This window comes from Alosa pseudoharengus, unplaced genomic scaffold, assembly GCF_046254945.1.
Source record: "Alosa pseudoharengus isolate Yale_2024_CS ecotype anadromous, Long Island Sound unplaced genomic scaffold, YU_APseudo_1.1 YU_APseudo_1.1_scf_8, whole genome shotgun sequence".
NCBI classification, from domain to species: Eukaryota; Metazoa; Chordata; class Actinopteri; order Clupeiformes; family Clupeidae; genus Alosa; species Alosa pseudoharengus.
In genome coordinates, this window is record NW_027468870.1 from 5,154,500 (window position 1) to 5,209,499 (window position 55,000).

At 43.5% G+C, this 55,000-nt stretch overlaps 3 long non-coding RNA genes across 3 annotated transcripts; 1 reads left to right on the forward strand and 2 right to left on the reverse strand.

Annotated features, from left to right (window-relative positions):
• Positions 1-1,472: 1,472 nt before the first annotated feature.
• On the reverse strand, positions 1,473-2,466 carry LOC143112289 (uncharacterized). The gene is made up of 2 exons (XR_012984701.1): positions 2,380-2,466; positions 1,473-1,605 (listed from the first exon to the last, which is right to left on the reverse strand). It is a non-coding gene; the product is annotated as an uncharacterized LOC143112289 (long non-coding RNA).
• Positions 2,467-30,579: 28,113 nt separating this feature from the next.
• LOC143112363 (uncharacterized) lies at positions 30,580-32,848 on the reverse strand. The gene is made up of 3 exons (XR_012984725.1): positions 32,488-32,848; positions 32,140-32,263; positions 30,580-31,333 (listed from the first exon to the last, which is right to left on the reverse strand). It is a non-coding gene; the product is annotated as an uncharacterized LOC143112363 (long non-coding RNA).
• Positions 32,849-32,981: 133 nt separating this feature from the next.
• LOC143112170 (uncharacterized) lies at positions 32,982-35,689 on the forward strand. The gene is made up of 3 exons (XR_012984686.1): positions 32,982-33,265; positions 33,490-33,613; positions 34,420-35,689. It is a non-coding gene; the product is annotated as an uncharacterized LOC143112170 (long non-coding RNA).
• Positions 35,690-55,000: the final 19,311 nt, after the last annotated feature.

The window sequence follows — 55,000 nt, forward strand, 5'->3', positions numbered from 1 at the left end:
AAGAGGCCTGTAAACGGTAATTTCTGGCATTACTACTAGAATATGAATGCATTATTTATGTTGAAAGACGTGAAAGAAATGACACAGGCTTGCACAAATTCATCATTTAAAATAAAACGTTTCACTTTTGCTATCATTGCGAGAATAGGCTACAATATGGAAAATGTTCCCTTTCAGTCTGATCGGCTCCAAACATGTATGGGATTTCCTTAGCATGTGCTACACCTTTTCAAGAAGTTTTGTGAAAATTGTACCAGTAGCTTTTGCGATATTGTTAACAGCCCTACCTCACCGCAGTAGGGTGCAGTAAATGGAAGCTTTTGATAGCGCACTCCATTAACGAAAAACGGAAAATCACCAGGACAAACCACTCAGGGGTGTAGGATACTCTGGAACCATAGGTCACTAATTTGTGCGTTATTTACGTTTGATTACATTTCAGATACAGTACTTGTTGGTTTCCTGTAGGCCTAGTTTTGCGCTTTATTCTTTCTTTATTTTTCTATGTCCGAATATTGGGGGGGACATTTTGGTCATATTTGAATATTGGGGGGGACACGTCCCCCTCAATGTCTATGGTGACTACGGCCCTGGTGAGGGGAGAGGAGTGTGTGTGAAGATTGAGGGGAGGGGAGTGTGTGTGTGCTGAGTGAGGGGAGAGGAGTGTGTGTGAGGAGTGAGGGGAGAGGAGTGTGTGTGAGTGAGGGGAGAGGAGTGTGTGCTGAGTGAGGGGAGAGGAGTGTGTGTGAGTGAGGGGAGAGGAGTGTGTGTGAAGATTGAGGGGAGAGGAGTGTGGGAGAGGAGTGTGTATGAAGATTGAGGGGAGAGGAGGGTGTGTGAAGAGTGAGGGGAGAGGAGTGTGTGTGCTGAGTGAGGGGAGAGGAGTGTGTGTGAGTGAGTGAGGGGAGAGGAGTGTGTGTGAGTGAGTGAGGGGAGAGGAGTGTGTGTGCTGAGTGAGGGGAGAGGAGTGTGTGTGCTGAGTGAGGGGAGAGGAGTGTGTGCTGAGTGAGGGGAGAGGAGTGTGTGTGAGTGAGGGGAGAGGAGTGTGTGTGCTGAGTGAAGGGAGAGGAGTGTGTGTGAGTGAGGGGAGAGGAGTGTGTGCACTGTAAAAAGTTTAACGTAAAATTTACAGCAACTTGCTGGCAGCAAATAACCAGCAAGTTGCTGTATTTAACTCTACAGTACACCTACTGTATATGAAATCACAGTACCTATGCCTGATACTGTAAATGCAAACTACAGTAGTACTACCAGTGCTGTAATGTATACAGCATTGAATTGTCTACCGTATTTTTAATCACAGTACTTATGGATCATACTGTAACTAAGTACAGTAGTAATACCAGTGCTGTAATATTATATACAGTAATTTTGGGAAATTCATATCCTGCTTTATCTACAGCCAGGATAAATTTGGCTAGGCCTAGGTATGGTTTAGGCTACACAAACTTGCATAAATAACCATTGACAACTTGTTATCAGTTTGAAAAGCAAGTACATTTATTCACTTTTTTCCGTTTAGAAATTCTCGTGTGCTGCATCCTAACGTTAGACCAACGGTTGCAGTCAGCCTGATCCACCACCAGTAGCAGAGTGAAGCAGCACCTAGCAGAAATAGAAGAAAAGATAAACAGTGTTAGATAACAATTTTCAACTGAAACTGAAGGCTACTTACAAGTGAAACTTTAGAATAATCTTTTATATATATACTGTATGTTTTTTGAGTTTACTGTCAAAATGCCAGGCTGAAGATGATGTTGGCATAACTCAGTTTCGCAAGGTAGCAGCTATATTTAACGTTAGCCAGCTGGGTGAGCTCATTGATGATGTTTGCTTGCAGCAACAGCCATTCGCGCTGTTCGTCCGAACAACGGTTAATGATAGTCAGATGTGACTTAAAGTTAACTTATATCAATATTGCTAAAGTTCGCCTATTAAACTCACAAAACCGTACATGATTACGAGGAGTTAACGTTACATAAGTCAGCTAAACCTCCACGTTAACGTTAACCAGCAACACATCATCTTCAGCCTAACATTGTGACAGTAACATACTAGGCCTAGCACTACTAGTGAATGTTTTATATAAATGATATGAATATAATAAACTGTAACTTACTGAGAACTAAGGTAGGCCTAATATAAATGAGACTACCATAACGTTAACGTAACATAAAACATTAACGTTAATGCCACCGTCACAGCAACAGCAACTAAGTTATGATAGCTAGCCTAACGTTAGCTGCTAGTTGATCCAACAAGCATGGATGAGTTGTAAGTTAGACAGTACAACGTACATAGACTGTACACATGCCCGAATTTAATGTAGTACAATTTCACAATGAAACATTAACGTTACATAAATAATTGCTTGCTTACCATTAAGGTGGAGCTGCGAACTTGTCAGAGTGCTGAACACCGTTGGTCTGACTGACTGAACTGTTGCTCAAAAATGATCTCCCGCCGGACAGTTCAAACGTCGTCGCGCGGTGCACGTTTCAATCACCACGTCAAGATTTCCCAGTAAACCATAAATCCATGACTTTTCAATATCTTTTCAAAATGATGATTTGGATGGAAAATCAACATAATATCAATGTCACCTTGCTATCTGGGAGCTTAACTTTGTATTTATGTGCAAAAAGAAAACAGAAAACCCCAACTGATTTTCCGCCATGTTTTTTCAAAATTTTCAAAAAGCTGACAAGTGAGGGAGGAGTCAGATTTATTACTGTGTTATGATTTGCAGCAAGTTTTTATTACTGTAGTTTGACTATTTTTGACCATAATTCATAGCGAAACCACAGCAACATACTGTATTCACAAATACAGTACACATTTTCCCCAAAAACAGCAGTGATGCTGTGAAAATCACAGAATCTTGTTACAGTGTGTGAGTGAGGGGAGAGGAGTGTGTATGAAGAGTCACATCTCTGAGTCTGATCAAAAATAACATTACTGTTTGGTTTGTCACACTAAATATTGATACAGTGTCCTTCCATATGCAATAATGAATGTTATTACCATGTTATTACACGTTAATAACACAACAGCTACAAATCCTGCAAGTTTCTTGGTACCCACATCTCTGAGGACCTCTTCTGGTCAGAACATCATGGTAGTCACCAAGAAGGCCACAGCGACTTCATGATTATATGACATTTGATTAAACTGAATTATATTGTATATAACTTTTATTATATTAAACACTGTTGCCATACATTTTGTTACAGCGACAGTCGATGAGGAGGATGTGCGTGACTTGTAGCTGTTCTTGGCAGACCATGAGAGGCCTCTTGCCTTTCTACTTGATCTTCAGTAAACACGTCCTTGTGCATTTAAAGCGATTTACAGGAGCTGTGATTGTGCTGTTAGACTGACCGGGGCGGCGCACTGCAGACCTCTCCATCTCTCTGAGCTCTGAAGCGGTTAGGCAAGGCTGACCACACGAGGGAGGTGAGCTTTAAGCCCGCGGTGCGCTTCGCGCTCCAGTTAAGATGAGCTTTAAGCCTGTGGTGCGTATCGCTCTCCAGTTCAGACCGGGCCAAGGTGCAGCAGCCAGGATGAAAAACGATCGATAATCATCTCCACTCAGTGCATGCCAACTGGATGCCCAGCCCCAGACGTGCAAGTGTGTGTGTGTGTGTGTGCGTGCATGTCTGTGTGTGTGTGTGTGTGCGTTTGTGTGTGTGTGTGCATGTGTGTGTGTGTGCGTGCGTGCGTGTGTGTGTGTGTGTGTGCGTTTGTGTGTGTGTGTGTGTGTATGTGTGTGTGTGTGTGTGTGTCTGTGTGTGTATGTGTTTGTGTGAATGTGATTGTGTGTGTGTGTGAAGTATACTTGACTGTGAGTTTATATGAGTGTGAGTGTGTATGTATGACTATGTGTGTGTGTGTGTGTTGATGTGTGTATGTGTGTGTAGGTGCGTGACTGCACCATGACAGCCATGAGAGGTCTTCATGAGCAAGGCCGATGCATAATGGATGACACCATGTCACCCTGGCAGGGCTCCTCGGGGCAATAGAAGCCCTGGGGAGGGTTTACAGGGGGGGGGGGGGCGGGGGGGGGCATTTCATCTCCCCCCGGCGTGGTGCTCCACTCTCCTCTCCTTGGCCCTGTGCTGCGGACCGGCCGACTCAATTGGACGGGCCGGCGGCCGGCGCCGTCTGTGTTGATTTAGCCGACAAGAGGAGAGAGGATTCAGCTGACGGACGACAGCACCAGCGCTGGAGTCATGGAGAGAGAGAGAGAGAGAGAGAGGGGGAGAGAGAGAGAGAGAGAGAGGGATAGAGAGAGAGAGAGAGAGAGAGAGGGATAGAGAGAGAGAAAGAGAGGGGGATAGAGAGAGAGAGAGAGAGAGAGAGAGAGGGGGAGAGAGAGAGAGAGAGAGGGGGATAGAGAGAGAGAGAGAAAGAGAGGGGGATAGAGAGAGAGAAAGAGAGGGGGATAGAGAGAGAGAGAGAGTGAGAGGGGGATAGAGAGAGAGAAAGAGAGGGGGATAGAGAGAGAGAGAGAGAGAGGGGGGGGATAGAGAGAGAGAAAGAGAGGGGGATATAGAGAGAGAGAGAGAGAGAGAGAGAGGGGGAGAGAGAGAGAGGGGGAGAGAGAGAGAGAGAGAGAGAGGGGGAGAGAGGACAGAGAGAGGGATAGGGAGAGAGAGAGAGAGAGAGAGAGAGAGGACAGAGAGAGGGGGAGAGAGAGAGAGGGATAGGGAGAGAGAGAGAGAGAGAGAGAGAGAGGACAGAGAGAGGGGAGAGAGAGAGAGGGATAGGGAGAGAGAGAGAGAGAGGGGGGGGGTAGGGAGAGAGAGAGGGATAGAGAGAGAGAGAGAGGGGGATAGAGAGAGAGAGAGAGAGAGAGAGAGATAGAGAGAGGACAGAGAGAGGGGGAGAGAGAGAGAGGGATAGGGAGAGAGAGAGAGAGAGAGAGAGAGAGAGAGGACAGAGAGAGGGGGAGAGAGAGAGAGGGATAGGGAGAGAGAGAGAGAGAGGGGGGGGGATAGAGAGAGAGAGGGATAGAGAGAGAGAGAGAGGGGATAGAGAGAGAGAGAGAGAGAGATAGAGAGAGGGGATAGGGAGAGAGGGAGAGAGGGAGAGAGAGAGAGGACAGAGAGAGAGGAGAGAGAGAGAGAGAGAGAGAGAGAGAGAGAGAGAGAGAGAGGGGGAGAGAGAGAGAGAGGGATAGGGAGAGAGAGGACAGAGAGAGAGGGATAGAGAGAGAGAGGGGGATAGGGAGAGAGAGGACAGAGAGAGAAAGAGGAAGGCATGGAGAGAGAGAGAGGGATAGGGAGAGAGAGGACAGAGAGAGAAAGAGGAAGGGATGGAGAGAGAAAGAGGAAGGGATGAGGGATTGCAGAAAGAGAGAGAGAGAAAGGGAGAGAGATAGATTGGTCTGGATGACAAAACACACCATATCCAGCAGCACTGTAGAGTTAGTTAGTAGTGAGGAAATTTATTTAACTTTAATCACACTGAGTATATTTAAAGAAGAATATTCCCAAATTCTAAATTCATAAATGATAAAACAATCCCTTCATTTGCAAGGCTGCACTGAGCTAAGGGTGAAGAGAAAGTAAGGCTGCAAAGTCTGTCCTTCTGAAACAGACAGCCGTGCAGACGCACAGAGACATTATCAACACCGCTGTGCAGAGGGGCCTCCCACTGTCCTACAAGGTCTAGCACCTCAAGCACATTATCATTTACACTCTCTGCTGGGATGAGGGGTGAAACTCACCTAATGGCTTAAGGAATGTGTTGGGGAAAGGAAGGTACCGGTATGTGTGTCGTCTGTAACAACACAACAAGATTTTTTTACTTTTTAAAGGTGTTGTGTGATGATGTTACTGTACAGTTCAAAACATCCAAATGTCAAAAGAATGTAAAGGAACGGTTTTGATGGAATGTCAAAAATGCCTACATTCTATGTTGTCCAGACATCCACAGAACTTAATATGCAAAACAGCTAGCATGGTCCTAGCTCCCTTAAGAAGCTCTTCCCTGTAAACTGCTCCCTTAAATCATAACCATACCATTTCTCTTCTCGCTCAGAACTACCCTGATTGATGTAGTTTTGGTCCCAAACTAAAATGTACACCAAAGATAGACTCTGGGTTGTTGTTAGACTACATCGTTATCCTTTAAGATTAGATTACTGTTGTGTTTTAAACAGTTGTGCTTCTCTTATCTAGAAAGCGTCTCTTCCTCCTGTGAAACTGTTCCCCATTTTCAACCTTAAATGACCACAATCATGACCATAACATTTGACCCCAGTGCTCTGGCTATCATTTCGCCAAGCCTTGCCTTAGCGTCCGCCTCTCTACTGAGCAGCTCATCACGTGGGGCAGCCGTGGCCTACTGGTTAGCACTTCGGACTTGTAGCCGGAGGGTTGCCGGTTCGAACCCCGACCAGTAGGAACGGCTGAAGTGCCCTTGAGCCAGGCACCTAACCCCTCACTGCTCCCTGAGCGCCTCCGTAGCAGTCAGCTCGCTGTGCCGGGATTAGTGTGTGTTTCACCTCACTATGTGTTCACTGTGTGATGATTGTGTTTCACTAATTCACGGATTGGGATAAATGCAGAGACCAAATTTCCCTCATGGGATCAAAAAAGTACATATACTTATACTTACTTATACACCTGCACCTCTGATGGAACTGTAGAGGCAAACCCTTGGTGAAGGTTGGTGCTATAGAGGCAAACCCTTGGTGAAGGTTGGTGCCATAAAAACTCAACTTCAGACAAGGCTTAGCTGTCTTCTTCTCAATTTATATTTTATGGCTCCCCCCGTCCGTTGGACTGAAGGAAATGTGTACTTGAGTGGAACTTGGATCTTAAGTTGAATTAATGTCCTCCAGAGGGTCCATCCATTTCAGTGATTTAGGGCCTGTGCTATTCTCCTCTAGTAAAAACTCTTCCTCCTCCTGCTCCAGTAAAATTGTAGCTTCCTCATTGGCTCGCTGTCACTGCTTTCCTTCAACCCAAAATGCTTTGCCAAGAGCTTCAGGGAGCAGTTTCGAAAAGTTTCCGAATGCTGAAAAGTTTCCAATTTGTCACTATTAAATCCAGAACACTCACCGACGTGCCACTCAGAAAAGGCCTCACTAGTTCTTCGATAGCCCTTTTCCTAACCTCTCGATGGTGTCACCTACAGGGTGTCTGGAGTTTGATTTGATTGCTGCCTCCACTCTAAAACGTCACTTTAAACATCTCTCCTAGGTGGAGCCATTGTGTAGTAGCATTGTGCTATCCTACTCCACATCCAGAGGCATTGTGCAGTAGCATTGTGCTATCCTACTCCACATCCAGAGGCATTGTGCAGTAGCATTGTGCTATCCTACTCCACATCCACTGCAGTCCCTCCTGGATGCCCACTACAGAACCTGCATTCAAATCTGGCCCAAGGTCTTTCCCCATCACTGCAAACTGTGTTTATTTAATCCGCTCGTTTCTTGTTACACTGCCCCTTCCTTGCTCAATAATGAGACCAGACACATACACTTATAACCACAAGAGACCAGAAACATACACTTATAACTACAAGAAACCAAAAACAATAAGAGACCAGAAACATATAACCACAAAAAAACAGAAACAACAAGAAACCAGAAACATACACTTATAACCACAAGAAACCAGAAACATACACTTATAACAACAAGAGACCAGAAACATACACTTATAACAACAAGAGACCAGAAACATACACTTCTAACAACAAGAGACCAGAAACATACACTTCTAACAATAAGAGACCAGAAACTTCTAACAACAAGAGACCAGAAACATACACTTCTAACAACAAGAGACCAGAAACATACACTTCTAACAATAAGAGACCAGAAACATACACTTCTAACAACAAGAGACCAGAAACCTACACTTATAACACTTGAAAAGCTTTTTCTATGTCTTCCATCACACCCTTCAGTGTTTGGCTCAGAGGGCTGGCGATGTGTTGGACTCTGATGGGTCAGAGTTGGACTCTGATGGGGCAGTGTTGGACTCTGATGGGGCAGTGTGGCCTCTGATGGCGTAATTAGGCAAAAGAAGCTGGAGGGATCAGAGGCCAGATTCATGAAAATTATCAATATTTTCTTAAGAACTGTCATATTTCTTAGGAACTTTTTTGTTTTCTCACTTAAGAAGGTTACATGCAGCTATTCCGACATGCCGCTACTTAGACATTGGCATCTAATTGTCGAAGTGGCGGCATTGACATTATTTTTCAAGCGTCCCACTACTGCAACAATTTTTTGGAGTGGACTTTTGCGAAGTAGGCCTAGGGTGGGCCTTTATTTTTTTATTCCAATATGGTCAGTATAGCCTAGGCCTACAGTAATCCCAACTTTAAACAAGACGATTTCATCACAGCTCAAAACAATAAAAGGCTACATTGATAAATAGCAGGGGCAACAGGATTGGATTCTATAATAGCCTACGCACAATACCGAAAGGTTAGTCACGTCTCAAGGAGTCCAAGAGTGCGCCTCACACACACCAGCTCTGTTGAACAGTATTTTCGTGTTTAAGAGCTAAAAAAGTTGATTAGAGAGTCACATTTGAAATGTCGGGTAGCCTAAATTATAGCCTATAGCGCGTGCATCTCAGAGAAAGAGATTTTGGAGAGAGAGAGAGGATTTAACCTAGGTGATGATTATTTGTGTCTGGTGATAATTAGACTTGAGTATGGATACCTATGAATTGTTTTGAATAAAATAAGATAAAACAACAAATGAAATGTGACCCTGCAAGACGAAACCAGTCTTTTTGGTAAAATTTACAAAATTAAGTTATTGTATACTCACACGAACGGCCATAAACTAAGCTTTCCAACAATATGTATATCGAGGGTATTGCAAATAGTATTGGGTAGGCCTATTGGATAGTCGCTGACCCTCATTAGATGTGGCTATCTGGAGGTAAGGATAGCCTTCAAGAAACAAGGTTATCGCAGTTGCTGTGAGACATACGGCCCTTCTCCAGTCTCTCTCAAAATCAAAACACACCCAATTCATGCTTGGACTTTTCGATTATGTTTCTAAATGTTGGGACTGATGGACACTGAACTCTGGGGGTTATTTGAACGTTCGTGAAGTGGTTTAGGCTACTGTAAAAGGAGCGTTGGATATCCCGCCTGTCTTTGCACAATTATAGGGCCATGATAATGCATGCGCTAGCCTAGAGTCGAGAGAAAGAAGACTAAATAAATATGCAGACATGTTATGTGCAATTCAACAACTGCACGCATGACATATAAAAGATATATTCCTAGCCTACATTATTGTGTAGTAAATTGAGTTTATCCAACCTGCTGGCAAGCCAAAATGTGTTGCACATGGCTTTATCATTGTCCTCTAAAATGCAATATAATAATAATAATAATATAATAATAATAATAATAATAATAATAATAATAATCTTTATTTGTATAGCACCTTTCATACACAGAATGCAGCTCAAAGTGCTTTACATTTGAAGCATGTAACACAATAATAGTCAGTCAGTCATTATCAATCACTTTTCTTCATTGCTGGGGCCGTTTATGATCCACTCAGCAACATATCAAAAATATAGAAAATGACATGTCATAAGACTGGCAGCCTTAACCCTCTTACCCCCCACAAGCACGCCATATGGCAACTGTGGCAAGGAAAAACTCCCATATTCCAGGAAGAAACCTTGAGCAGAACCTGACTTAATAGGGGGAGCCCATCTGCTTCTGGCTGGCTGCGCCCTCCAATAGCAGCAGATGTAGAATAATCTGAAAAAGTAGTCTACAGGATAAGATGAGTTAACTAAAAGCTTTCCTGTACAGGTATGTTTTCAGATCTTTTTTAAAAATATTTACTGAACTCGCCTGCTTGATGTACAGAGGCAGGGTGTTCCATAGTTTGGGGGCATAATAGATAAAAGCAGCTTCTCCACTTTGCTTGTGGAGCACTTTGGGTACGATTAAAAGATTAGAATTGGATGATCTAAGTTTCCTTTGTGGTTGATAAGATATTAAAAGCTCAGAGATATATGAAGGTGCTATGCCATTCAGAGCTTTGTTAGTAATTAACATAACCTTAAAATCAATTCTATAGGAAATAGGGAGCCAGTGCAGTTCAGCCAACACAGGGGTGATGTGTTCTCTGTTCTTAGTCTTAGTTAAAAGTCTAGCCGTAGAGTTCTGTATGAGTGCCAATTTCTTTAGATGTTTTTTGGGAAGACCAGTGAAAAGTGCATTGCAGTAATCTGCTAGTGATAAAGGCGTGAATTCGTTTTTCTGCATCTTGTTGAGTTAAAAAGGCACTTTGGCAATGTTTTTCAAGTGGAAATAGGCTGTCTGAGTAACTTTACTGATATGGGGCTTAAAACTTAACTCTGCATCCAAGATGACACCGAGGCTTGTTACTTTTGGTTTGACCTGGTGTGCCAAGTTCCCCAGATTACTAAGAACAATATCTCGCTTTAGTTTTGGTCCAACCAAAAGTACCTCTGTTTTGTCATCATTTAGTTTAACCAGTTAACTCGCAGTGGAACGCCGGCGCGCCATTTGGGGGGAGGAGGGGGGTGGTGGGGAGTATTAAATCAATGGGTAGGCTCATTACTTCATGTAATATTGACATCCCATACATCAATAAAAAGCTACGGGACTCAGGATTCCAAAGGTATCCACCATTCCATGTCAAACTGTGTGGTGTGAGCTACAGTAAGTAATTTATGCTGATATGCCCCCCTCAAAAAAACACACACACCCCCCCTGCATCATTGCCTTCTAATCCTTGTGTACACCCATAACAATATATTCATATGGCTAACCTGGTCTTGAAATGTCCGTAAGAATCCATAGAACAAGATTATATGTGTTGTTATAGTCCAATGTTGAACTGTGAGTGTGTAAGCTTCCATATTCAAAACGTTTATAGAATAGAAATAAAACACTTTCAAAGATTTTCCGGTGAATATCGGTGATTTTGAATACCATTCGGCTTCGAACTCCCTACTTATGCGTATTCCCCACGCTCCCCTGAGTCTCACGAACACAAAGAGCCATGTCACGTGTCTGTAGGATCTACCAATCACGAGAAACGAAGCAAAGACGAGGCAGAGACAAGCTTGGTCAGCTACACCTTTCTATTGGACATGCAAGCTTGGAATGGCAGCCACGTGGGCCTCTTACAAGTAAGAACGAAATTATGGACATATTCTTGTAGCCAATGACCAGAGCTTTTAAACGACGTATGGGATGTCGTCATTGACTTTGACCATGCGCGTGTATCTCAATGCACAAAAGAAGCGCTTGTTGGTGCGAAAAAAACTTTATTCCAGCCTCTGTGGCTCTTTCTGAGAACTTCACAGGGTTATCCTGACTGTTTCAAAAAAATCTACATGGTCTCAGCTTTCCAATGATACCAGCCATGTGCTTGTAGACCAAACGATGTGGGCATGGTGGCCTCTCTAATACGTGTAGTGCCTTTTGGTCAGAATTACTGAAATATGACTGCAAAGCAAGTGGTTAAAAAAATTTTTGCTCATCCACTGATTAATGGAGGTTAGGCATGCAGTGAGGGAGCAAAGGCCATCTGGGTTAGTTGGCTCCACAGAAATATACAATTGGGTATCATCTGCATAGCTGTGGAAGTTTACATTATGCTGACTTATGACGTTTCCCAATGGAAGCATATATAGGGAAAATAGCAGGGGACCAAGGCAGCTCCCCTGGGCCACACCAAAAGGCAAGTCATGTTTTTCAGACACATGATCTCCTAGACTGATATAAAAATCTCTACCAGTAATGTAGGTTTGAAACCAGTTTAGAGCATTATCAGAGAGACCCACCCACTTCGCAAGGCGGTGAATTAGGATGCTATGATCAATGGTGTCAAATGCCGCACTCAAATCCAGAAGAATAAGGATTGAGACTTTGTTTGAGTCAGTAGCCAGTCTGAGATCATTGACTATTTTTACTAGAGCCGTTTCTGTGCTGTGATTTGATCTAAAACCTGATTGGAATTTTTCAAGGATACTGTTTTCGTTGAGGAAGGTATTTAACTGATTACAAACAACTTTTTCAAGTACTTTGCTCAGGAACGGTAGATTTGATATAGGCCTGTAGTTGCTCAGATTGGTACGGTCAAGATTTGACTTTTTAAGTAAAGGTTTCACAACAGCGGTTTTAAAAGCAGTTGGAAATATACCTGTTTCTAATGAGGTATTTATTACCTTGAGAATAAAGGGAGCTAAGCTATCATATACTTTTTTGAGGAATCTAGTAGGGATTGGATTTAAAACACATGTTGAGGAGCCGGTTTGAGTTATAATTTTACCAAGCTCAGATTGAGTAATAGTGCTAAAGGACCTTAATTTTGGGGGGCTGTTTTTGGGTGTACTATCAAACATATTACTTGTGTTACCAATAGCCTCCCTTATAGAAATGACTTTGTTTTTGAAGAAGTCTGCAAATTCTTCGCATCTTAGAGAGGATGCCTGACTGAGTGTATCAAAAGGTGTTTGATGCAATAGCCTATCAATGGTAGAGAACAACACCCTAGAGTTTCCACTGTTTTCAGCAATTACCTTAGAGAAGTGGTTCCTTCTCTCATTCCGAATAGCTGTATTATAATTTGCTATTTTTTCTTTTAGAATGGAACGGTGAACTTGTAACTTAGTTTTTCTCCATGTTCTCTCAGCTTTTCTACATGATCTTTTTAGATCATGGATATTTTCGTTCATCCAAGGTGTCAGTTTGCTACAGGGCCTTTTTTTAGTCTTTAAGGGTGCCACTCTGTCAAGCAGAGCACCTAATTCACAATTGAGAGCCTCTACCATTGGGTCCTGTAACATGCTGCTTTAGCTCTAAACTGTCCAACACATTAAGGAACTTACTGGCTTTAGCATCAGTTGCCTTATTGACATGAATATTAAAGTCGCCATTTACAATTATCCGATCATAGCTAGTGATGATGAGCGACATAAGTTCAGAAAACTGGTCGAGAAAGCCAGTCCATAGTTTAGGAGGGCGGTATAAGGTTAATAGAAGTACAGCTGGGTCAGCCTTCAGAGTGAGGGCAATATACTCAAATGAAGTGAATTCGCCAAAGTTGACTCTAGTGCAACTATATTTGTGTGAGAGAATGGAGGCAATTCCACCACCTCGTTTGCCTTGTCTAATTGAGTGGAAGAAATTATAATTTGGGGGACAAGTTTCAACAAGAACAGCTTCGCTGTCTGAATATAAGCAACTTGAATATATCCAAATCCAGTTTGAACACCCTGATGGACACTGAACTCTGGGGGTTATTTGAACGTTCACTGAAGTGGTTTAGGCTACTGGAGCGTAAGAATTCTAACCTGACTCTCGCTAGGCGAAACGAAATTCATCTGGTGAGTCAGGTTATAAGAATTCCGCCCGTCTTTGCGCAATTGGCCATTGATTGGCGGCCATTAATTAATTAATATAGGTGGCCTGCACGCACAGAGTTTGTTTGATGCATGGAGTTTCCGACCCTTTTCCCCTGAGAGCTTAGAGAATAAAATGAGAGCTACCTGTGTTTTACATAATGTGTAACATTTATTCACATGGCCAGTTCAAAATCACCTAAGGTTTTGACTGAAATATGTGCCGATATCAATTATTTGGAAAAAAATTGCTAAAAACATTGCCAAAAACATTTGGAGTGGATGGCGGGTGGATTGTTGATGTAGCTGCAGGTGCAGATGACATGACTACAGCTCATCCATGCATATTGGAATTTGATAGGATACAGGAACTGCAGAGATAAATTGAAAATGAGGATTGGTAATGTCGGAATAGCGGTACTAAAAAAAATAGTAGTAGGGGCATGTCTAAATAGAGGATATAATAACGATATGTCGTAATAGAGGGTTGTCGTAATAACGGGATGTCGTAATAAAGAGTGAACCCCAAGAACTTCTTAGATTAGAATAGTCTGCATCATTCATCAACAGTGTTACCTACGTCAAACGATGACAACCATGTTTCAATGACACAAACAATCAGTGCCATTTGAATCTAGCGAGTTACCTGCTACTAATGTAGCTTTGTAAGCTGTCCATGGTGAAACATTAGTTATATTTACAAGTGGCAACCGTTGGGGAAAAGTCATGCCTTCAACAGCACTCATGGTTAGCTTATGTTTGAAAAGGTACGCTGTGATGTTCTATGTATGATGTTTAAAAATCAGTTTTTAATAGAAAACACTGTGTTCAAGAAATTAAACGTGTTCTAAACTCTGATGTTGATGTGCATCATATGCTGCCAGGAACCCTTTCATTATGCCAGTTTTCAGTAGACAGAGGACTTACTGAAAACAATAGCATTAAGCTAAAATTAGCTATGAATGGTAACCTAATATATTGAAAGTACACATAATAAAGACTGATATTTCAAACAGACTGTCTAAAGCTGTTAAATGTGTTTATATGAATGACTTTAAGAGGCTCAACTTTACACTATAACATTTCTAAGACAGGTGCAGGGTTGTCTTAGGAATAATCATAAGAAGCAAGTTAAGACAAAAACAAAAGAACTTTATTCATGAATATCAAATATTCTTAAATTTGGTCTTTAAGGCAAAAGGTAAGAAGAAAGCACCACTTAGGACATATTTATTTTCTTAAGAAGGCTTTGTGACTCTGGCCCCAGAGCAGTGAACATCTGAATGTGATGAGCCGTCTTTTTTATCACAGCCCTGAAACATTTTACAGGAAAAGGCAGGGAGAAGGAAGTCATTTCAAACACGTATAATTAAATGATACAGCTGGCTTGATAGTCCTTGGACCATCCTAAATGTAAATGAGGTGAATTAATGAAGAAAGACCCTTTTGATAGGAGGGAATAAAGAGACCGGGTAACAGTGGTGCTGGAAGGCCTTCCAAATCAACACGACTGATTCTGTTGGAGATCAGTGCCTTTGGAACCTCAGCTGAGAAGAGGAAGCCTTTGGAAAACTAGAAGGTCAAGTGAAACAAAAGCTTAAAGAAAGTGAAACACACATTTGCGGTGGGATTCAGAAAGTGACCCCTGTCCCTACCTGTCCCTACCTGGTGCGGTGGGATTCAGAAAGTGACCCCTGTCCATACCTGTCCATACCTGGTGCGGTGGGATTCAGAAAGTGACCTCTGTCCCTACCTGGTGCGGTGGGATTCAGAAAGTGACCTCTGTCCATACCTGGTGCGGTGGGATTCAGAAAGTGACCTCTGTCCCTACCTGGTGCGGTGGGATTCAGAAAGTGACCCCTGTCCCTACCTGTCCCTACCTGGTGCGGTGGGATTCAGAAAGTGACCCCTGTCCCTACCTGGTGCGGTGGGATTCAGAAAGTGACCCCTGTCCCTACCTGTCCATACCTGGTGCGGTGGGATTCAGAAAGTGACCCCTGTCCCTACCTGGTGCGGTGGGATTCAGAAAGTGACCCCTGTCCCTACCTGGTGCGGTGGGATTCAGAAAGTGACCTCTGTCCCTACCTGTCCCTACCTGGTGCGGTGGGATTCAGAAAGTGACCCCTGTCCCTACCTGGTGCGGTGGGATTCAGAAAGTGACCCCTGTCCCTACCTGTCCATACCTGGTGCGGTGGGATTCAGAAAGTGACCCCTGTCCCTACCTGGTGCGGTGGGATTCAGAAAGTGACCCCTGTCCCTACCTGGTGCGGTGGGATTCAGAAAGTGACCTCTGTCCCTACCTGTCCCTACCTGGTGCGGTGGGATTCAGAAAGTGACCCCTGTCCCTACCTGTCCCTACCTGGTGCGGTGGGATTCAGAAAGTGACCCCTGTCCCTACCTGTCCCTACCTGGTGCGGTGGGATTCAGAAAGTGACCCCTGTCCCTACCTGGTGCGGTGGGATTCAGAAAGTGACCCCTGTCCCTACCTGTCCCTACCTGGTGCGGTGGGATTCAGAAAGTGACCCCTGTCCCTACCTGGTGCGGTGGGATTCAGAAAGTGACCCCTGTCCCTACCTGGTGCGGTGGGATTCAGAAAGTGACCCCTGTCCCTACCTGGTGTCTGTGTTCAGTCACCAAACAGTCTGTGATGCAGATACAGAAAAGGGGTTCAAGCTAACCACAAACTTAAACAAACAAAAAACAAAACATAAACATCCAAAAAACAAACTAAACCAAAACCTAAATAGCATTTTTCACCATGCTTGTGTAACCAAAAAAGATGCAACAACATTTTGGCAAATTTAACAACAGCTCAGTTTTAGCCAAAAAACAAACACGCAAACACAGTGTGCTCTTGAAGCTGTCAGTGGGTTTGTTGACAGGGAGAAGCATCAGTGTTGCCTAAAAATAAAAACTCAGTAAATAAACAATTCTGAGGGCCCACTGATTTTGCTTTTTTCCCCCTTTCTATTTCTTGCTGCTTCAGTAGAGAAGTGCTAAAATGAGCCCACCCCCCCCCCCCCCCCCCCCCCTCACGTAGCAGGATCCGATCCATCACCACGGAGACAGGCTGTTCAGACCAGCGAGGCTGTTTTATAACGGGGAGATTTGGAGATCCACTGGGACTTCACTTAAAGGTGGGAAGAGTTGGACTGTGCCAGCGTTGCATTTCCTGCGTTTAGTTTTTTTATTTATTATTTATGGTCTTTGAAAAAGCGGATGTTTTGAGCCCCCATAGGGGGGTTGGACTTAAAGGTTTCAGATAGCCTGGATCTGCGCTGATTTCCAGCCTTTATTTTTATTTATGAGCTGACCTTTCTGCTGACAGTGGTGACCGTCCGGCTGTGAGGAAGAACAAAAGCTCTGACCTCCAATGAGCCGCATTAGCCTCCCTCAAGGGTTAAACGCCGCCACGTTTATGGAGACAGGAAGGGCTTGCTCTTTGGACGTCCGCTCTTGTCCAGTCCGCTGATCGATTGTGTTTAAAGAAGCACAGTATTATGTAAATAAAGGCCTGGACTAATCTAACCTTAAATCATAGATTACAAAGGCAAAGGTCACTCATTTGAGAATAATCTTTAATAAATAGTGCAATGGGGGTGGCATGCAATTGGACCAGAAATACACTTTGGCCCTTTCCCGACTAAACCCCCCTGGGATGTAATTGCATCAATTTTGATGCATGAATGAATTAATTGCATGAGGCCATGTATGAAAACACATCTTTTTAATAATCAGTGAAATATTAAAATATTTGCAGATCACTGTACTCCCCACTGAGCTCCGTATAAAAGCCATGTGACTCAATTTACTGTAAATGTGTGTAGGCGTAGGCACCCAGCCTTTAAGGTTCAGCTCTCTGGCCAATTCTCCAGTGCTCATAAATGGCCCGTAAAGCACTAATGCATACGAGCACAATGTGACAGCTGCTACACAGCTATTTGCTTAAGAGAAGCTCAGAGCACAGACTCAGCTCCTCAGAGCACAGACTCAGCTCCGCAGTGAAGTTATTCCCATCGCCACGCCGCCACACGCTCCTCTTGTCCCTGTGTGCTTAGCAGTGAGCAGAGATGGGCTTACCGTACATTCAGACCCTGTGGAGGAAATAGCAACCTGGAAGAGACACAGAGTACACACACACACACACACACAGTACACACACACTCTCCCAGTTGTCCTAAACAAAGGAGACACACACACACACACACACACAGCAGGTCTACAGTATATGACAGAGGAGAGAGAAGCTTTAGAACAGGGGGGTGGGTCGCGAAATGATTTCCATAAATCAAATAAATTTGAAAAAATAAAATTATGAAAAATTATGACTGGATAAGATCACCATTCACTGTAACCACCGCAAGTCATCTGTCATGTGACCGCACTTTAAAGACCATTCCAAGACGCTTGCTGAGTTCTGGATTTCAGTCGAGAGGGAATATCCACAGCTATCCAAGGCCGCGATGGACGTACTGACGCCGTTCTTTGCACTGACATATATTAAAAACAAATACAGATCGCGTCTAAATGTGGAGGATGATCTCCGTGTGGCCGTCTCCACAATTAAACCAAGAATGGACTTGCTGTGTTCCGCGCATAGCGCATTAGATGAGATTAACGCTGAAACGTAGTTGCCAAAATGTAAATTTGCGCAGCAACAATGTACATATGTTTACAACAGTTTGTGGATATTACCCTGACTGAGATATTCTTCTGTTAAAGCAACAGCAAAGAATTTTTTTGTACATTAAAATATTGTTTCCAAAATCATCAACTCGTAACAGGGTGAACGGCACTTCTGCATTCTCTTCGCGACCCTATCGGCTATAACCACACTATGCAAGTTTGCCAGATCGGGTAGCGGATCTGTAGTTTGATGGAATGAGACATAAGAAACTACAAATTTGACTTGCTTCTGATGTCGCAATACATTATACTTTCATAAAATCATGCAATGTACTCTACCTTGTCTGTAGACATCGTTATTTCCAAAGTCAGTGCTGGATAAACAAGCGTGCGTGCGACAGGAAAAGTGCTTTGGTGTTGCTTTAAAATGGAAATTAAAGTAATGTTTCAAAGTTAAGTTTGCACATGACAGCAATAACGTGCACTCATGGATATTATTTTTTGACTAAGGTATTCTGCTTTTATCATATAGTAAAGTTCTATATGTAAAATCATAACAGGCTGCTCTGTTCTTTTGTGTTGTCGTTAAGACCGTGTTTGGATAAGCCTAGTGCGTATGGCCAGTGCGCACATTTTATTTTATTTTTTGAGCCACATCCAGGGATAGTGGGGGTCGCCAGTCTCTGGCACGGTTATTTTGGGGGTCGCGGGTTGAAAAGTTTGGGAACCCCTGCTTTAGAAGACAGCAGCATGCTAACACACACACACACACACTCACACAGCAGGTCTATATGACAGAGGAGAGAGATGCTTTAGACCAGTGGTTCTCAACCTTTTTCCAGTGATGTACCCCCTGTGAAATATTTTTTCAGCCAAGTACCCCCTAACCAGCGCAAAACATTTTTAGTTGAGAAAAAAAGACTTAAAACAGAGCGCTGTGACATCAGTGTCTAATTTCTTAAACTTTGGGACCACGACTCCATCCATAAACTTCAACCATGACTCCATCGTTTGAGTTTTGACAGTGATTGACAGGTGATGGCGGGTGGCATGTGACAGGTTGGGTCGAACCATCCTGGTATGGGGGGACTCTGGGTTTTTAAGATAATGAAATTTAATAGCCTATGAATAAGTTTATGAACTTATATTTTCCTGACATATTTATTAAATAATTGTTTTTAAAGTATTTTTGCATGGATTCTACTTTTTAAATCTATGTATATTTTAACCCTAACCCAGACAGCAAAATATATTTGGTCCAGATTTGGTCCAGATCTTCATTAGCATTTGGCACAGATCCTAAACGGACCTGCCCCGGGGTCATTTCTTCTAACGGGCCAATACCGGAACAGGTTGGAATTACGGATCAGAGACAGAATTGGGCCAGTACAGTTAATATTGCCATGGCATTTAGTGCGGATCTGGCCCTGAAAAGCACTGAAAGCACAGAACAGTTGGGCGATCCTGCAGATCAGCAGCTCAGTGGACTTTGACAGCGACAGTTTGTTGTTTCGTGAGAGTTCTTCGACGTTAGCTAGGCTACTCAATCCAGACTGCAGGGCAGGCTGCTATCATGGCAGCTCGCAGGTCAGCAGCAGTTCCTTGGTCACGGCAGCGGAAGATCTCTCGCAGAGTAGGCTAGTAGCTGTCCTGAGAAGTATTTTCGAGCAGACGGTGAATAGCAGCGTTGTTCACGGATGGATGTCAGAGGACCAGGGCAAAAACTAGCCCAATGGACTAACGTTAAAGTTAGGCATCAACCTGCGATTCTTCCTCACTGCTCCTGTGAGACGTACAAAAAAGCACACAAAGCAAAGAAACAAAGAGTAAATATTAGATTCAACATTCAAAGACTATTTATTTTATAACAGTATAGTATGCCAACAACGCATTGCATCCTTTATATTCAGTTTGGTAGGCAATCGCAAAAAACAAACAAAAAAAACCCCTGCTTGAACAGGTCTCATCAACTTAACATGCAAACCGGATAAACTGGAGGACAGCGACAATTCTTGTGGACCTTCGATAAAAAGCCTAGTGTTTACAGCCAAGTTTTTCCACTCTAAATCCATTTTAAACAGGCTTAAAAAACGCTGGCCGTCTATGCAATACCTGCAGTGCTACTAGCAGCAAGGCTAGCTACAGACAAAGTGGGTAACGTTAGCACTAATGGCTACGAATTTGCAGCTAACACACAATGGACACGATATTAAGCGATTTTGGTGAATAATAAGCAAAGCTCACCAATTCAGCCTTAAAGCATATGTTCACATTAGTTGTGGATGCATGTTTAAAAGAACCTAGACTACCAGCTAACCGTAGCTACTACCCAGCTTGTCTGGCACGTTTCAGGTTGTCAGAATTTCAGAGTAAACTAAGTTTGTAAACTTTCATGTTTAATACAAGCCTAAATATTTAACAGACTAAGATGACATCAACACCAGTTTACTTTTAAATGATACTTGTATAATGCACTTACCAATAATCACAAAGACGTGCAGCCTTCAGTCTTCCAATCTGCATAATCAGATAAAGTAGAGTTGCAGGTTTATGTGGGGGAAGAGTTCCGTTAGTTGTGGCGCGTCAGGTCTGTGCAGCTCCTGCGGATCCGGCCCACACCCGCTGGGCGGACTCAATTCAGTTGTGGCGCGTCTGGTCTGCGAAGCTGAATAGACTGTCACAGTCAAAAGCTACATACAAGTCTGGCGCAAAGTTGGTGCAGATCTGCATAGTGAGTGCGACTGCTGCGCGAATCTGCTGATTCAAAAACGGATCTGGGACAGATGTAAATGCTGTCTGGGAAGCTATTTTTAGGGCATTTTCACTACCTTTATTCATAAAGATTTATTCTGGTCATTGTAAGTGCCACACACACATATTATTTTTTTATTTTCAGCAGAATCTAAGCTATCCAGATCTGCCATCATTTCATGTATTAGTACTAGCATTGATTTTATTTTGAATTAAGAATTAAAATATAAAAAGCGTATTATAAAATTCTTATATTTTGATATGTATCTCACCACAGCAAGATCATAGCTCTACATGCATTTCATGTGTGTGTAGGGCAGACTGTCCTGAATCTGGCAATATAATTGCCATGGTGGAGGAATTCTCTGCGTACCCACAGTGGTTCTCAAATGAGGGTGCGCGTACCCCTGAGATTTTAACCCTTAGAACCTGATTGATGCAAAGTGCGTGAAAAAACACACCCTTTCTTCTCTGTTACATTGCTCCGCAACTGTTCATCGCAGCGAGATAACCTTTATTGCGTGACAGAGCAGAAGTGGGGCTTTCCAACGAGACAACGCACTTGTCTGTACGTTAAAATATGAAAATAAAAATCCTGAAATTAAATCAAATTGCATCATATTTACAGTCTATACTTCTCTGCATTCACCTGCACACCCATTACTCTCGTTTGAATTACTCGCAAACCTGTGATCGCATAGATATGGCAAGCATATCAGATGAAAGAGGAGACACAGGGCTATCCATTGATAGCACGTATGTTGATCTTTCTGGCTTATGAAATCAGACGAAGTGACTACAAAATAATAACGTCATGTACAAAAACCAATGCTGCACACCCATCTCGTTTGAATTACTCGCGGACCTGTGATCGGATAGATATGCCACGCATGTCAGATGAAAGAGGAGACACGGATCTATCATTTGATACATCCTTCTAGGTTATAAAACAGACGAAGTGACAGCAAAATAACAACTTCATATAGCTTGACTTACCTCACGTTTTTGTCTGTTTTTGTAGCAAAGCATGTTTATAATCCAACGCTATGTTTCTCTATGGCAAGGAATGTTCATAATCCGGTTTTGAGATCCTACCAAATTCCTGCATGGCATCCAATTCAAGGCTCATATTGCATCCCAATTTGTTCGGCAAAAAAACACCTTTTTTGCCTTTACTTTGTACATGTCAATGCAGTAAAAAGTTGTAGAGAATCATGAGTGCAGACCCCATAGGCACACACAGGCTATAACACGTAAACTCGGATCAAGTCAGGTCAGATCAGTTTGTGTCACAGATATGGAGCGCAGAAAGGTCATTAAATCACTAAATAAAAAAATGGCATTTATTTCTGTAAGGCACACACCACGTCTGTAAATTGCTCAGTCCCAGAGAATTCCTTCACCATGGCAATTATATTGCCAGATTCAGGACAGTCTGCCCTACACACACATGAAATGCATGTAGAACTATGAGCTTGCTGTGGGGAGATACATATCAAAATATAAGAATTTTATAATACGCTTTTTATATTTTAATTCTTAATTCAAAATAAATCAATGCTAGTACTAATACATGAAATGATGGCAGATCTGGATAGCTTCGATTCTGCTGAAAAAAACAATATATAATATGTATGTGTGGCACTTACAATGACCAGAATAAATCTTTATGAATAAAGGTAGTGAAAATGCCCTAAAAATAGCTTAGGGTTAAAATATACATGGATTTAAAAAGTAGAATCCATGCAAAAATACTTTACAAACAATTATTTAATAAATATGTCAGGAAAATATAAGTTCATAAAATTAATTTTATATTTCAGTAGGGTATTCAATTTCATTATCCTAAAAACCCAGAGTCCCCCCATACCAGGATGGTTCGACCCAACCTGTCACATGCCACCCGCCATCACCTGTCAATCACTGTCAAAACTCAAACGATGGAGTCGTGGTTGAAGTTTATGGATGGAGTCGTGGTTCCAAAGTTTAAGAAATTAGACACTGATGTCACAGCGCTCTGTTTTAAGTCTTTTTTCTCAACTAAAAATGCTTTGCGCTGGTTAGGGGGTACTTTTCACAGGGGGTACATCACTGGAAAAAGGTTGAGAACCACTGCTTTAGAAGATGGCAGCATACAGACACAGACACACACACACAGACAGACACACACACACATAATATAGACACACACACACACACACACACAGACACACAGACAGGCACACACACACACAGACAGACACACACACACATAACATAGACACACGCACACACACAGACACACACACACACAAACACACAGACACAGCTGTCCTATATGGAAGAGGAGGGGCAAGACGCCTGAAGAATCAAAAGGACACACGAGTAGGACAATTGTCCCAGTTGTTTCACAGATGTTTTCTGTTCCCCAGAGCACCGGAGGAACTATCTGTGCCTGCTTGGAGTTCTAGAACTAAAGAAGGGAACAGCCGCTCGAATGATCTTTTTGTCTTTAAGGGGTCTCTCTATCTCATAAAAAGTTGGCACACCCCGTGCATAGCCTAACAAGGTGATACAATTAAATAGCATAGGCGCAAGTGGGGCTTTTGCGCAGTACAGTATGCGCACGGTAGGCCTAGGCTTTACCTTGACACACGCACACAACAGACATAGATTTTTCATAGAAATTGATTACTTTTTAATTAATTTCAACATATTATTGATTATAATAGTCCATATCTCATTTCAATTTCACAATACAAAGAAATAGACTAAACGATTTAGTCTGTGCCATTCTCCATTTCACAACGTAACTCATTTAAACCAGACCACCGTCTCAGATAGGCTATCCTCAGTGTCAAACACAATAATGCATGTAGTGTAACTTATACACAGGGGAAAAAACACTAACTGGCAGAAATGAATAAAGCCAGCCAAACTATAGTAGGCTAATGTGTTAAACCGTGGAAAATTAATAGATGAACAATTTTGGAGTTTGCACTGAGATATCGTCGGGTAGCCATTGAATATTCCGACATCAGAGATTGCTAACAGGTGTTTCAAAATAGCTGGGAACTTTCCGGAGCTCTGAATGGCAGAGGATAGCTAGATCATCAGACAACACAATCATTGTAGGCTGCATTATGGGCCATAATTTATGGCTTTGTCAATCAACATAGAATAGGTGAAGCGCAAGTTCAACAGCAAACAGGACTTTTCAGCACGTATCAAACCACGTAGGCTAGCCCAATGAACGCCTATGCAAATAGACAAAACACATCAAAGCAGGGTGACTTCTTCAGATTTGCGACTGCTGTCAAATCGATACGGTTTGCTCATATAAGTCTAGTGGTGTGGTGGTGAAGTGTCATGCTGCGTTCAGTTCAGAGCGTAGTGTAGGTCTACGTCCCGTAGTAGCCTATATTTTAATTTAACGTCTTTAATGGTAAGAGATCGCACAGGGATGGATAATGAGCGGTTGTTTAAGATTAAATTACAATGCCAGACACCTTCAGATATCAGAGACCCCCTCAGGTTTTTGACTTTGTTGCTTTCATGGGAGCCAGTCGTCACTCTATGGGAGCTCGGCTCCCTCCGGCTCCCTCGTAATTCCAGCCCTGAGCCGCTCTCTAGTATTCTCTTGCAGAATGTACTGTACAGTATTAGAATGTACAATACCCCTGTGCTTTCTCTATATTCAGTAAGGGTTTTCCAATACATTTGTGCCTTCTCTATATTCAGTAGGGGTTTCTTATATGTCTGTGCATTCTGCATGAGTTGACAGCACTGGGCTTGCTAGGCAAAGGCAGCATATGGGGTGGGATTCATAGAGGGAGACATACAGAGAATCAGAAGGATCATGAGGCACACCAATGAGTTTGTGTAAAAGGTGTACACTTATGCTACCATTCACAAGACTTTGAAAATATTTGGAAAAGATTTTTGAAAGACTACAGTCTCACGCCCTCTCACTTCTAAGGGACTGCACGATATTTACCATCGTGCACTTGATCATAAATATGATTGAAGTCATATTGTCATGTTTCTGCAGCATTGTTTCATTTTGTATGTAATGTATAACAACATTAAATTAGATCATGGTACGTCTCCATATGCATGAGCAGGTGAACATGAAGTGTGGAAGTATTTTCGGGGAGAACATTGGGCTACGAAGATGTTCTGTTGTGTGGAATACTAATAATTTATAATAAACAAAATAACACATCATCATACGGCTGTAACCATAGTAAGTAAGCTAGATACCGCATTGGGCTCCCGAACGTATGTAAATAGCGCCGCCATCTTGGTGGGGGCAATCAATCACTGGAGGCCAATGGAGGAGCACGTGACTCTGACTGGATATCAGACAGGTGTCTGTGATTGCCTGCAAATGTTGCCCATAGACAGTAAAAGTGCTGACCCCACCAATATGGTGGCCGCGTTCACGATGCCACCTAATAGAACTCGACAGTCAATGCGGTATCTAGCTTTCTAATATCTATGGCTGTAACCACTTTGCTCTTTCCTGTTTGGTGCTGGAGAGAGTTTCCTGTTGGTTTTTATATCGTCGCATGAGCCAAGACTAAAAGACTTGAGATATTGTCGTCATGTCAAGACCTACTGACACTGCGACTCCAGTAAAAATGTCGGTGTACGGTGTATGGTTGTATGGTGTATGGTGTAAAAATGACTTAAATGTTAAGGGTTGCAATGAACAGAAATCACACAGAGTAGCTTCTGCTAATCTTTTGCACCTCAGGATCCCTTCCTTTCCACCACACTGGAGTGATCCCATCCTCTCCTCAGCACCACACTGGAGTGATCTCATGAGTGATCCCATCCTCTCCTCAGCACCATCCTCTCCTCAGCACCACACTGGCTCAGCCAAGTCCAGGATAGCATTGGAATGAAACAGTCTAGAAGGATTTCATGGGATTTCATGTCTTTCTAAGAGGAAGTCCTCTCTGACCTCCTGGTCTGCTTGAGAGACTCTCCGGTGTGCTGTTGTGTGTGTGTCCATCCAGAGGCAAGTTGTCTTTCTACCCCTCATTAGCGTGGTGCTTCATCATTAGTTAGCCTCCGACAAGTGAGTAGCCGCAGTGGTCTGCGGTCTCGTTATTAAGGAGACGGACGCAGAGTGGATTAAAAAACGGGCCACCAGCTGCCCTTAGACAAACACCACAGAGTCACTCTGTTAAATGTGAACATCACCTCTTTACGCCAAGAAAAAAACAGAGAAAGAAATTGATCCTAATTACTTTTTTGGAATAGTATGAATTTTTTGGTAAGATTATTATAACAAAGCAGGACAGTAAACAGCTCGGTAGGTAGATATCCGCCGTCTGAATGCTGCTTTCCCTCCTCTGTCTGGGGCGCCAGGTAGGATAGCAGCCGTCTGAACGGTGCTTTCCCTCCTCTGTCTGGGGCGCCAGGTAGGATAGCAGCCGTCTGAACGGTGCTTTCCCTTCCCTGTCTGGGGCGCCAGGTAGGATAGCAGCACTGAAGGCTCATTTAAACCAGAGCCAGCGCCTCCTTTGAAGCGTTTTTCAGCCCTCTGTCTGGCATCCATGTATTGTCACAGATTGACTCCCAATGGAACCAATTCAGCAATTTAGACCGGTAGCTCTTAATGAGAAGAGAGTGTATTCTCACACTTCAGTTCTATTTTTAGGGCACAAGTAAAGCGTTTGTTGGACTTATTGTTAGACACATTGTAACTCCACATCAGTGAATGAGTCAGTATGAATTTATTCATTTATGTTTCTCTCAGGCTTGCATTTCTCTTGCTGTGCAAGTTCTATTTGAGGCCTTCCCACAGGGCTGCTATAGCCAGCTGAGCTTCTCCTGGTCCCTTATCCTCTGTCCCTCAACACAGCTCCATCATCTCACCCCGAAGAACAAGTCCCATGTGCCTTTGTACGGGTCAACTGGTAGCATATGTGGAATGTGGCAGACGTTTTTATCCAGGGCAATGGGGACTCACAGTGCTGGCCAACCGCTTCTCAGCTAGTGACCGTGCCACTGCACTACTGTACTTCACATCTATGATAATTCAGATTAAGGACCCTTTCACATCTATAATAATTCATATTAAGGGCCCTTTCACATCTATGATAATTCAGATTAAGGGCCCTTTCACATCTATAATAATTCATATTAAGGGCCCTTTCACATCTATGATAATTCAGATTTAGGGCCCTTTCACATCTATGATAATTCAGATTAAGGGCCCTTTCACATCTATGATAATTCAGATTAAGGGCCCTTTCACACCTTGTTTGGAACCAGAACCTGGAGTGTTTCCCCACAAACTTGGTTTTATGGGGTAATATCTGGACACAGCAATCACACTCTGTTTCGCACTAATGGATTGAGACCACTTAGAGGAGTTGGTTGCAGATCGTTGCCAATCAAATTCTAGAGTGGCATGCTATATCTGTAATGTCAAAATCGGAACAACAATCTTATAACTGTGAGAGCAGTTTGGAGTTTAGCACGTGGAATTGCATTTACAAGTTTTGTTATACTCTAAATCAGGGATTCCCAAACTGTGGTACGCGAGCTGCCACTAGGGGGTACGCGAGATGAAAAGGGCAATGGCGGAAAGGTGTTAAAAATGATTAATTAATTAATACTCTAATTAATTCATAAATAATACATAATTTCGAATCAGGTTATAATGATATGGAAATGTGAAATTAAAAGAAAATCATTTGTAAACTCTATAATAGGGTATGTTTTCATTAAAAAATAAGCTACACACAATAGGCTACACGTTAGTTTCGTTGAAGTATAGGCTAGGTAGAAGGCTGCGTAAACATGGAAAACTGGCTAAAAACAGGGACACTGTCCAAAAGGCCTAATTAAAGCGATCGAAGAGGAGAAGCGAGAGAAACAGAGCAGGACACAGGTAACGATGGAATGGGATGGGGAGCAGACTAATGAAGGTGGAGATGGAGCGCAGGGGGATAAAAGAAAGAACGAGACCGAAAAGACTGGGCGAAGAAAACGAAAGTATGATGAGGCATATAGGCCTAGGCTTCACGTGGATTGGGAGACAGACTGCCCAAAGCCACAGTGCGTGGTCTGCAGTGAGATGCTACCTAACCATACTAATGTGGTTCTCCACACTGTTTTTTTTTAACGTGAGAGCTCATAGACCAGTTGCACATTTTGATTATGTTATCATGTAGGGTGGCTAATTAAACAACGATGCCTGGAATGCGTCAATAGAATGAGTTACTTTTTTATGTGTTGGATGGTGGGGGTACGCAAGCCGAGTCAGGATGTAGAAGGTGGTCCGCGGGGAAAAAAGTTTGGGAACCGCTGCTCTAAATGTTACCCTGTGAGCATGAAACAAACCCAGGGACAAGCTCAACATTTGTTTCAATTCAACCCGTGATCCGGAGGATAACTGAACACATCCTAAGACTCTGCTCTGCTCCTAGCTCTGATAAAAACATGTTGCTCTGCTCCTAGCTCTGATAAAAAACATGTTGTATATCCATACAATACTGTCAGTATTACAGAGAACATGATTTAAAACATGTCTGTACTATACTGTCAGTATTATAGAGAACATGATTTAAAACATATCCATAAAATACTGTCAGTATTATAGAGAACATGGTTTAAAACATGTTGTATATCTGTGCAAAAACTGTCAGTATTATAGAGAACATGAGTTGACATACTGTAACACTCTGTATTGGCTTCTCCAGGTAGCCTCCAGAGCACATGACTCATTTAAAGCGGAGAATAAATCTTGGATTAGGGTGAGAACACCATTATGTGTATAAGACGACTATAGAGCTGGGGTGGGGAACCTGTGGCTTCTGCTGACCGCTGGTCAGATATAGAGTGTGTACAAGGACCCTGCTCCACCGCTGTGCAATCCATGCAGTGCTATGCAGCGTCATATCTGGTGCTGAGCTAGAGAAACATAAAGGAGCTGTTCTCTTCAAAACAACATCAATGGCTACTCTGTTCATACAGCATGCCAAAGAAATGAATATACTGTATATATATATATATATATATATATATACTGTAAGCGTGGGGATAGCTCATACCTTCCTCCACTACAGCTTGCCTGTAAATGACATGGTTGAGGAACACATTGTAGAGTGAAAAGATAACAGATCGTTGCAGCCTGTGAGGTAAAGTTCACTTCTTCCTTCTTCTGCTTCCCATTGTTTGGGGAAGTATTGACGGGAGAGTCGGACTCCTCAGGATGGGCCTTGACCAAGGCAGCGGGTTGAGACTGTGATCAAGTTATCGATCGATAAGCGTCTGATTCAACCAGGCCGACGGCGATACTGAGGGATTCTGGTCTACACACACACACACATACACACACACACGCACACACGCACACACACACACACACACATACAAAAACGAGACTAAAACGACACACATACACATACAAAAACATACAAACACACACACACACACACACACTGCCCTGTGTCACAGCCACCCAACCACCACTGTCCTGTGCCCTGTGTACTGGCAGTCCATACTCACAGCCCCCCCACCCCACCAACACAGGTAGTCCATACTCACAGCCCCCCCACCCCACCAACACAGGTAGTCCATACTCACAGCCTCCCCCACCCCACCCCACCAACACAGGTAGTCCATACTCACAGCCCACTCCCCCCCCCACCAACACAGGTAGTCCATACTCACAGCCCACTCCCCCCCCCCACCAACACAGGTAGTCCATACTCACACCCCCCCCCACCCCACCAACACAGGTAGTCCATACTCACAGCCCCCCCCACCCCACCAACACAGGTAGTCCAGACTCAGCTGGCTGAAGCAGAAGTATGGGGTATTTTAGCTCTAAAAGAGTGGATTGTCCGCACACTTGCTCCCATCAGGAATTTTTATTGAGTTTCACCCGTGTGTAACGTTTCGAGCTAAACGCTCTTCATCAGACTTGAATATCAGACAGACAGTCGCCATATTTAAACAAGTACAAAAGGTCACATGACCCATCAGAGTGATATATTTAGATAGATTTACAAAACACTTATATATACATATATCCACAACGTCATAATATCTACAAAACATGCACTTATAGAAAAACATTTATATACTATACTTTGTAAAAACAATTTATTTATATAAAAAAGTACAAGCTTCCACCCTATCAGAGTACTTGGCTGTGTATCAGGCCGCATTAGGCCGTCATAATAAGTAAACATGATATTGGCGTCTATTCAGTCTACAGGTTACTAATCATACATTTCTATAAAGGAGACTACCATAACATTTAGAAACTATAATATATAATCATATCCAAAGAGCACTTCACACCGTCGAGTCGAGACATATCACAAAATCAGTTACAGAAAAGGCCTAATACTGAAGTCTTCATTTAAACCTTTAGGTGCCATTGTATCCAGTGTGTAAATCCAGTACAGTTCACGTTTGAGAAGTAGAGTGTCAATATGCCCCCCCCTCCGGGGACTCTTAATAGATTCTATTCCGATGTATTTTAGAGAAGCCACATTATGTCTAGCCTCTTTGAAGTGAACTGCCACTGAACTTTTCATATCCTGATTACGAATTGCGGATCTGTGTTCTGTTATCCTGGTTTTGAGTGCTCTTGTGGTTTTGCCCACATAGGCCAATCCACAGGGGCAAAACAGCATATATATTAAATTTTTTGTTTGACATGAGATGATGCCCTTAATTTTGTACTTTTCTCCTGTGTGGGGGTGATTGAATGTGTGTGTTTTGTATGTGAAGTTGCATTGTTGACAATTTCCACATTTATAGTTTCCCGATTTGACATTGCTGAGAAAGTGTGTAGAGGGAGGAGGTGGTAAGTCCGCCCTAACAAGCATGTTACGGAGGTTTGGCTGTCTCTTATAGACAACACGTGGTGGTCCTTGAAAGATCTGTCTCAGTGTTGGGTCTGTATCCACAATATGCCAATGTTTTTTAATAGTCCGTTCGATATCTTTGGCGATGGGAGAGAACTGGACACAGCAAGTAATCCTAGGCACTTGATTCTGGGCTCTTTTCCTGCTCAGACTCTCGGATTGGGACATTTTATCAAATCTATTAGAGGCTTCTGTGATCCAGTGTTCTTTGTATCCCCTTGTTCTGAATCGATCTTTTAGTATGGTAGATTGGATCTGATAGTCCTCATCTGAACTACAAATTCTCCTGATTCTATTGAACTGTGATATAGGGAGGTTTTTCTTAAGCGACGTTGGGTGATATGACTCCCCATGAAGTAAAGAGTTTCTATCGGTGCTCTTACGATACAGATCAGTTTTTAGAGTATTTCCTTCCCTTATTACTAAGATGTCCAAAAAGTTCATTTTTGACTCATCCACAGACATGGTGAAATTTAGATGTTGATTACTTTCACACATGTATTTATGAAATTCTTTTAGTTGGGTCTCATCCCCTTCCCATATGAAAAAAATATCGTCCAAGTACCGTTTCCAATAGGATATGTTCTGTATGTAGGGATTCTTTTGTGTGTCGAAGATCACCTCTGATTCGAACAGTCCCACGTAGAGAGATGCAAAGCTAGGAGACATTTTAGATCCCATCGCCACACCAGAGATCTGGAGATAGAAATCAGTGCCAAATAAGAAATAGTTACATGTTAGGACACACTCAGTCAGATCAAGAAGGCATTCAGTTTTTGGGCTATTGATAGACCTTTTTTCCAAGAAAGATTTTGTAGCCTGTAAACCACCCTGGAAAGGGACATTTGTGTATAAAGACTCAATGTCCATTGTTACCAGGAATTGTTGGGAATTTTTCAATTTTACAGACTGGATCATTTTGATAAAGTCCATGGAGTCTTTCACATATGAAGGGAGCGAGACGACCAAAGATTGTAAAGTATGGTCTACAAATGATGAGATTTTTTCAGTCAGGGAGCCAATAGCCGCAACAATGGGGCGTCCAGGTGGTGTATCTGTAAATACTTTATGGATTTTAGGGAGAGTGTAGAAGACTGGTGTAATAGGGTAATCCACCTTCATGTATGCATGTTCATGTTTGTTTATATGTCCCATCTCCATTTGTTGGTTTAATTTCTCATGCAGCTGGTTCCTGAATTTCAAGGTAGGGTCAGATTCCAATTTCCTATAAAATTTGGAGTTTTTCAGCTGGTTCTGTATTTCACTCACGTAACAATCACGGTTTAAGATCACAATAGCCCCGCCTTTATCTGCACTTTGAATAATCAAATCTTTATCCTCTTGTAACGTCCTCAATTCTTGCCTTTGAATTCTAGTTAAGTTATTTCTAACTTTATAATCTGTTTTGTTGCGTGTTGCAGTCGTTAAGTCATGTTCAACCAATCTGCAAAATGTATCCAGAGAAGGGTTTCTATGTTTTGGAGGTATAAAGTAGGATTTACCTCTGAATCGAGTCCTCGATTGCATTGACGTGTGTTCAGGTTCATCTTGGGATGATTGTGAGGATCCCGTAGTACCAACAGATGATGTAGGCTGTAGCATTGACGTCGATATATCCACCTCCACCTGGAGGGCGGTAACTTCGTTAGAACCAGTAGGCCTACTAGAGCCAGCGTTGTCATAGGTTAAAGTAGGCCTAGATGTGTTGCCATTAAAGAATTCCTTAAGCCTCAGGTTACGAAAGAATCGTTGTATATCTATGTAGGTGTTAAAGTCATTGCATTGAGTTGTCGGAACAAAAGACAGGCCTTTTGAAAGGACTGAACTACAAGTATCTGAAATGGGCTTACCCGATAAGTTGATCACGTTCAACTCCTGTGTAGGCTCCGAGTTGCATATCGATTTCTTCGAGGGTCTTTTGCCGCGTCGACATTTCTTTTTGCCGTGTTTTCTTTGTAATTTTGTTTCGGGGGTCTTCCTTTCAGCTTGCCCTGTTTCTGTCCTAAAAAAGGAACATGTGCATCATCCGCATTTGCGCTAGATTCCGAGTCACGGGATGAGAAGGAGTGCCAGTTTCTTGTGTGTCCCCGTCTGTATCCGTATCCACCTTGGGATTGACCTTCCCTTGTTGGCAGTCGCCATCTGTATACAGCGCCCCCCTCGTAGTCCGCCCTGTCTCTTGCAAATTTCTTTCTCTTTGAAACCCTTAGTTCATCCTCCAGTGCCTTTTTATGTTGTTCGCAGTCTTCCAACAATTTACTAAGGGAACTAAGGGTTTCAAAGAGAAAGAAATTTGCAAGAGACAGGGCGGACTACGAGGGGGGCGCTGTATACAGATGGCGACTGCCAACAAGGGAAGGTCAATCCCAAGGTGGATACGGATACAGACGGGGACACACAAGAAACTGGCACTCCTTCTCATCCCGTGACTCGGAATCTAGCGCAAATGCGGATGATGCACATGTTCCTTTTTTAGGACAGAAACAGGGCAAGCTGAAAGGAAGACCCCCGAAACAAAATTACAAAGAAAACACGGCAAAAAGAAATGTCGACGCGGCAAAAGACCCTCGAAGAAATCGATATGCAACTCGGAGCCTACACAGGAGTTGAACGTGATCAACTTATCGGGTAAGCCCATTTCAGATACTTGTAGTTCAGTCCTTTCAAAAGGCCTGTCTTTTGTTCCGACAACTCAATGCAATGACTTTAACACCTACATAGATATACAACGATTCTTTCGTAACCTGAGGCTTAAGGAATTCTTTAATGGCAACACATCTAGGCCTACTTTAACCTATGACAACGCTGGCTCTAGTAGGCCTACTGGTTCTAACGAAGTTACCGCCCTCCAGGTGGAGGTGGATATATCGACGTCAATGCTACAGCCTACATCATCTGTTGGTACTACGGGATCCTCACAATCATCCCAAGATGAACCTGAACACACGTCAATGCAATCGAGGACTCGATTCAGAGGTAAATCCTACTTTATACCTCCAAAACATAGAAACCCTTCTCTGGATACATTTTGCAGATTGGTTGAACATGACTTAACGACTGCAACACGCAACAAAACAGATTATAAAGTTAGAAATAACTTAACTAGAATTCAAAGGCAAGAATTGAGGACGTTACAAGAGGATAAAGATTTGATTATTCAAAGTGCAGATAAAGGCGGGGCTATTGTGATCTTAAACCGTGATTGTTACGTGAGTGAAATACAGAACCAGCTGAAAAACTCCAAATTTTATAGGAAATTGGAATCTGACCCTACCTTGAAATTCAGGAACCAGCTGCATGAGAAATTAAACCAACAAATGGAGATGGGACATATAAACAAACATGAACATGCATACATGAAGGTGGATTACCCTATTACACCAGTCTTCTACACTCTCCCTAAAATCCATAAAGTATTTACAGATACACCACCTGGACGCCCCATTGTTGCGGCTATTGGCTCCCTGACTGAAAAAATCTCATCATTTGTAGACCATACTTTACAATCTTTGGTCGTCTCGCTCCCTTCATATGTGAAAGACTCCATGGACTTTATCAAAATGATCCAGTCTGTAAAATTGAAAAATTCCCAACAATTCCTGGTAACAATGGACATTGAGTCTTTATACACAAATGTCCCTTTCCAGGGTGGTTTACAGGCTACAAAATCTTTCTTGGAAAAAAGGTCTATCAATAGCCCAAAAACTGAATGCCTTCTTGATCTGACTGAGTGTGTCCTAACATGTAACTATTTCTTATTTGGCACTGATTTCTATCTCCAGATCTCTGGTGTGGCGATGGGATCTAAAATGTCTCCTAGCTTTGCATCTCTCTACGTGGGACTGTTCGAATCAGAGGTGATCTTCGACACACAAAAGAATCCCTACATACAGAACATATCCTATTGGAAACGGTACTTGGACGATATTTTTTTCATATGGGAAGGGGATGAGACCCAACTAAAAGAATTTCATAAATACATGTGTGAAAGTAATCAACATCTAAATTTCACCATGTCTGTGGATGAGTCAAAAATGAACTTTTTGGACATCTTAGTAATAAGGGAAGGAAATACTCTAAAAACTGATCTGTATCGTAAGAGCACCGATAGAAACTCTTTACTTCATGGGGAGTCATATCACCCAACGTCGCTTAAGAAAAACCTCCCTATATCACAGTTCAATAGAATCAGGAGAATTTGTAGTTCAGATGAGGACTATCAGATCCAATCTACCATACTAAAAGATCGATTCAGAACAAGGGGATACAAAGAACACTGGATCACAGAAGCCTCTAATAGATTTGATAAAATGTCCCAATCCGAGAGTCTGAGCAGGAAAAGAGCCCAGAATCAAGTGCCTAGGATTACTTGCTGTGTCCAGTTCTCTCCCATCGCCAAAGATATCGAACGGACTATTAAAAAACATTGGCATATTGTGGATACAGACCCAACACTGAGACAGATCTTTCAAGGACCACCACGTGTTGTCTATAAGAGACAGCCAAACCTCCGTAACATGCTTGTTAGGGCGGACTTACCACCTCCTCCCCCTACACACTTTCTCAGCAATGTCAAATCGGGAAACTATAAATGTGGAAATTGTCAACAATGCAACTTCACATACAAAACACACACATTCAATCACCCCCACACAGGAGAAAAGTACAAAATTAAGGGCATCATCTCATGTCAAACAAAAAATTTAATATATATGCTGTTTTGCCCCTGTGGATTGGCCTATGTGGGCAAAACCACAAGAGCACTCAAAACCAGGATAACAGAACACAGATCCGCAATTCGTAATCAGGATATGAAAAGTTCAGTGGCAGTTCACTTCAAAGAGGCTAGACATAATGTGGCTTCTCTAAAATACATCGGAATAGAATCTATTAAGAGTCCCCGGAGGGGGGGGCATATTGACACTCTACTTCTCAAACGTGAACTGTACTGGATTTACACACTGGATACAATGGCACCTAAAGGTTTAAATGAAGACTTCAGTATTAGGCCTTTTCTGTAACTGATTTTGTGATATGTCTCGACTCGACGGTGTGAAGTGCTCTTTGGATATGATTATATATTATAGTTTCTAAATGTTATGGTAGTCTCCTTTATAGAAATGTATGATTAGTAACCTGTAGACTGAATAGACGCCAATATCATGTTTACTTATTATGACGGCCTAATGCGGCCTGATACACAGCCAAGTACTCTGATAGGGTGGAAGCTTGTACTTTTTTATATAAATAAATTGTTTTTACAAAGTATAGTATATAAATGTTTTTCTATAAGTGCATGTTTTGTAGATATTATGACGTTGTGGATATATGTATATATAAGTGTTTTGTAAATCTATCTAAATATATCACTCTGATGGGTCATGTGACCTTTTGTACTTGTTTAAATATGGCGACTGTCTGTCTGATATTCAAGTCTGATGAAGAGCGTTTAGCTCGAAACGTTACACACGGGTGAAACTCAATAAAAATTCCTGATGGGAGCAAGTGTGCGGACAATCCACTCTTTGATAGCCTAGCACTTTTTGTCCAGCACCTGCCTTGGATGTGCGCACCAACATACTACTTTGTATTTTAGCTCTAAACCTTGATTCACATTGCCTACCACTCCGATTTGTTATGGCTGTGTTATCTGTCCATTTTCATTACAGTGTATGGTAACAGGAAAGAGCATTCACATTGATACATGAGATATGCATCTCAGCCACCAGGCGCGCCTGCAGGTGTACATCGGTATGCACTGTGCGTACCATCAGGCTACTCAACAATGAGAGAAAATGTCCCTTGTGTGTGTAATGTGTATTCACACCAAATTGGCCCACCATACCTTCCCAACTACGCACAGTATCCCATTAGCTGCATGCCATCAGGCTATTTACAATTTTCTATTACGTAACTTAGTGTACACGTTATCAAAATTAACGCGCACACATGTTTGAGCAGGAGACAGAATACGCACGCAGGCACACAACTAGGCTACTTGTTGTTTTCTTTTACTCGGGGCTAAAACTGGGAAACGGACACATTTTTCTGCTGGGGGGGGGGGGTGCGTACCATAGCATTAATTCCTGCAGGCGCCCCTGTCAGCCACGACTCAACCAAGGAAGTGACAATGTTACTGAAGACCTGTTGATGAGTGGACTGACTGGTAAAATTAAGTGAAATCACTGGAGCACATTTCACTGCCATTAGAATAAAGATGCCAGTACAAGTTCAGTGTAATTTCTGACCAAACTGATGAGGACTGATCAAACAGTATTGAGGACTGCATTGTCACTTTGGATATTGCACAATATATTTTCAAATTGCATGACTAAATTGAACAATGAATTGGCAATTACAGAATCCATTGCCTCAAATAATGTGCTAATATGCTTCCATGATATGACCATATACTAATCTGTAATGTAATTCCAGAGCTATGATTTAAAGCGTTACTGTGCAGGTTACCGTGGCGATACAGAGGATGAGGAGGGACGTCAGATTACTGGAGCAAAAGAAATCTCACCTCACTCAGCATCAGCACCATTCTCTGTGTCGTTGGAGAACAGCAGGGCTGTGAGCTGCAGGCCTGAACACACCTCTGTGGAGGAGAGAGGAGGGGAGGGGAGGAGAAGAGAATAGAGGAGAGGGGGAAGGGAGAGGAGAAGAGAAGAGAGGAGGCAGGGGGAAGAGAGTAGAAGAGACAGAAGAAGAGAGGAGGGGAGGGGAGGAGAAGATAAGAGGCAGGGGGAAGAGAGTAGAAGAGAGGGGAGGGGAGGAGAAGAGAGGAAAAGAAGAGGGGAGGGGAGGAGAAGAGAAGAGAAAAAAATACCCTATTTGGACTCATTGAGCAGCGCAGATCAAATCATTTTAATACTGGGAGAGGGGCAAACAGCACGTCCAGCTGCCCAGTTTGTCAAAGCCTGCCGTCCATCTACTGCCGTGATGCGAGGAACAGAGTGGAGCTCCATCTTCTGCCGTGATGCGAGGAACAGAGTGGAGCTCCATCTATTGGATCTCCACCCTCTCTGTATCCATGCTTGTCTGTTTCTAACCAGCACCATTGTTTATTATGGGGTTCACTTTTTATTACGACATCCCGTTATTACGACAACCCTCTATTACGACATACCGTTATTACGACATGCCTCTATTTAGACATGCCCCTACTCTGACTTTTTTTAGTACCGCTATTCCGACATTACCAATCCTCATTTTCAGTTTATCTCTGCAGTTCCTGTATCCTATCAAATTCCAACATTCTAGATGCATGGATGAGCTGTAGTCATGTCATCTGCACCTGCAGCTACATCAACAATCCACCCGCCATCCACTCCAAACAATGTTTTTCCCAATAGTTGATATCGGCACACATTTCAGTCAAAACCCTATAGGTGATTTTGAACTGGCCATGTGAATAAATGTTACACATTATGTAAAACACAGGTAGCTCTCCTCATTGTATTCTCTAAGTTCTCAGGGGAAAACGGTCGGAAACTCCATGCATCAAAAAAACTCTGTGCGTGCATAATTAATTAACGGCCGTCAATCAATGGCCAATTGCGCAAAGACGGGCGGAATTCTTATGCTCCAGTAGCCTAAACCACTTCAGTGAACGTTCAAATAACCCCCAGAGTTCAGTGTCCATCAGGGTGTTTAAACTGGATGTGCGATATATATTTAAGTTGCTTATATTGCATTTTAGAGGACAATGATAAAGCCATGTGCAATGCATTTTGGCTTGCCAGCAGGTTGGATAAACTCAATTTACTACACAATAATGTAGGCTAGGAATATATCTTTTATATGTCATGCGTGCAGTTGTTGAATTGCACATAACATGTCTGCATAATATTTATTTAGTCTTCTTTCTCTCGACTCTAGGCTAGCGCATGCATTATCATGGCCCTATAATTGTGCAAAGACAGGCGGGATATCCGACGCTCCTTTTACAGTAAACCACTTCACAACGAATGTTCAAATAACCCCTAGAGTTCAATGTCCATCAGTCCATCAGTCCCAACATTTAGAAATAATCGAAAAGTCCAAGCGTGAATTAGGTGTGTTTTGATTTTGAGAGAGACTGGAGAAGGGCCGTATGTCTCACAGCAACTGCGATAACCTCAGTGTTTCCCATACATTGACTTATTTGTGGCGGCCCACCACAATATCAACATTGACCACCACACAATGAATTTTCCAGGTTTTGCTAAATTGTACTTAAATCTGGTTAGCATCATAACCCCGCTGCACTAATTTGTTAAAAACTGTTGTATTCAAGTTAATTCTGCAAACCTACCACCACAAATAGAATTAAATTCTGTGGGAAACATTGAACCTTGTTTCTATCCTTACCTCCAAATATCCACATCTAATGAGGGTCGACGACTATCCAATACCCAATACTATTTGCAATACCCTCGATATACATATTGTTGGAAAGCTTAGTTTATGGCCGTTCGTGTGAGTACAATAACTTAATTTTGTAAATTTTACCAAAACGACTGGTTTCGCCTTGCAGGGTCACATTTCATTTGTTGTCTTATCTTTTTTTATTCAAAACAATTTGTAGGTATCCATACTCAAGTCTAATTACCAGTTACAGAAGTTATTGTGCGTAGGCTATTATAGAATCCAATCCTGTTGCCCCTGCTATTTATCAATGTAGCCTTTTATTGTTTTTTGCCATGAATCATGTGAGCTGTGATGAAATCGTGTGTTGTTTGCCATGAATCATGTGAGCTGTGATGAAATCGTGTGTTGTTTGCCATGAATCATGTGAGCTGTGATGAAATCGTGTGTTGTTTGCCATGAATCATGTGAGCTGTGATGAAATCGTGTGTTGTTTGCCATGAATCATCTGAGCTGTGATGAAATCGTGTGTTGTTTGTGTAACGGAGTTAAAAAAATAAAACTTTATTTCATATTTTATTTGCAATAGCTTCATGAACCTTCACCAAATCCTGATTTATTTTTGTTTCCCTGTATTAGTTTTAGAGCATGTTAACCTGTACTGCCCCTTTAAGAGACTAAGTTTCGTTTTGTTGGCATCCCCGGTTTTTCCTCAGTCTGCGGTTGCTGATCTGAGGAAAGGTATACTTGTTGTTAGCCGCATTATGAACATTTGTTTTCAGTCTATAAAATCCATATATATGCATTATAATGCAGTCATAAGGGTGTAGGTGATGTTAGTGAACAAGCAAACTTAGATACATACGGTGCGATTTTGTATTTGATGCATTTAGATTAAGCACACTGTTTCCTCTGCTAACAGGCTACTGATATCCCGTGTGTATGAAGACTGAATGTCACAAGTTTCTTGTTTTATGTCAATGTGTACAGGTATGTTGAATTCAGTGTATGTCTTTGTTATAAGGTGTTTAGTCTGGTTGTTATATAATGTGTAAGTGGCATTGCTGTGTGTTTTAGTGACGAATTTATGTACAGTAAATTTCGTTAATGCTCATGTAGACCTAGCGTGTTCATAACACGTAGGTTAAGTTTATCCATACTGGTTTGAGTCTGCGGTTGCTGATCTGAGGAAAGGCTACTGATATCCCGTGTGTATGAAGACTGAATGTCACAAGTTTCTTGTTTTATGTCAATGTGTACAGCTCCACTTCGATGGAATAAAGCGACCAGAACACCAGTGCATGGCCATTCTTTACTTGAAAAGCAGACTCGCACAGAACACAACGCAGGGGCCCGTTACAATGGTGCCGTGACTTCACGAGGATTGGCTTTGGATCGACGTCAGCTCGTTCACCGTGGGAAGCTGCACGGTTTATTCTGTTTGCATGGTATTCAGGTATTTTCTCGGACTGAATGACGTTACATCCTGGGTATCCAGCATACTTCTCTGAGCTCTGTTCATTGCCTTATGGACTGACTTTGGTGCATGCACATTTCAAACATTTGAATATTTTTGGACTCGGTGGAAAATATTTCTAAGACAATTTAGTGCACAACTGATTTAACTTGTGTATGTGAATTTGTAGTTTCTGTTTTTTTTCAATTTAATTTCTTGTTTTGTGCACTCAATACCTTAAGTGAAATTTGCATTTAGCAGTCTTTTTCTGTGTTTGTTGATTGTTGGAACTATGGCAGAGGGTGTGACATTTTCTGTTGGGGGTGAAGAGGGGGATGATAGTTATGACTTTGAGGGTGGGATTGGTGTAGGAAGGGGATTCTATAAGTATCCTTTTGAAACCGGTACACCAGGGCCTAAAGTGAAACTATTAGCTGACCCAGTACTTACCTCCACAGGTTATGTAGAACGTTCCATGCCGAGACAAACTGATCAGAACACAGACATAGGCGCAATCATTACACAGCTAGCTGAAAAGCTAGGCCAGACCATTGTAGCTCAGCTGCAAAATGATAAGAGCTCACACAGCATACAAAATCCTGAACAGCCCTCAGAAGTGACACTGTCTAATGTAAAATTAGTTATGCATTCCGATGCAAAGGAGCCTCCTATATTCAGAGGCGATGGATCAGACAAGTTCACAGTCGATGAGTGGGAAACTCTCATGACCGTATACTTAAGGAAACGGGCTATCCCAGTTAATGAGCATTCTCAGGAAATTGTAGCTAAACTTATGGGAAAGGCAGGGGATGTGGTGAAGATAAAGTTGCGCAACACATCTGTAGACCACACTCAGAATCCCCAGGTAATATTTGACATTTTGAAACAGCATTTTAGTGTGCACACATACTCTAACATGCCCCTAGCTGATTTCTACAATACATTTCCCAAGCCAGGCGAAGATGTTATGGAGTATTGGATTAGACTTAATAAGAATATGGATGTTGCAAGTAAATGTCTGAAAAGACAAGGCCGTAGCATTGAAGACCCTAGCCATGAAGTCAGCATGATGTTTATTAAGCACTGTCCAGATCAGTCACTTGCAAGTGTCTTCAAGTTTAAGTCTGCAGAGAAATGGCTAGCCAGTGAAATTCAGGAGCGACTTGATGAGTCACATCAGTCAGACACCGTGGCGTGCAAAGCCCATTCACAGTGCCATGTGCCTTTTGTTGACAGCAGGCCTGACCCGAGTACCACTGCACTGCAGGCTCCGGCATCTTCTGCAGTTAATGCTGACAATGATTACATGAGGAGTTTGGTGGGATTGCTAGACAGGTTAGTGACGCAGCAGAGTCAGGTGCCAGCCAGCCTGAGCAGCCAAACTATAGCGCCTCCAACTCCCCGTAAGAAATGCAGAGTCTGTAGTCAGTTTGATCACTCTACAGTGTCACACTGCAGACGAGAAAATAGATGTCTGAAGTGCCTATCCCCTGGTCATTGGAAGAAGGATTGCACCCAGCGTTTTAGCCAGCAACACTCTCGGCCTACTGGCAGCACAGAGGGACAGAATCAAAATTTAAACTAGAGAGCCCACACCTGGAGGGAGGTGGTGTGGGTAAAATGGCGGAATCCCTCTCTGAAGATTTTGATTTAATTAAGTTGTTTGAAGAAAGCTGTGCTAATGCTACTAAGGGGTCAAAGATCGTTATTCAAGCCAGCCAGAAGATCCATGCTTTCAGTGAGCTTTTCTATGTTCCTGTCATCATCAACCACCAAGTTCAGCTTAAAGGCATGTTAGATTCAGGCTCCATGGCATGCACCATCAGTGAACCTGCAGTGGAGAAGCTTAGATGTGCTGGTGTCTTACCTGAAAAGCAGCATCCTGAAGAAAACATTGTGTTAATAGGCTGTGGTGGTCGGCGTACTCAACCAGAGGGGTTTTATGAGTTAAAGATCCAGCTCTATGGCACATGTTGCATAGTACCCACTTTAGTTGTCCCTGAGCAGCCAGATGACCTTATATTAGGGTCAAATGTCATCAAACACCTAATGCATGATTTAAAGACTGATAGCAACTACTGGGATATTGTATCTAGATACAAACATCCGTCTAATTCTGAAGTTGACCACTTCTTGTCAATGTTCACCAGTGTTGAGCGATGGAAGGGGAGTGAGGTTCCTGACAAGGTTGGAACGGTTAAGCTTACTCAAGCAGTCACTCTCTTACCCAGGCATGAACACCTTGTTTGGGGCAGACTTCCCCCTAATGTACCTATGTCACCTGGCAGCACGGTCATGGTGGAGCCAACTGGGTCCAAAGTTCAGCCACAAGGTGTTCTTGTTGGCCGGCTCATCACACCTCTGTGGGGTGATAGGTGGGTGCCCATGACCGTTGTGAACCCATCAGAAAAACCTGTCACACTGAAGAGAAATTGTAAGATGGCTGATGTGTATCCCTGCTTGGCATTAGAGGATTTTAATGTCTTTCAAGGCTTGCATGTTGCCTCAGAGAAACAACAATCAAGCGTTTTTCACAGTCCATGTCCTAGTATCCAGCCTACTGCTAGTTTGGCGGAGCTTGGCTTGACTGACATCAAGATTGATTCGTCCCACATTAGTGAACCTTGTAGGAATGAGCTTACCCAGCTGCTTGCTGAGTTCCAGGACATTTTTTCCAAACATTCACTTGACTGTGGTGAAGTGAAGGAATACACTCACCGCATTCGTCTGACCGACGACCGTCCATTTCGCTTACCATATAGGAGGGTGCCTCCAGCCCATTATCAGAAGCTGAGGCAGGTGCTCACTGATATGGAGGAAAAGGGAATTATTCGAAAGTCCACAAGTGAATATGCATCACCTCTGGTAATGGTGTGGAAAAAGGATGGTGGCCTACGAATTTGTGTCGATTTCAGATGGCTGAATGCGCGAACATTGAAAGATGCCCACCCTTTACCGCACCAATCTGATTGTCTGGCCGCTCTTGGTGGCAATTGTTTTTTTAGTACAATGGACCTCACTTCAGGGTTTTATAATATCCCAATGCACGAAGATGACAAGAAATACACAGCATTCACGACACCCCTGGGTTTGCATGAATACAATCGCATGCCTCAAGGGCTGTGCAATAGCCCTGCATCCTTTATGAGGATGATGATGGGAATTTTTGGGGACATGAATTTCACTAAGCTGTTGTGCTATCTTGATGATCTTTTAGTGTATGCTCCATCCGAGAGTGAGGCCCTGTCAAGACTGCGTACGGTGTTTGAGAGGCTGAGAGAGAACAACTTGAAACTGGCCCCAAAGAAATGCCATTTGCTGCAAAAGGAAGTGAGGTTTTTAGGTCATGTAATCAATGGAGAAGGTGTGTCTGTGGATCCGGCAAAAGTGGAGGTCATCACAAACATGAAGGTGCAACATCTTATGGAGCATGATGAGTGTACACCCTCTGTCCGGAAAATAAAGTCCTTCCTCGGTATGGTATTCTACTACCAACACTTCATACCCAGCTGTTCCGCTATAGCGAAGCCTTTATTTGCACTTACTGCAGGGCAAAAAAGGAGAGGTTGTGTAGCTAAAGACAGGAAGTTCCAAGGTGTTTATCGTAAACTTACTCCGGCAGATTGGACAGAGGAATGTAACAATGCTTTTGATAAGCTGAAAGTCATGTTGCTCGAATGTGTCATTCTTGCTCATCCAGATTTTGAGCAGCCTTTCATCCTGTCGATTGACGCTTCATTGGATGGCCTTGGAGCAGTCCTTTCTCAAGTGCCTCTGGGAGAATCAAAAGCCAGGCCTATTGCTTTCGCGAGCAAGACGCTCAGCGTGTCACAAAGGAAATATCCCGCTCACAGACTGGAGTTTATGGCCTTGAAATGGAGTGTGTGCGAGAAGTTTAGCCACTGGTTGAGGGGTCATAGCTTCACTGTCTGGACGGACAATAATCCCCTTACTTACCTTCTGACAAAGCCCAAACTGGATGCCTGTGAGCTCCGATGGGTGTCCAAACTTGCCTCTTTTTCCTTTGACCTCAAGCACCTTCCTGGGAAAAGAAATGTGGTGGCAGATGCTTTAAGCAGGGATGTTTTTGCCAGGCCCATTAGCGAAAGGTTGTTAAAGGAACCATATGTGAGTCTCAGTCAGGAGGCTGATGATGTGGGTGAGGAGTCGGTACAGGATGTTTTCAGGGTCAGTTCCCAGTCTCAAACAGTCAAGTCAGTTAGCAATCACCTGTCAAGATTTGTGTGTGACGCAGCCGAAATGAGAGCTCTTTGTCAGGCCCACTGTGACTGGACTGACGCGGCAGAGTCCCGAGCAATGTGCACAACTCAACAACTGCAACAGCTCGCAAGCAGTCAAGATACACTGGCCATGTTCTCTGCTCAGGAGCTCCAATTCACCCAGGAGCAAGACCCGTACATTTCAAAAGTGCTGCCCTTTGTCACTGCCAGAAGGCGGCCAAGTAGACGTGAAAGGCATGGTGTTCATTCAAAGGCCCTTAGGCTGTTCAAGCAGTTAGACAAACTGGAAGTTCGGAATGACATTTTGTACAGAGTGTCAAAGGATCCTGTGTCCAAACAGAAAAGATACCAATATGTTTTACCTGATAGTCTTAAGGACAGAGCACTAACAGGCCTTCATGATCTTGCAGGTCATCAGGGACAGGACCGAACTCTATCGCTTGCAAGACAGCGATTCTATTGGTCTAATATGGAGAGCGACATTAGAGGATATGTTCGATGTTGCCAGAGATGTGTGGTCGCAAAGTCCCCAGACCCTGCTGCTCGTGCGCCTTTAGAAAGTATCAAGAGCTCATTTCCAATGGAACTTGTATGTATGGACTTCTGGTCCGCAGAGGATAGTAAGCAGCGCTCAGTGGACGTTCTTGTGGTAACCGACCACTTCACAAAGCTTGCTCACGCTTTCCCCTGTGTTAATCAGACAGCCAAACAAGTCGCCAAGAAACTGTGGGACAATGTATTTTGTGTTTACGGTTTCCCGGAGAGAATACATTCTGATCAGGGCACAAATTTTGAGAGCAATCTGATAGCAGAGCTCCTACGTCTAGCAGGTGTTGCAAAATCACGTACGACAGCCTATCACCCAATGGGAAACGGTGCTACAGAACGATTTAATCGTACTTTGGGTAGTATGCTTCGTACTCTGCCTCTCAAGGCAAAACATCAATGGCCCCAGCAAATTCAAACACTCAAACACAGAGCTAGTGCTGAACGCTCACCCACACCAGCTGCTTCACAGGCAGATACACTACATTCAACACAGACTGATATACATGCTCCTGATCTACCAGACAGAAGTACTGAGGCCGGTGGCCATGTTACGACTCGTGCGGGTAGATTAGTGAAATCAGTGAACAGGCTAATAGAATCTATGGTCCAAAGACCATTCTTGAAGGGTTAATCATATAGAGTTTAACCAGTTTTTTTTGTTTTGAGTATTTTGACTTTGATTTCTTCCATATGAGTGGTTATTGGTGGGTATTTAGGGCCAAGTGTGTGTGGTGTAACAGGCATCACATTTATCTAAGGGAGTAAGGGACTTGATCAACCTCTTATGTTCTCTTAACCTTGCATGTGAGGTAACCTTTTTGAGTTGATAGTTAGTGGACTAGGTCTACTTTTGTCTTGAGCCAGTGTACCAGTGTGAGACATTACCCAGTTTTTCAGAAGCACTCCTAACACCAGGATGTTGGTGAATTTCAGGAGGGGTGTATGTAACGGAGTTAAAAAAATAAAACTTTATTTCATATTTTATTTGCAATAGCTTCATGAACCTTCACCAAATCCTGATTTATTTTTGTTTCCCTGTATTAGTTTTAGAGCATGTTAACCTGTACTGCCCCTTTAAGAGACTAAGTTTCGTTTTGTTGGCATCCCCGGTTTTTCCTCAGTCTGCGGTTGCTGATCTGAGGAAAGGTATACTTGTTGTTAGCCGCATTATGAACATTTGTTTTCAGTCTATAAAATCCATATATATGCATTATAATGCAGTCATAAGGGTGTAGGTGATGTTAGTGAACAAGCAAACTTAGATACATACGGTGCGATTTTGTATTTGATGCATTTAGATTAAGCACACTGTTTCCTCTGCTAACAGGCTACTGATATCCCGTGTGTATGAAGACTGAATGTCACAAGTTTCTTGTTTTATGTCAATGTGTACAGGTATGTTGAATTCAGTGTATGTCTTTGTTATAAGGTGTTTAGTCTGGTTGTTATATAATGTGTAAGTGGCATTGCTGTGTGTTTTAGTGACGAATTTATGTACAGTACATTTCGTTAATGCTCATGTAGACCTAGCGTGTTCATAACACGTAGGTTAAGTTTATCCATACTGGTTTGAGTCTGCGGTTGCTGATCTGAGGAAAGGCTACTGATATCCCGTGTGTATGAAGACTGAATGTCACAAGTTTCTTGTTTTATGTCAATGTGTACAGCTCCACTTCGATGGAATAAAGCGACTAGAACACCAGTGCATGGCCATTCTTTACTTGAAAAGCAGACTCGCACAGAACACAACGCAGGGGCCCGTTACATTTGCCATGAATCATGTGAGCTGTGATGAAATCGTGTGTTGTTTGCCATGAATCATCTGAGCTGTGATGAAATCGTGTGTTGTTTGCCATGAATCATGTGAGCTGTGATGAAATCGTGTGTTGTTTGCCATGAATCATGTGAGCTGTGATGAAATCGTGTGTTGTTTGCCATGAATCATGTGAGCTGTGATGAAATCGTGTGTTGTTTGCCATGAATCATGTGAGCTGTGATGAAATCGTGTGTTGTTTGCCATGAATCATGTGAGCTGTGATGAAATCGTGTGTTGTTTGCCATGAATCATGTGAGCTGTGATGAAATCGTGTGTTGTTTGCCATGAATCATGTGAGCTGTGATGAAATCGTGTGTAAAGTTGGGATTTACTGTTATTATTGTTTGCTGGTTGTTACTGTTGTTGTTTTTTTCACTGTCATTATTTTTATTATCACTACTGTTATTATCATAATTATGATGTTATTATTTGTATACAGCATTGCTTTGACAACACTGTAAAATAACAGTCATGCTAATAGAGCCAATTCAATTGATTTGAATTGAATTGAATTGAGAGGAGAAGAGGGGAGAGAGAGGAGAGGTAGAGAGAAGAGAAGATAAGAGAGGAGAGTAGAGAGAGGAGAAGAGGGGGTGTAAGAACAAGTGAAGAGAGGAGGAGGGGAGAGGAGAAGAGAGAGCGGAGGAGAGGAGAAGAGGGGAGGTAAGGACAAGTGAAGAGAGGAGAAGAGATGTGCACCCTCTGCCTCAACAGCTGCCTGTCTGAACCCACCTCCCAATCAGGTGCCAACACACACCACAAGATGAAGGGACACACACACACACACACACACACACACAAACACATACTGCATAAACCCATGTTTACACATACACTCTTACGCTTTTAAACAAAAAGAAAATCTTGTGAACACACATTTACACACTAAACCCTCTCTGAAAAATGCAAAAGCTCACAGTCACATTTCCATACACATTGAATGACATGAATACTCACACTCACATATTGACATCATCATACATATATCACATCCCATGTTCACACACAGCGTTTAATGCTCATCCATGCACACAATCTGAACTGAAGGCACGTAAAGGGAGAGAAATGTATCCTCCTACACACGTCCAATCTCATTCAACTCATCCTCAGCGTGCTTTCAGACCAAGAGAAAACCCAGCTGTTTTTACCCATTCACGCTCCATTCATCCACACACAAACAGCACAGCACAGCAGCCTGGAGGCAGTCAATAGCTTAGCACGCACTCAATAGAGGGCTTCGTATAAACAATTGTTTTGTGTAAGGACTTGAAAAGAGGCTGACGCATGGCCGCATTTTAAAGCTGTGTTGCAATGGAAATCTTTTTAACTGAGATCTAATCCCTAGGGGTGTGTGTGTGTGTGGGGGGGTGAGGGGGGGGTGGCGGGGGTTTGTTTTTCTGGGTCAGAGCGCTTCGCCACAGGTGTTTGGGTCAATATAGATGAATAATTATTGTTGTGATAAACAAGCCAGGTATTAAGAGGTGTTTGCCGAACAAATGATCCCGGCGATGTGGGCAGAGCGGCGAGCAATGATTCACAGTGACAAGTCATGAATAATTGAGGCGCCGAAGCCCAGCGCTCAGAGCGATGGTTCACTTTGTACACGGAACGCGGCGGGAGCGAACGCGGAGACAAAGCGAGTGTGTCATCGGCGACGCCCACGGAGGCCCGGCAGACGATCAGTCGGAGCGCGTGGCGCAGTTGAAAGGGAGATAAGCAGGGGCTGAAATGGATCAGCATAAACACAATGGCTTTTTAAGATCCAGACGCAGACGCCACAAGGGTGAAACCGTCAAACGTCGAGCGGCTTTCAGCGCGGCGCCTTGCTCTCCGAGACACACGGGAACAGACTGCTGCATCAGCTCCGTATACGGAGGCCCGTGGCCTTGTGCCCAGGCTGGAGGAACCACCATGGCTGCCCACCCCACAATGAGACACTGGTAGGACCACCGATGTGTACCCATTATGGGGAAGCATGGTCTATTTTGAATAGACTGTTCACTATGTGAGTCATTTGGATCTCTGCCTCTCAAAACCTGTTGAAAGCTTGATCTGTAGAGATGAGATGATGTCTGTGTGTTAGCGTTTTTTTTTTTTACATTAACAAATTAATTCTGTCAATGGCCTTGTGAATGTTATTCAGAATGGTTTGCCTTGCAGTTTACTTCTTCATACCCTAGCTGTTTGTAGATACACAGCATTAAGCTTGGGTCTGTTAATGCAGTCTGACCAGATCTAGGCCAAAATGGTTCCTCTTCCTTATGGGAATTGACACTAGATGTTCTGGAACTAAACAGGAGCGTTATGAGAGGCTTTTCGGATCGAATTTGACACTGAAGTTAGTCTTCGTCGCTCTGCTTTCTGGACTGGAATGAAATAAACACAAAATGCCACATTATGCAGAAGACATTTAAAGCCTTTGAAGACATTTCATGCTTATGTGTTTCTCTCTCTCTCTCTTTTTATCTCTAGTGTGTTCAACAGTCTGGCGTACTCCCATGGCTTAATTTCTCACATAGCTGCCTTTGAGAAATGATGTGTGCTGACCTCCTGCTGACCTGGCTCGTCTGCAGTGCTCTTGTAGCTCAGCCCCCAGGCCTGACAGGAGCGGAGCGCTACCTTCACCGTGCACTCACTTCTGCTCCTGCTCCTGCTCCTGCATCCACACACAACACATGGAGCAGAGGAGAGGAGCGAGGGAGACAGAGGAGAGGAGGGAGGGAGACAGAGGGCAGGAGGGAGAGAGAGAGAGAGGGAGGAAAGGGTGTGAAGCAGCTGGCAAGGGGGATTAAAGAGGAGCGAGAGGAGAAGAGAGGAGAGAGAGGGGAGGAGAGAGGGAGAGAGAGAGAGGAAAGGGTGTGAAGCAGCTGGCAAGGGGGATTAAAGAGGAGAGAGAGGGGAGGAGAAGAGAGAGAGGAGAAGAGAGGAGAGAGAGGGGAGGAGAAGAGAGGAGAGAGAGGGGAGGAGAGGACGGGCGGTGATGCTCAACAGAAACACCTGAGACGGCTAGAGGCAGCCATTTTAACTCCCTCCTGACTGGCACCACAGGTGGTAGCAGCAGCAGCAGCAGGAGGGCTCTGAGTTCAGCCTGAGGTAGTGATATTACAGCACAGACACAGAGATCACAGCACAGACACAGAGATCACAGCACAGACACAGAGATCACAATGCAGTCAGATAGATCACAGCATAGACACAGAGATCGCAGCACAGACACAGGAATCGGAATGTAGTCAGACAGATCACAGCACAGACACAGGGATCACAATGCAGTCAGACAGATCACAGCACAGACACAGGGATTGTGGCAGATATTCAGACTCGGGCCAGAAATTAAGTCCAAACATCTTGCAACGTAACAAAAATACACCATTATAAGTGCTGAAGTCAAAAACGTATCCCAAAAAGAAGGCGCAAAAGTCCAGAGTTCCGTGCAAACATTCCTTTAATGACTACATAGTGCAAAGCCTGAGTGGATCGCACGATCGACTCCCGAACAATTGTTAAACACCAACATTTATACCCTCCTTAGATGCTGACACAACATTTGGAAACTTCGAACCTACAGGTGGCGTTATGAAAGGTACAGGTGGTAGTCTTATCTTCGCACGTCAGCACTATTGCTGCCAAGGGTACGAACTTTTCACCGTATAGCACAAGTTCAGAGGTTTACACAAAGTTCAGGGGTTTATACAGTGATCACAGGTCACACATCGTTAATGGGTTACATATCGTTCACTCGTTTTCTCTCATGCTAGCTGTTTTTGAGTAGAGCCCGCCTCCGATGGCGTCTTTATCTCTGCAGCTGCAAGGCCAAGCATGCTTTTTTCAAACAGGCTTCACCCAGCTACAGTGAGACACAAAGCGACAAAGAGAGATGTAGGGATACAGAGCGCACGTAGGGGGAATTCTGGTAGAATAGCTTCAGTATGTTAATAGTATTAGTTAAACTTGTTATTTAAAATGTTATAAAAGTATGTTGGTTAGGAATAACTTCAGTGTATTACTTGATTATGATTGAGGTTATATGAATACATGCTTTACAGTTTCAAACTCGTTCTCTCATCATGATGTCTACAAACCATAGTGATAATTTTATACAACATTAACACATTCAGACAAACATGGGACAGGCAGATGAATCACAGCACAGACAGAGAGATCACAGAATAGTCATAGAGGTCACAGCACAGTCATAGAGGTCACAGCATAGTCATAGAGGTCACAGCATAGTCATAGAGGTCACAGCACAGTCCATAGAGGTCACAGCACAGTCCATAGAGGTCATAGAGGTCACAGCACAGTCCATAGAGGTCACAGCATAGTCATAGAGGTCACAGCACAATCAGTTGAAAACAGGAAGAATTCTCAGGAAAGCAAAGCCACACTTAACATGTTAGACATTCTCAGCACAGGCCTACTGAAAGATTGAGGAATCTCCCTCCCTACAGAGTCACACACTGGGAATGTAATGAGATTCACCATTGCTCACCGTAAATGAATACTTCTTGTGAATATGAAGTCTTGAATGACAGAATATGAATATATTGTACATTAGTGTGCGTGTGTGTGTGAGAGAGAGAGAGAGAGAGAAAGCCTGTATGTGTGTGTGTGTGTGTGTGTATGTGTGTGTGTGTGTGTGTGTGCAAGAGAGTGCTAGTACACTGCAATCCGTTCATTGTGCCCGTAAGTAGTGTATATGCGTGTATGCCAATGTGCGGAGAGAGAGTATAAATGGACTGAATGAAGCTATTTCTTCAGGCCCCTCACACTACGTTGACCCTGAGCACACACAGGCTCCCTTTCAGCAGCCTTCAGCGCTGGCTCCTGATCCTCACTGACACGGAGTTGAGACAGAGGGAGAGATGCCCGCTGCAACTGGAGCTTGGCGATGCCCGCTAGAACTGGAGCGTGGCGCCAGGCATGGCATACCGTGCCAGGGCCTCCCCAGACTCGCCCTCATGAGAGACTGGCACCAGCGGGCCTTCTTCCTCAGGGGTGGCACCAGCGGGCCTTCTTCTTCAGGGGTGGCACCAGCGGGCCTTCTTCTTCAGGGGTGGCACCAGCGGGGTGCCACCAGCGGGCCTTCTTCTTCAGGGGTGGCACCAGCGGGCCTTCTTCCTCAGGGGTGGCACCAGCGGGCCTTCTTCTTCAGGGGTGGCACCAGCGGGCCTTCTTCTTCAGGGGTGGCACCAGCGGGCCTTCTTCCTCAGGGGTGGCACCAGCGGGCCTTCTTCTTCAGGGGTGGCACCAGGCCAACTGAGGAGAGGGGCAGTCAGCACAGCAGAGCACACAAGAGAGGGGCAGTCAGCACAGCAGAGCACACAAGAGAGGGGCAGTCAGCACAGCAGAGCACACAAGAGAGGGGCAGTCAGAACGGCAGAGCACACAAGAGAGGGGCAGTCAGAACGGCGGGGCACACAAGAGAGGGGCAGTCAGAACGGCGGGGCACACAGGAGAGGGGCAGAGTGACGGTCATCTCAGGGGCTTATCACCCTGGGCACAGAAAGGCTGGGTATCAGGGCAGAAAGGCCTTTACCATACACACAGCTACACAGCTAGAAGTAATGAGTTTTCCTCCACCACACACAGATCTCTAGCAGGCATACAGAAAGCCGGTGCATTTTACCCACCGTCACACACACACACACACACACACACACACACACACACACACACACACTTACCTCCACCAAGCACACAGATAACTAGTGCCTTTTTTCCACTGTCACATACACACACACACACACCACCACCACCAGACACACAGATAACCAGTGCCTTTTTTCCACTTTAACACACATACACACACACACACACACCACCACTACCAGGCCCAGATAACCAGTGCCTTTATTCCACGGTCACACACACACACACACACACACACCACCACCACCACCACCAGGCCCAGATAACCAGTACCCTTTTCCCACTATCACACACACAGACATCATTGACCAGGCATACAGGAAGTCAAATACTTTTTATTCACAGTCACACACAGATTTGTACCAGGTCACACACAGATCTCTAGCAGGTCACACACAGAAGACAGATCTCTGCCAGAAGTCCATGGTGCGAGGATCAAGTGCTCTTTAGTAGGGGTGTGACGGGGTGTGGGGTGTGACGAGATACAAAAATGTCACAATATTTCTCGTCAAGGTGAAAATCTGTCTCGCGGAGAATAGGGGTGTGACGAGATCTCGTACAACAAGATGGTGATATACGGCTTTGGTCCGCGATATCTCTCGTCAAGGTAAAGATCTGTCTCGTGCGTTCTCATGGAGAGAAGTGTCCAGCTGTAGCCAGCATGTAGGGTGACCACTGCCATGACACTGAAAATGAAAATTTTAAACCCAATAACCGTTTAGTCACTTAATAACTTAGTGAGCTCTGCAGCTATGGTTGTTGCTGGAGCAAAAATGATGCCGCAGAGGATTTCCCGGCAGATCTGGCTTTCCGTTTGTGTCTGCCTGTGAGAGCTTGCCTCTCTATGGCACTCTTACCCCTGGAGCTGACGTCAATATCTGTTTCACAGTTCACAAAATGCATGGTATGCATCTGTCCTGCTTTTGGTAGCAAAGTGGTGTACCACGCAGAGTTGAAAGACGTCTTTCGTTCGTCGTACATTCATTCGATCACGAGGGGAGTTGTCGCATCGACTGCTTCGCGAAAAAGGAAATCGTGGTTTTGTGATGTCCCGTGCTACGGCGGTGGTTTTGTGATGTCACGTGCTACGGCGGTGGTTTTGTGATGTCACGTGCTACGGCGGTGGTTTTGTGATGTCCCGTGCTACGGCGGTGGTTTTGTGATGTCCCGTGCTACGGCGGTGGTTTTGTGATGTCCCGTGCTACGGCGGTGGTTTTGTGATGTCCCGTGCTACGGCGGTGGTTTTGTGATGTCCCGTGCTACGGCGGTGGTTTTGTGATGTCCCGTGCTACGGCGGTGGCGGAGTGTCATAAATGATGACACGTAACAGAGATGAGTAGCTTACAGAGGCCTTGAAATGAGGCGTAGCCTATGTGCTCATGAAATGCGGACAGATGACCACTCATGGGCTAATGTCCAAAAAGGAGGACACACTCTCTCTGTCCGGAGAGAGAGCTCAAAAACCGGCCTGTCCGGACAAAATCCGGATGGATGGCCACCCTACCAGCATGACTGACGAGTCTGACTAAATTAGCATAGCCACTTTTACTTGCTGCTTGTGTAGCAGCATTTTGGGTACCTGCTGAAAACAATAACACCAAAGATCCTTGATTACTTACCAGATAGAGCATCGTAATTTGTTACTATGGGAGCAAAACGGGACAGTTCCGGTCTGCATGTGGAAAGTGGAAATGTCACCTTATGTAAATAAACTTTCTCTCCAAGCAATAAGAGCAGATAAATATAACTGTGTTTACAGTATCATTGTCTATAATCATGTATTGCAAGATCTCGCGAGACATCATGGCCCACGAGATCTTGTCACATCCCTACTCTTTAGAGACACAAACGTGATTTATAATCTAAAATCAAATGACATTGTATGAAATAGAAAACATACCAATTTTATTATTATTTTGGACCAATTTATATTTTTTATACATTATGTTCTTGCTGCAAAAGAACTGAAACTTGAGGGCATGTGAGTGAGTTGTTGGCTGGCAGTTCCTCCCTTGAGAGCTGACTAGGGGATCCACGTGGGCTGTGATTGGCCCTCAGCAGACTGAGTGGCACTCTGTGATTGGCCCTCAGCAGACTGAGTGGCGTCTGTCTGTCTCTCAAGTGTCTGCTAAAACACGAGTCACTCCTCTAACAAAGCGCAGCGGGAGGAAACCTCAGGAAGATCCTGATCTCCGAGGGAACTAGACCAGCTCCAGTTTGATCTCAGTGTGTGTGTGTGTGTGTGTGTGTGTGAGTGTGTGTTTGTGTGTCCGAGCCGTGAGTGTCTGGTCCAGATC